Genomic DNA, 72,089 nt, shown 5'->3' on the forward strand with positions numbered 1-72,089 from the left:
ATAAGGAAGTTCTTGCCAAATTTATTAAAATAAAATAATGGTATAACTTTCCAGTTGGCTAAATCTCCATATATTAATCTTTTAATCCATCCAATTTTGATGGATTCTATGTATTTATCTATGTTAATCATTTTTAGACCACCATCTAGCAATTCATAGCTTAATACTTTACGTTTAACTTTTTCTATTCTGCTTTTCCATAAAAATTGATAAATAATTTTTTTAAATTTATCAATATATTCTTTTTCTATGTGTGAAACAGATGCTAAAAAAGTAATATTGGGTAGAATCAGTGATTTGATAACTGTTATTTTTCCCAATAATGTTAGATTTCTTTTCTCCCAGTTTTTAATTATTTTCTCAGATTTTTCTAATTGTTTTTCAGCATTGAGTTTTTGACACACATTTTGACGTCCATTTTTACTGAACTAATACACATTTTTGTTTAGGGGCCAGCTGAAGCCCGCCTCCGGGTGCGGAATTTTCTCGCTGTGTTGAAGACCCATTGGTGGCCTTTGGCTGTTTTCAGCTCTTTGGTCGGGTTGTTGTCTCTTTGACACATTCCCCATTTCCATTCTCAATTTTATTTGTTACTAGAACTTTATTAAGTAGAATATCCTGGTATTTATATGAAATAATAATATGAATAAGTTGCGGTATGATTGCCACTGAGACAACTAGAAAATGATGTGGATGTAAGCAACTATCATCTAACGACTTTCTACAATGAGCAAAACTCATATATACTCGTTAAGTTAACAAAGGATGTTCTGAAATGACAAAATGTGAAACAATTCAAACCACTGGCCTGATTTATAACCAGCAAAATAAACGAAAAACAACTATTAGTATTACATGTATGAACCAACGACACCCATTGAATTATAGGCTTCAGACTTCGGGCAGGCACATACATCATCTGCGGGTTTAAAGAAGTTACATTATACGTCAGTTACATGAGACTTCAGTATAGAAAACAATGCCCCTTCAACTTGAAATTTTGAATCATCGAATCTTTTATCTGATCCATGTGGCAATGTTATTACGGAAGACCGCAATTCGTTCAAGACCTAAAAACGACCAAACTACTAACATCAACAATCAAAAATAGATCGGAATAATTGTTGTCATCATTATCAAATACACTCTGTCATGCCAATGTGAACATTGATGTGAATGGTAATATTAAATAGTAAATCTGTTGATTTTTTATTTCAATAGATGTATGTACAGTATGGATATTTAAATATCACATTTTGAAAATTATTTAGAAATTAATTAAAGGGTACATAATATGATCATTTAAAGAAAAAGAAATAATCGGAAAAAAGTATTGCAAAACGGTTAATGTTTTGGGAATCTACACAAAAAAATCCGCTCATCATTTCATCTCGGCCTTGAGTACATTATCTTTAACTAATCTTTTAGTGCTTTTAACTAGTTTCTTAACTACTACATGCATGATAGAACTTATCATTAACTTTTGTTATTAGGCATATGGAAATAATGAAATTTACTATTCTTTTAACTTAAAAACTCTTTGAATGTTTTTAAATATTTATATATATATTTAGGTGGTTGAGTGGTCTAGCGCGCCGGGCATAGTGCAAGGCGATTTGGTGCCACGATATCTCAGTAGCATGAGTTCGAATCTCAGCCAGGAAAGAACAAACATTTGCTTCTGGAAATTTACAGATCTAACATTGTTGGGCTGTTATTTAGACGAATTATATATACAGAATGTGTTTTCAGCCTTGTATCACCATCACTGGTGATCCGATGGATACAATCTGTCGTAGTGTTGCCACTGGTTCAGACGTACCGTTTCGATTCCTAACATCACTGAAGAGACATTTATTGTCGAAATCCGGATATGGTGTACAAATTTTGGCACCTCATGTTTGCGGTATACCATCTTTTCCGCAAGTTTATTGTTTTCTGTTTGGTAATAAATTAATAATAACATCTATTTTGTTAAATCTTGTGATCCGTTTATTTGGCAATTGCCAATGGCAGTCAGCAGGGTTTAAGAACATCAGTTGTTCGACCTGCTAGTCAAATGCGTTTTGTTAAAATATACTTTTTCACTCATTTGGTCTTTTGGAAAATGTTGTTTGTGCTGTATTTAGACCCCTCTACCAAGAAGTTTGTTTTGCATGCACACGTATAAAAATTGCGATTTTTATCCAATGCAATCATAGGTTTGAACGTTGTTTTTAATTAAGACTTGTTGATATATATAAGTTAGGAATAAAAAGTACAGGTTCCAGCCCCGCTCGGGAAGGAAGTAAAGAAACAGATCTACTCTAACATCCTTAGGTCGATTTTCTAGGCACTTTATATATATATTTATATATATATATATATATATATATATATATACAACTCGTCTAAACAGCAGCCCAACAATGTTAGATCTGTAAATTTGCTTTCGCAAATTTTTTGTTCTTCCGTCGCCGGGATTCGAACTCTTGCTACTGAGATATCGTGACACCAAATCGCCTGCACTGTATCCGATGCGCTAGACCACACGACCACCAAGGCTTCAAAATAAAGCTTTCGGTGGCCGGGTGTTACCTATCCTCGTCAGATTTAATCTAGCGTCGTAATACAGTACATGATATATAAGGCATGAAGATGGCATTGTTACAGATCAGCTGAAATATCTATTGTTAGGATCGTACAAATTAATGGAAGATACAGTCACAGAAATAATTATATTTATAAGTACGTCTGAACCAGTGACAACTCTACAACAGATTTATCTATCGGATCACCAGCAGTAATGGTGATACATGGCTGTGTACATTCTGTATATACAACTCGTCTAAACATCAGCCCAACGATGTTAGATCTGTTAATTTGCTTTCGCAAATTTTTTGTTCTTCCCTCGCCGGGATTAGAACTCATGCTACTGAGATATCGTGACACCAAATCCCCTGCACTGTATCCGACGCGCTAGACAACACGACGACCAAGGCTTCAAAATAAAGCTTTCGGTGGCCGGGTGTTACCTTCTCTCGTCAGTTTTAATCTAGCGTCGTAATACAGTACATGATATATTAGGCATGAAGATGGAATTGTCTTTCGCAAATATTTTGTTCTTCCCTCGCCATATACGTTTATTTGGCAATCGCCAAAGGCAGTCAGCAGGGTTTAAGAACATTTGTTGTTCGACCTGTTAGTCAAATGCGTTTTTTTAAAATATACTTTTTCACTTTTTTGGTCTTTTGAAAAATGTTGTTTGTGCTGTATTTAGACCCCTCTAACAAGAAATTTGTTTTGCATGCACACGTATAAAAATTGCGGTTTTTATCCAACGCAATCATAGGTTTGAACGTTGTTTTCAATTTAGACTTGTTTATATTTTTTCGTATCGTCCACCATAACTAAAATCCAACAACTCTTAAATCTTCGATTGTTTGAAAGCACTTAACCAATCTAGAATCAACCTAGCGATGAAGCTACAAAAGCAAACGTACTTGATAAGGATAGAAAGACGCAAATTCTTGGAATGCGTTGGGATGCGAAGTCCGACAGATTGGTATTTGCGAAACAAAATGAAGATCATATAGAGAAGTTTTGCGAAAATCGTCGTCAATTTACGACCCACTCGGAATTCTTGAAACAGTGACTGAAAGAGCTAAGTTACTTATACAAACATTTGGAAAGAGGGATACGATTGGGACCAAAGCTAGAATTGATGGCCGCAGTGATAGGAGCTCGAATGGCTTAACAACTCACGAAAACCCTAGACCCACAACGCACAGTATTATGGAGTGACAGTCAGATCGTACTGCATTGGATATCATCTTCAAAAACATTTGGAAGATTTGTTCAAAATCGTGTGCTAGAGATTAAAGAAACGACACAAAATTATGACTGGAAATACGTACCAACTGAACCAAATTCAGCCGATAACTCGAAGAATATCATCAACCTGTCAACGCTATTCAAAGATTTAATTCTGTGGATGAAAGGACCGTCATGGATATCGAATTAGAAGAGTTGGCCTACATGGACCCCGCAAGAGAAAAAAGAGACTGGTTTGTTGACGACAACAGATGACAGCGAAAAAATGAAACCGTTTGAATTGGATTTGAAAATAATCGATTTATCAAGATTCTTGTTATTGACGAAGTTACTACTCATTGAAATTTGTGAATCAATGTAAAAGTAAGCGACCGTATAATCTGAGGAAAAATTCTAGACACGAAAAATATATTACGAAATATAAAATCGAGTGCGCAACTCGTACGTGGATTAAGACATTCAGAATGAAAAATTCAGTAGTGAAAAGGAGCAACTCGCAAACCATTCACAGAACAAGAATCTACCTTTAGTAAGACAATTGCGCTTGTTCATAGACACAGAAGGTGTCATTCGATGTGCCGGGCGCATACACAATTCACCGCTAGACGACTCTGCGAAATTTCCAGTGTTGTTACAGAAGAAAAATGAATTTACGGACTTAATATTAACGCACCTCTGCAGATGTTACATTCAGGAGCTGGACAGACAATTACGCAAATCCGCCAGGCATATTGGATACCGTCTATAAGAACCACATCGTACAGAAATGTGTAACGTGCCGAAAAAAGACCGGAAAAGCGTTTACACAGCAAATTCCACCTCCGCTACCGAAGGATAGAGTCACCGACATGATTCCGTTTACTACAACTGGTGTTGATTTCGCTGGACCACTCTTCGTTAAGGAGAATTGACTTATGACGAAAACGAATACTTTCCTATTCCCATGTGCGTGTATTCGTGCCGTACATCTATGACCATCGAGTAATTCAAATTAGAGTTTAGACGATTCGTTAGTAGAAGAGGAATTCATAGTACTATGTATTCCGACAACGCGCCAACCTTCGTTTCTGCTTCACATGACATTCCGAAGGAAACGAACATTCAAATTAATTGGAAATTTATTCCGAAACAGCACCAGCTACAATGGTTGGTGGGAGAGACTAGTTGAATTACGAAAACAAATTAGAAAAAAAATCGGAAAATTACAATCAATTATGACGTATAACGAACAATTTTTATAGAAATCGAACCTGTAATCAACGATCGTCCGATTACGTATTTGTCGTCCGACATCCGCGATCCAAAGCCGCTAACGCCGTCACATCTTATTATATGAAATTGAAAATGAGATTAACGTGAGGTGATGAATACTGACCGACAAGGTTTCAACATCGCTTATCTCAAAATATACCAACTCTGAAGAACCTAGGTCACAGTTGGAATACTACTTAAAATTTCTTGTAACTGCAGTGTCATGGTGATGCTTACTACTTGCCTTCTTTTACTTTCTTTGGAGTTAATACAACAACTATCAGGAGGTTTTTGCACATTTGGATCCTTTTCAGAGCGAACACAGCTAAGCTAAGTCTTAGTTTATTATGATGAGGCTGACTTCATACAGGAACTTCTTAGGAAGAAAGATAAGACGTTAGCAATATCCTTTAACTTTACGTTCCGCTATATAGATAATGTTCTCTCACTAAATAATACAAAATTTGGTGACTATGTTGAACGAATCTATCCCATCGAACTAGAGATAAAGGATACAAAAGATACAGTTAAGTCTGCCTCATATCTTGACTTACATCTAGAAATTGACAATGAGGGTTGGTTGAAAACAAAACTTTACGACAAAAGAGATGATTTCAGCTTCCCAATTGTGAACTTTTCATTTCTATGTAGCAACATTCCAGCAGCGCCTACATACGGAGTGTATATCTTCAAATTGATACGATATTCCAGGGCTTGTATTTCCTATCATGATTTCCTTGATAGATGAATGCTGCTCACAAGGAAGCTTTTAAACCAAGAGTTCCAAATGATGAAGTTGAAATCATCCCTTCGTAAATTTTACGGACGCCATCACGAGTTGGTTGACCGTTATGGAATAACCGTTTCACAGATGATATCGGATATGTTCCTTATGTCGTAACTACAATACCCTTCCCTTTTCACGAATGTGACCTACCGAATTAGACTATTTACCGGATTTGTAATAACATAAGCAACACAACGGGTGCCACATGTGGAGCAGGATCTGCTTACCCTTCCAGAGCACCTGAGATCACCCCCAGTTTTTGATGGGGTTTGTGTTGCTTAGTCTTTAGTTTTCTATGTTGTGTCATCTGTACTATTATTTGTCTGTTTGTCTTTTTATTTTTGGCCATGGCGTTGTCAGTTTGTTTTCGATCTATGAGTTTGACTGTCCCTCTGGTAACTTTCGTCCCTCTTTTAGTCGTTCGTGCTGGTGAACATTAAAATAACGTGTTGGAAGGGTTAGTCTCACATAACATCCATAACATTTAAGTAAATATTGCATCTGCTGACAGTAAATGACAACATCAAGTTCACATTCATACTTTTATTTATGTGCATAAATCATATTAAATAGAAAATGAAATAAACAAAAAATGTTTTTGAACTCACATCTCCATTGTGTACATAATTTCATATCATATTTTCTTTTAAAAAAAACTCTACAAAAGAGTGTCAAAAATCATGCAATTAAAATGACAAAATTATATCAAAACTTAAAAAAGAAAAAAACTCAAATGTCAGTCTTTGATATTATTGTAAACGTTAATTTATGTGCTGATATAATTGTGTGAACGTAACGTCGTCCCCGGCAAATTTGACAGTTTCCGCTTTTGAGTTCATTCAAATGACATATATTGTTTTACGCTTTTTTCCCCTACATTTCAATAGTAACTGCTATTTACCTGTTTTGTAGCACTTAATCAATGTCAACTCGGATTAAATCCTGCTTACTTCCAAAATATACAATATTTGTGTACGTATTTATAGTGATAGACATGATTAACCTTAAATTTTAGCAACCTATTTCTTTAACGCAACGTTATTGTGTAATTTAGCGTATAAAAAGGGGATTTCCCACGGTAAACATGTTCATGATTTGGAACTGATCATTAGAGAATATAGTTAAATACATTCGACATACAGACACATATACAAAAACCCGTTGATCCATATTTATTGTACATTTTATTGTTGTATTGATAATATAATTTCTATTTCCTGAAGATAATTTAGTTATTATTTTGTGAGAAAAAACTGGCAAAAGTATTTTGTATCGATTGAATATCTAAAAACTATAGTTGAAATAAAGATTGAGAACAATCTTTACAAATATGAATTGTAGTAAATGCATAAATAGCTAATGCTGGTGAAATATATCACTAGGAAATATGTGAACAGTCTGTAGTGAATACTAATAACATATCAAATAGCCCATACATACAACAATACTTTCAATACCAATACAGATCCTTGCAAAATTACTTTGTCAAAGGAAAAAAATGAACAACTTCAAATCTTGAAATAACTAATGGATGAAAAGGATAAAAAAAACCTATATTTACAACATATAAAGTAAAATCACAAAAATACTGAACTCCGAGGAAAATTCAAAAAGGAAAGTCCCTAATCAAATGGCAAAATCAAAAGCTTAAATACATCAAACGAATGGATAACAGCTGTCATATTCCTGACTTGGTACAGGCATTTTCTTATGTACAAAATGGTGGATTGAACCTGGTTTAATAGCTAGCTAAACCTCTCACTTGTATGACAGTCGCATCAAATCCATTATATTGACAACGATGCGTGAACAAAAAAAACAGACACAATAGGTAAAAATGTCAAAAATATGGGTACTGTAGTCAACATTGTGTTATCATCTTAATCACTATAAAAACAAACAAATGTAACAAAGAAGCACAAAAAGGCATACATCAAATTTAAAATCCTCATTTTGCTTTTTTATTATACGATTTTATTTATCTATGTAAAATCCACCCATAAAGGCGTAGAATCGTGCGTTTGACGTCACACAGGTAGATATAAAATAATTCTGTCGTTCAAAGTATGAAGGGATACATAATACAGAGTCACGTCAAATGGATATCGCAAAAAACAGACTTTACAGTAAAAGTAATATTAATAAAGACAAATAAAAGAATACTATAACATGTTATTAAGATGATAAACAACGTCAGTACGCAGAATCTATACTTCAAGACCATCGTGTATTATTTGTGAAGTTGATATATTTGAATATTTATTAAAAAGGTCTTGGTACCTTCCGATGAACTTTTTTAGAAAAAGGACCAGACGTTCTTTGACATACCCCTGGTTCATCAACTTTCTGCTCAGACACTGGTGACGTTTTACAAAGTCTGAGTAGGGGCTGCAAGCTCTTGAATACCGAATAAGTTGGGAAATGTATATCCCATATGCAGGTGAAGTTGGTATATTGCTACTAAGGTGGGGGAAATTGATAATTTCAAACTTAAAATCGTCTCGTTTGTCATAGATTCTGGTACTGAGATGACTTTGTATGTCAAATTCGAGGTATAAGTCTAAAAATGAGGCGGAAGAAGCCGTGTCTGTTGTTTTTTTAAATTTCTAGTTCTGGGGGATATATTTATGAAACCCAATCAGAAAAGTTCGGATTGATAATGGAAAGAACATCATCAATATATCTGAAAGTGAAATTAAATAACCTGGCCTCTTTGATCTTCTTGTTTCTGACAAGTGTCTGAAGGAACTACGATTCATATGAAAATACGAAGAGGTCGGCAAGGAGAGGTGCACAGTTCGTTCCCATAGGAATGTCGACTATTTGTTGAAAAAGTCTACCTCCAAATTCAACAAATATGTTGTCAATAAGAAACTCCAGCATACTGATCACTTGTTCCTCTGTGTAGCATGTTTTACCCTTTTGTTCAATATCGATGTAGAACCTTGAAATCATACACTGATAGAACAAATATTATGATATACAGTTTAACTTTCAAAGAAGATCTTTACAAACTGACCGTATCTACCTTAAAAAAAATGCATTAACTAAAGCAATGAACCATGATTGACATGATGTTATGGTTATGTTTCCCCTGTCAAATTGACAACATGACTAAATAAATATCTAAAAAGCAAAAACAAAAAGAAGGAGGAAAAATCATGATATATTGAATTTAATTGTTTGCCTGATCTGATTTCAATAAATCATTCCATCCCCTTCCAAAATAATGTTGAGCAAAAAAATCAAGTCCTCCTTTGCCTACATTTTCCAGTGCAGATATTAGTCTGATAGTTGTTGGCTTTGTAGGGCATGATTGTTTCCATTTCTTTAGGATATCATAATTCCTTGTATACATCTTATTTGCTACACTAGCATTTTCAACGGAAATTGCTATTATATCATTGACTTTCAATTCCAATTCAACTCCCAGTTCAATGTAACAGTCCCCTATTTCATGAGATAAATCCTTCAGAATTGTTTGCAATGGCACATTTGTAAGTTTTGCAAGGCGTTCGCCACTGATTCCTGAAATTAACACAAAACAGAATTACTTAATAATCAAGCAACAACAGTAACATGGGATAAAAATTATTCAATAGTATGATAAAAAGCTCAAATGCAGGATATAGAAAGTCATTAACAACTAAAATACTGTATAGCTTTTGACAACTCCTTAAAAAAGTTGTTGAGCGCTGATTATCCATTTTATAAAAATCATGCTCATGAGATAAACCTTCTATAAAACTCTATACACATCCTACAGGTCATGGAGGCGTGAGAGTTATACAACGCAATTTCCAACTTATCTAACTTTGTAAGGTGACATAATTCCCGTAAAATAGTTGATTGGTACTGATTTTCTAAATGGTATAAAACCTTTACACATTTGATAAACCGTTGATATATATTTTTCATAAAATTGACATTTTGAAGGAATATAACTCATTAGAAAATAGATCGGCACTGATTGTTAAACTCATCCTAGATATTGCTAATATAAATTTAAAACTTTAGTAAACATTTTATAACTTTTTTCCAGAATTATACGTTTGAGAGTGCTGATATGACATAATAGGTTATATTACAGATCAGACGACTTTATTATTATCTAAAGTTTTTTTACATCGTGAAAACATCTAACTAGTGAGTTGAGGCACAGAAATATCGTATTCGTCAACGAAATCGTGAACGCTGACCGTAAAACGTATATAGTGTCCATCTCTCACATAAATATGTTAGAGCACTGTTTTTGTAGGGAGCAAACCCCTGTTTTAAAAGCAACAAAATAGTTCTTTTTCTAATCTAATTTAGTTAATAGTTTTGCGCAATTATTAATATTTAAATATAAATATATCGGATATGACAAAACACACAATTAACAGCGCATGGAGATGATTCATAGCATGACCGGTTTTGATCCTTCACGGACCTTCTTCAGAGGCAGAATTAATGTTTAAGATTTGAAGCCTTTTATAAGAATTTGTTATTACAACAACGTCATAAAACAAAACTAGTAGACGCCAGACATTTGAACTGTATGGACTCCTCTTTAGAAGGAAAGAAGAGCTTGATATATCATATATTTGTATAATTGCAAATAATGTTTAAATGTCCTTATTTTTTCGCTTTGTTATATTGTAGCGGGATATGCCATTAAACGTTTCCAGAGGTTGGAAATAAATTTCCCCCGTCAAATATGAGGCGACAAATAAGGAAACATGCTATCAACAACAATCTTTCGAGTTTTTCTCTAACATCATAAGCACGCTAAAATATGCGGGTTTTTTTAAATAGAAAAATTAAATTACGAGAAAGTTTTAAGATTACCCAAACATTTAGGTTTGAAAATTAACATATTACGAAAATTCAAATGATGAAATGAAGCAATACATCTGACGTGTAATCTTTTATTATTTTTTACATTTTTATAGAGATGATGGAATATTTCAACAAACTACAAAATTACCAATTTCAAATCTACTTTTGTTCTTAAATACCAACATATTTACGTATGTTGTATTTTATATTTTTCAAAGAACTTAAGTAGAACTACAACGTATCTTAAAGTGACAAAATGAAAATTCAATGTGAAACTGTATCAACCCTTTTTACATTTTTTTTAATTAAGCATCAATAAGCCATAATCTTTGGCAGCATTAATATCAAGCTAACCAGCAACAGATCCGAAAAGAAAGAAAATCAAACATTTAATTCTTCAAAAGTACTCACGCAATAAATCTGACTTCTGTCTTATAGCCTACAATTGAGAAATAAAATTCAGTAGCATAAGCTTTTAATTATGCATAAAGAAAATGATACATAAAAAATGATAACAATTTTCTTACAATATTCCTTGTAATATTACCAGTATGTAATTACTTGATTAAAACAGTTTAATCTCTTCAGTGGTGAGACACCCCACCAAGAAACAACAAACATAAAATGACCATCTTGAAAAAAAACACCTAAAAAGCAAATTAAAATAAAGACAAAAAAAAAAGCACTTAACAAACAAAGAAAAATTAACTCCGCGAGAAAAATCAAAATACAACACACTCACATGGCACAGAATATGCTGTCGTTGCCAATTCATATCTGATCTAATTAAACCTTGCAGTAAATCTGTAAATGTCGGATACACTGTGTTTGATTTCCAATAATGTAAAATCATGAAGATTATATGAACAGGATCTGGTTTATACAAGAATATATGATTTTGAATTATTCTTTCTGAAACTCCTATATGTGATGCAAAAGATAAAAAATCATCAATTCCCATATTTTGAGCAAAATGCAGAAGTTGTTTGTCTGTTGGTTCCCTCTTCAATTCTTCTTCTGTCAAACCTATTGAGACAAATAGTTATGTAACTTCCAAACGATATAAAAGCAAAATTGGTGTTCAAAGTAAACTAAATGTTATGAATATGTTTAACGTGTTTAAATGATAACAAATAACTAACATAAAATGATCTTGATTGAACTTCAAGTCTATGACAATCGTTGAGGCTTATTGACTGACTGACTCATTCTTCCACTACCTCTATCAACATAACTAAGTAGATTCAAATCACATTCTCATCCACTAAATTGCAAACATACTGGAAATGTGGTTTAGCAAACGCAGCGATATTTACTATTGAATACAACAATAATTTAAACTTGTTGTCACCATTTTTACTTCCAAATCAGTAGGATATAAGTTTGTTTTTTTTTTGAAAAAGGTCTTTGAATCTTCATTCATAATTACGTTCTATAGATTTACATTTTTGAAGAGCGTCCAACGGTCAGGAAATCTTATCAGTAATTAACTTTAGTTATATATTTATGTTTCATTGTCCGGTGTTCAATATGGTATTCATATTAGATTTGTTAAAGGTCTCCGTTTTATGTTTCAGTTTTTCTAAACCTAAAATGATTGCGAGATTGACATTGTTCAAACACTTATCTATCGTTGAACAATGTATGATGTCATATATTGTCTAGTTGTTCCATGTGCTGTTTGAACACTGTTTCATGGAAGTATACAAGACATCTACTTTAATCTACATATATATTATCAAATATTATGTTAAATATACTGTACTTACCAGGGCAAGTTTCAGAGCAACCAAAATTTCTCTAAAATTAATAAAAGATATTATCATGTTACAATAGAAACAATCAAACGTTTTGGTTGGATATTGTTAACATTTTCTATGTATTTAATTAATAAAACAAAAGGTAAGAGTTCATATCTTACACCATAAACTATTCTCACGAAGATGTTAATAGCGAAAAGATCTTGTAATTCATTTGGTTTGTTTGTTTCTTAGGAAACATTGTTTTAACCATAGCCTTAGTAAAGTCTGAATCACTCACCTCATTTATTTTGATACTTTAATTCCACTTTTTGTGATCACAAATGTTTTCTTGTGAGATTTTTTTTTCAAATACAAGTATATAGCCCTCCAAGTGTGTTCAAGGGAAATAGTTAAGACGGTAAAATTTCGTTTTCTTCTAGTACCCTCCTCATCTGCCTCCTGATCTGTCTGATAATTATCGCAATATTAATATCCAATAAAATATAGAATTTGGGTCATGCTACTTGAAAGGATACTTGTAGATTTTTGAAGTTTCCGCCATTCTACTTTTGTCAGTATGATAAACAAAAAAAATATTTGGGCAAACATTCTCAATTAAAGGGAGTAATTCTTCCAAAGAGTCAATTGGAGTTAATTGGAGTTCGGTATATTTGTTATTTTACTTTTTGCCTGTTTGTACATCTATTGTTCTGCTCAATTTGCTATACGGTTACTATCTGATTCACTTATAGATACATATGTCAGGCTTTCAGGAAGTTTTTATTACAACTTGCTGCACTAACTTCTCCATAAGAATTTATTTTAAAACGTAAAGAAGGAGTATGATACAAGCATTCTTTTTTACTTATTATAAGCAATAACCATAATAGTGAATATCTTCAAGCCTTTAGAAATTATCCAAATTATATTGATAAACGAAGAAGAGTCATTTCCACTATATAGATAATTTCCTTTCACTAAATAATCTAAATAATTCAAAGTTTATGTTGAACGCATCTACATGTATCCCATCGAACTTGCATTGAAATAAAGAATACAGATACAGTAAAGTCTGCCTTATATCTTGATTTATATCTTAAAATTTACTATGAGGGTCGGTTGAAATCCATTCTTTACAACATATGGGAAGATTTCAGCTTCCCAATTGAGACCTTTACGTTTTTATGTAGCAAAATTCCAGCAGCGCCTACATACTGTGTATGTATATTGTATCTTCCAGTTGATACGATTTTCCAGAGCTTGCATTTTCTATCATGACTTTCTTGATATATGGCCATGGGTGGCTGCTTACAAGGAAGCTACTCAACCAAGGGTTAAACGGGGTGAAATTAATGTAATCCCTTTGAAAATTTCGAGGACGCCATCACAACTTGTTTGATCGTTATGGCATATCTGTTTTACGGATGACGATGGATATGTTCCAATTGTCGGAACGACAATCCCGTCCTCATTCGTCGTATTTGAAATAACAAAACTATACTTAACACCAAGTTTGTACTCACTTTAACAACACGAGGGTGCCAAATATGGAGCAGTATCTGCTTACCCTTTCGGAAAACCTGAGATCGCCCCGGTTTGTGGTGGGGTTTCTGTTGCTTAGTCTTTATTTTTCTCTGTTGTGCTTTGTATATTGTTGTTTGTCTGTTGATCTGGCGTTGCCATGGCGTTGTCAATTTTCATCGACTTAATAGTTTGAACTTCCTTTTGGTGTCTGCTGCATCTCATTTTTATACACTTTAGGAGAGGCATACTACTTGTGTGATGTAACTTTTATGTCATACATATATCCAAATTGTACATAAATATGTACCACTTAGATAAACTAGATACTAGTCAAGGGCTAACCAACATATATGTTTTACCCACGTCAACAAAATTGAATAAGATAGCTTGTACCAGAAACTGCTAAGACCTTGTCTCATGTCTAAATACTAATGACAAGATGTAAAAAAAAGTCGAAGCTCTTATGGAAATATAAAAGACAAATTCAAATATACAACCTCTGACATATTACAGACTAATTTAAAATAAACATCTACAGGATATAATTTGTTAGATTTATAATTCCTTTAGAATTTTGAATTCAAGTGGCTATTCATGCTTTATCCTTGTGTGGGATACTTTTTCTTAATGATGACATTTTCGTATTCGTTTTAAGTAGGTATTAAAAATCTCAAACACTTCATTCATTTTATCTGTTATTAAATTCAAATACCTTATAACATCAAGTGAACAAAATTATATTTCTTATTTCTATTAGAAATTACCTCATCAAAGATCCAACTTAGGGGAAGTCTTGTTTCATGGTGCTTCTGTTTTTGATACTCACAAGTCCACTTGCTTCTCTTTATAGCTTCTTCTACATCTATAACGCACAGTTTATCCTGGCAAACAAAACCAATTTGTTTTGAAAATAATTTTGATTTGTCCAGATTTGATTTTTTACAACTTTCGAAGGTGTTGTAATAAAAAAACACAATTTTGTATAACGCAGATGTAAGACACTCTTGAATACTGGCTGTAATATCTCTAGGAATCACACGCTGATTAACTAGGTACAAGATAATTGTGTTACCCTCAACACGAATAAGAAGTTCATTATGTTTATCAATATAAAGGACAGCCGAATTATAGAACAAAAGAGATTTTCCACCTTTTTCGCAGACAGGCCATATATTAACTGCAGCTCCAATAAAGTGAAATGCAAGTGCTGGAGGAACCACTGGCAATGCAAGTTTATATGCCAAACATATTCTTTCTTCTACATTCCAGTTTCTGATATATTCGTCAAAATAATGAGGATCTGTCGCTGTAACCATGCATGGAACATAAAAAGAAAAATCTAAGTCTGATTGATTATCTCGTACTGGTTTAATTATAATGTCTAGGTGTACTAACAGCTGTATAACAAAGTCTTTGAACTCAATTGATGGCAGGTCTTTCTCGTACTTTTCATCTGACCAAATTTTAAGTAGATCAGACTTCCTCAATTTTCCACTTCTTTTTAATCTTTTTAGTATACATTTATGCGCTTCTAGCCAAAACATTTCATCTGTTATAAAAGATCTTAGAATATTGACCAGAGTTGTTGGCTGTACAATGACAAATTGATTCAGTCCTGGGTCATCGAAATACAAAATCTTTCCTGTTCTGTGTTGATGCTTTAGCAATCCTGTAAGTTGAGATTCAGTTAGTGCCAAATCGTTGTTACCTTTATTTATATCTTCTATTTGTGCCGTTTTGATTATGGTAGCCCTCTTACTTCTCATATCATCTAGCTGTAATAAAAGTGGAACCCATGCCATTGGTATTCGTTCTTTCCATGTTGGTTGTGTCATGGCCAAATTAACCAATCTGTCTTTTAATCTATCTATTTCAGGATCATTTACATCGGTTGCATTGATGAAAAAAAGATCATTGTACTGTAGGTGGTTTTTCTTGTTATGTCCTTTAAAGTGATCATCTAACTTCTTTTTAAGTTCTTCACGTCGTTGATTGACCTTCAAAAAGGGAATTATATAATGTTTACTTTTATCAAAAACCTATATCAACAATTAATTATTTATGGCACTTTCGTTTTGACATGAGATATCATTGATTTGTTCATTTTCAGTAAATTTACTGTTGATAAATTTTTGAATTTATTGAACCACTAAAGTTTGTTCTACCTCCAAGCATATGTTGCCTCCAACATTTTTGGCAAAAACTTGCGGTTTTTTCGGCTTTTTAATACTCTTCAGTTGTGTATTTGATTTGATTTTTTCTAACTGTTTTGTCTCGAGTGCCATTGATGAGTCTTATAAAGACAAAAGGCGCTACCAGTTACCAATTTTTGTATCATGCTATCTTTGATGGGTTTGTTTACATTAATCTAATAACTCAGTCGAAAATAAGAATGTTGCTATTCTGGGTCAAGAACCTGTTTGTTTTATCTTTATATTTCAATAATTTCTATCTTTTGATTGTTATGTACAAATTTTTGTTACCGTTTCTCTGAAACACACATATGGCGTACTAAATTATGAGCCTGGAAACTTTGGTGAGTTTTTCCCTACAGTAACAGCTATTTGATTGAATTTCATTATAAAATTCTAGTATCTCCACTTTGTTTATAAAGTTATTTTCTTTACAAAGTCAGCGTTATCCGAAATTGGTTTCATAAACAATTTAGAATAAATTTAGGATTTTATCATAGTGTGAATGAACGTAGTATGATTGAATTTTCGTTATTTAGGATGATAATGTTTAACATATGTATCAAATAAGCTTAACAATATCAATATTCCATGCAAATGAAATAAAGTTCAGATACAAACATGAATACATAATTATTCAATACCTAAATATAATTGAACAATACACTTTATTTGAGAAAAAATATTAAAACCACAAAAACTTAATTTTGACAAATGCACAGGTCATATAAACCTTTCAAGACAGACATGCACTCTTAAAATCATTGCATACACCAAATACGGTTGACGTTTTTCATTATATCATCCATCTGATAAATAGTCTAACTACAAATCCGTACATTGACCTATGAACCAAGAACATGAGGTCAAGGTAAGATTAAACTGACCAAATTTACCTCCTACAAGACATGTAAAGCGTGAAATTACTTACAAAACAATTTTCCATACATTTTGTTTTTCAAAGAAGAATAAAGAGTTAGTTTGCGCTGAATATTGAACTCGTCAAAACCTTGCTGATACAAACCTTTCATATCAATTTCATAAAAATACGACTTTTGATGTAAGAATTTGATGCTTACAGTGCAAATTTGTATAAATATTATTTCCAAGGGATATAACTCGTGTCTAATTAAGAGTTCAGTACCGGTTTTCAAATTTGGACAAACTTTGTCATATGAACCTTTGATGTAAATTCCATAAAAAATCATACAACATGTACAAGAAATGTAGGCTTAAGAGGGCTTGCATTTTTTTCGATATAATTTATATTTCAAAGAAATTTTACGTCACTGATCTAAAGCTTTGTTTTTTTCTGCTTTATTCATTCTTCTAATATAAATGTTAATGTGGATATGTATGAATTCCAGTACAAATAATATTCATAGAACAATGATTTACTGACTCTATCTGTAAGAATATCAAGCGAGGCCACTAGAGCGAGGCCACTAGAGCGAGCTCGTAATCTAGCTGTTTAAGTCAGTATAAAAAGATACCATATCATTTTTCTTTTTATAGACAATTTGTCTTTCCAAGATGTTTTTCGGATAGAATATGAAACTACATGAAGTAGTGGATAAAAATTCTGTTTTAGCATAGACAAATTGCGATAGTTGTTCGTTTATATGAATGACGTCGCGTGCAATGCATTGATAAATTGACGCGGATGGACATGAAAATCTTTCCGTTGCTATGTATACAGTTTGCATCTTGTTCAAAGACAAAGAGTTATAACATACTTTGACTACTTTGTCTTTGTGAGTGGCTACAAATACTATCTGTGGCATCCCATCATCAGGTTCTGAACAGTAAGTCAATATGAAGTTTACCCAGTGCTGCAGAATAGCTGTAATAATTCATTTTCATAATTATCAATTATAAACATACACAATCAAAACAAAGGTTTCTCTGAGACAAAAGTATATACACAGCATGAAATTAAAAAGGATATGTCGAAGAGGACAATAAATGAACTAGACATTTGATCTTTGGTAGATAGCTATCTCATTGGCAATTAAACCACATATCCTATGTTTATATAGTGATAATTAAGAAGCCTCCACGGCTATTATGCACGTATCTCTAATCATAACCCTGATAAATTTAATACAAATGTTTCATAAAAATAATCATTGGGTATCATAAGTCTGAAAAACGGGATTTGATGTTTGCCCAAGACATAGTTTAGACTATATCTTATATCAATTGTTTAGAGATAACAGGGTGGTGATGGAAAAAGTTAATCCCAGCTGACTAAGACCTCAACGTGATTGTTTTATATAGATACGATATTGCTTACATCTGGTTGTAACATGACTATTGTTGTATTCCTCCTTTAATTCTGTGTCCATGTCTTTACTTCCATCAAACATTAAAAGAACTATACCTCGATGTCGTATAAAGAGTTGATGGGTCATATCAAAAGCAGTTTGTCCGCCGAAATCAACAATATCTGTAGGTGCTATTTCCATTCTATATTCACCTTTCCTAATTTGTTCTAAGATTTCTTCCTGAATTTGTGATGGTAAAAATGATGTTGGATTACTGCTGATTGGAATTTTAAATTCAGTTCTTGAATTAATTTCTGCTTCACGTTCAGCGTGACTAAGAACTACTCTTGGGCTTGATTCAGTTACTTCAATATCCTCCAATGTCGAACCATTATGAGGGGGTAAATGAATAACATCAGTTTCCAGATCAGTCCAATCCATGTCTGCAGTAACTGTTGGCTTCCCACAGATCACTTTTTCATAAATATCACTATGATCATGACCTATCAATTGAAACAAAAAGATCAAACTTGTGATGTTTATATTGAAAAGGCAAACATTGTTATCTCCGAAAATAACAAGAACTCATCATATATAAAAGGCTTATAGTTTTGTACGCCAGATGAGCGTTTCTTCTACAAAACACCAATTGGTGACGCTCGAATAAAAAAGTAAAAGAAGGCCAAATAAAGAACGAATTTGAAGTGCATTCAAGAACCAAAATTCCGAAAGTTTCTGCCATATACTTAGATCTTTAGATACCACAACAGTCGTATAATTTGTAAATCTACCAATTGTATCCTATTCCCGTTTGTCACATGTTGACTGAGTGTTGATTTGCATAGTGGTTATTTCATACATATCAGGGGATACAATGTATTTACCTTGTCGACCCGACCGGTCATACTCGGTCTCGTTCTAGATGATTCATTTCTGTGATGATTATAGACTTACACAACCTGAATTTAGTAACTATGACCTTCCCCTTAGATCAACTGAACCCGAAATCATTAGGAACCTTCTTATTAAAAACTGATGTTGTGAGTTCGAATCCGGCACGTGGCAGGTGCGTTCGACTCCAATATTAATTGAATGGTGTTGTCAGTTTTCCTACCCAAGTTCGTAAGTTCTCCCTGGGCATTCCGGTTTCCTCCACCAATAAAAAGTGACCGCCTCAAATGGCACAATTACGCTAAAAGTAGCTTTCAACATCAATCAATCAATCAATCAATTAATGAAATGCTACCACATATATTAATTTAAAGTTACAGTATGCAGTATTTGGTTAAGTATCCATAAACCTCCAAGTATTTGACTTTCTGTAGTAGAAGTTGGTAGTACAATAAATGGTTCAGTATTTAGTCTTATCCAACAACAACAAAACATCATTTCGATAAACGAATAAAATCAGAGGTGTTAAAGGGAACAGCATGTGAGTAAAATTTGATTAAAGTTTAACAAAATCATACAAAGGTGTTCAGGAACCGACGCGGATACAAAATCGAGCAAGAGGAATAAAGAAACGAATAGACACCCCCATCACTATATATCACAAAAAAAACTAGTAAGATTGAAATTGATACCATTGTTAGGAAAATTAACGTTAATTAAATGCTTTAGGTTTAATTAAAGTGCTTGTAGGCATTGAGGGGCAAATATTGCTCTCATTTTGCAATATGAATTTAGAATAAAGATTTGTTTTGTATTTAGTAATGGACGATATTTAGACCATTTATAAATTGCATGACATTGGCTGAAAATGATCAAACATATGTTCACCTGACTGCACTTTGTCGTTGAAATATTCAAAAGTAGAGATAAGGTCTAGAAAATATAAATCTCAAGCCAGTAAGATTAGGTGTATAATTTCATTTCATGCAATCATTTTCCCAAAACATGTAAAAAGATTAATTGTTTTTTATTTTGATATTTTAAAAACTGGCGTTTTCAATAGTATCTATTGGAAGAATATATTGTTAATAATAGAATCAGTTGTTTCAGGAATTGTTTGTCAATGATTATTATTTATGCATTTTCAGTTTTGTAAATGTTATAAGCAAAATATCAATATGACAGCCACACAGATTCTCAATTTTTGATTTGTTTTATCAAAAGCCAATTTTGGAAAATGTATAAACTATTTTAACTGCCTATATATAAAAAGAGTATAACAAAAATACCGAACTCGAAGGTAAGTTTAAACGAGAGAAGTCTATAAAAGCTGACATAGTCAAACGTTAGACTATATCAACCAACGGAACGAATGGAAAACAACTGTAATATTCCTGACATGGTACAGCCATTTTCCAAAGATGACATACAAATAAATCTGACAAAGACGCAAAAAAAATGTTATTGTAGTTGATAGTTGATAGTTAATCTGACAAAGACGCCTGGACTAACAAAAATGTTATTGTAGTTGGTAGTGGATACAGTCTATTTTAAAACATAATGCAGTACTATAAAGTACAAATTAAGTAAAATATGAAAACAAGGGTAAACGAGATGAAAAAAACAATAATATAACACCATCTTCCGTCCAAATTGCAACTGTAGACCTAATTCCACCAGGAACGTCTAAAGCCAAAAAAACCGATAGCTGGATGCACACATACCGAGTTCTTCAAGAGTCATACGTCCAAACTCTAGTCCATGTTGTAATATTTGTGAATTAGACGCTGAATGTTTATCTAATATGTCTTTGTTCTATCCGATGAACTATTTAACAAAAAGGACGAGACCTTTTTTTTGGCAAAACCCAGGCTAATTAATTTGTTGCCACGACACTGATGACGCTTTATAAAGTATAAATAGCAGCTGCAAGCTCTTGAATATTGCATGATTTGAGAAATGTATACACCAAACGCGGGTGAAGTAAGTATATTGCTGCTATGATGAAGAAACTTATAATTTCAAAATTGAAATCATCTTGTTTGTCATTATAGACTCTGATACTGAGATGACCGCTGTAGACAAATTCAAGATATATGTATGGAAATGAGGCGGAAGTAGCTAAAACTGTGTTTTCATTATTCTCTAGTTCAGGAGGATGTATTAATGGTATCCAATCAGAAGACTTTCTTTTTTACAAATATCTCAAGGAACTCCTACTCACATGGTAATAAGTAAAGGTCGACCAGAAGTGGTGAACAGTTGGTTTCCATAGGAATGCCAACAACCGGATGGACAATTTTACCTCCAAATTCAACAAATAAATTAAGATGAGATCAAAGAAAGAAGATTCATCACATTGAAGTTTGGAAAATGAACATTTTGTCATGTTGGGTCCTTAGAAAGCTTTGTATACGGGATTGATTTGTTCACTGGTTAAGACCATACAGTTACATATAATTGCTTACATTATTTCCTGCGTTCCCTGGAAGAAGGTTGTCGAATAGGTAATCATACCCCATTTCGTATTGTTTATAATATTTGCATTTAACATTGTTAAGAATTTTGAGTTACGAAGTTAGAATTACCTCTATTTCTAGGCAAAGGTATCATCTTCTTATCTTTAATATGAATTCCATTTCGTCCAAACCATATTTCAAGTCCATTAGTTGAGTCCCATACTAGTGGTATCTTTATATCTATCAGTATACTTGCCAAACTTGTTTTGCCTACATTACAGGGACCAGCTAAGAATAAGCGATTTTCATAGGAAGTAAAATGGCCCCTGGATAATAGCTGTTGGAATTCAGAGTTTTCTACATCTAGTAGTGCAGTAACATCATTATCTAACAATATGGTAAGAAAATAAGTGTGTAGTATATCATTGTTTGATAGATGAAACACAACTTAGTTCTATAAACTAATTACATTTTGAATCTTTCAGTGCACATAATTTTCTTCTGTGTTTCGACATAAAGTAAATTATGAATTCACTGAGCAATTGATTTTGGAGATTGAATTGGCTAGTTTCGACAGATCTGCAGAGCCAGTAAATAATAACCGAAGTAATAGGTAGAGCTTATTGTAGACACTGATTGTCATATTCAGCAACCCCCAAGGGTGACTGGGGAATAGAAGTATGGTCACCATTGGTCTTCCTCCGACCTGCATTAAAACCCTTGCTAAAGTGGGGCGTCCGTGTGGCTGTGCGGGATGTACAAATTTGCAGCCACGTCCGGTCAGAATGGGGACGTTAAATCCGATGCCTCGTGTAAAGAGAGTGCCATGCTCTTTTCACGTAAAGAACCCTTGCAACAACTCTTTGAGGGGTCCGTAGGTGACCTGTTGCAAGGCTAAATTTCTGTCCCTATCCAATATTCCCTCATTTCCCGTGGCAGTTTAAATTTTGCCGACCTTAACCCTGGACACCTCATATTACAGAGCCTTCCTATTGTATTCATTGTTAATTTGTTCTCGTCCTGAATACGCCTGAAATATTTGCCACTGGACGATAAGCAACCAACAATCAATCAATCAATCAATCCTATTCAGCATGCAAAGATAATAGAGTTTTAGGTTTTATGTAGTTTTTTATTATATAATTGTAGTTTCTGAACAACTATAATATAAACATGATAAAAGTTACATCTTAATTATTAGCATATTGTTTGTAACGTATACATTTGTTTGTCTCACATGACACATAGCATAAACCAATTTTCAGCAGTGTTAATTTGTTAAATAAACTCACCAAGAACGTTGGCTTTCTGTTGTAGAGATACCTTTTTTTTAATTTTACAAAATGCCTGTTTTTCTTGGAAGTCCTGTAATGACAAAACTAGATGATGAAATGACATACTTTTTAAAGAAACGTGGAAGATTTGAAAGGATATTATTCAAACTCATACGTCAAAGACATACTGACAACACCATGGAAAACATCGCAAAACGATGAAAGAACAAAAAAGTATACAACGCTAAACATCGAAAACTAAAATTGAAGCATCACGTACCCGATCAAAAAAATCGAGGGTGAACTCAGATACTCCAGAAGGTTAAACAGATGATGCTCCAAATGTGGCCTCCGTCGTGTTGCTCATTTTCAATTGTCATAAATCCAACAAGAAAATACAAATCCAGGGAAAAACAGAGGGAATCGCTTACCTTGTAGACGCACCTGGTATTGCCTCTGTTGGAGTTCATGCAATTCCCGCAGTTTTTTTTTATCTAGATTTTTATCTTCTTGCTGGATTTTTGAAATTTGAACATATGTAAAATGCTGTTGCTACGGAATTTCTTTCAAGATCTTTCAACCCACATCATTTATTTAAGTTCCTTCTTCCTACTTTTTGGACAATACTAGTATTTAAATAATTTAATTATGATGATTTTATTGATAATTGATAATTAATTATTTTGAGTATCAAAATCTGCTTTCTGAAACAGAGTTATACCTTCAAAAGTTGCTGAAAATTGTTTAAATCAGTGTGAACAAATTAAAAAACATTAAAACGGTAAAATATCAAGAGGCAAAGGCAACAGATTTTCAAGAAAAAGCTGTTTGGTAGTAAAGTGCATAAACTGGAAAATGGTTTGATACATAATTCAATAAACTTTTCCAAAGCAAATATTCACTAAATATTTCTTCATTTGAAATAAAGACATTCCTTTGTTGCGGGAAAGTATCACACAGAAAGATCAAAGGCAAATTTAGGGGGAAAAAATGTTTCTCTTATTCAATGTTTGGATACAATAATAAAGTGTATAAATCTGTAAAATTGCAAATTTGCGTCACCTTTAGGCTTTATAATATGGTCACTTAACCAACATATATGTAATGATGATGTTAGAACATCAAATAAAGGCAACAGTAGTATACAAGTGTTCAAAAGTCATAACTCGATTGAGAGAAAACAAATCCGGGTTGCAAACTAAAACCGAGGGTAACACATCAACTATTAGAGGAAAACAAAAGAAAAACAGGAACACTGAAGTGCAACAAAAACAAACGCCAACATACATAGAAACGAACTATTTGATAACAACTGCCATATTCCTGACTTTGTACATGACATTTTAAGAAAAAAAAATGGTAGGTTGAACCTGGTTTAATGGCTAGCCAAACCTCCCGCTTTATGACAATGTTAAAATATATCGCTAAAATGACAATAATACGTGATAAAAATACAGCACAAACACACGCAAGAACATTCATCACAGAGAAACGCACAAAAAAATAATATAAAAGTCGAAACAACATGCAAACCGTGGAACAACAACAAACATAGTCCATCAACGACAGACACCACAGGATATCAGAAACAATGACGCGCTTACGTAAATTACATGCAATCTCGAACTTTATACAATTATTTTCACAATATTCGTCCAAACAGTTTTCACGACAATGATGGTTTTGAAATGCAATATTATAATTATTTGGACTACAAACGATAAGACATAACACATTATCCAACCGAAACCATAACAGAAACATCAAAATAAATACATGAATGTTAGATGTAAACAATAAAGAGACACGTCGTATAGCAATGCAAATTCACAATCATTATAACAGTCATATTCGGGTAGATGACAATGATGGTATTGAAAGGCAATTTTATAATTATTTGGACAACAAACGATAAGATATAACACATTATTCAACCGAAACCATAACAGAAACATCAAAAATAAATACATGAATGTTGGATGTACAAAATACCGAGACACGTCGTATAACAATGCAAATTCACACTCGGTATAACAGTCATATTCGGGAATAGGTCATGTTCGGTACTTAGCAGACAGACGACATAGATGTTAAAACACAATCTAACAATGTCTAAGACGTGGTAAAAATGTCATTAGTTAGTTTAGACACAGACACATCGTATAGATCAACCAATTCGTGATGGTGTCCATAAAATTTACGGAGTGATATTTTAATCTTTCCTCCTCATAACTCTGTTGAAGCAGTTTCTGCGAAAAGGCAAGAATTGCAATTACTGCAAATTTGAGTATATAATGAGAATCGTTTTGTAAATAACCATGGCATGAAAATATCAAATCTCCTTTCTTTAAATACATTTGGATGCAAACAATGAAGGAAGAACTCGACCATTGTTATTTTGTATTGATGCAAGATCTTTATAGCTTTACAACAGGTATTGCTTTTATGCAGTTTACATTGCTCAAAACCTTATGGTGTGAGGTTTTTTTTTATTGATGTCTCATTGACGTAAGTATATACAAAGGGTATTAAAAAAATTATATCAAACAATTAAAAATTAGTAGTTCTTTAAATAAAAGTGACCAAAGTGTTATGCGTCGGACAAGCACACGGACGGACGTAATCTAGTATACCTCCTTCTTTCAGAACGGTGGTCTACTAAACTTACAATGACCGACATACAGAATGGCAGATTGCAGTAATTAATATTCACCTACTTATGTCAGTTGAACAAAAAATTGAAAATAATGTGTATAAATTTTCTTTACCTTGAAAATCTGAATTATTAGAGATAACTTCTTTTTGTCTGGAATTTTAGGGCTTCCCTCCGCTACTTGGCATGGTGTTTGACCCTGGAGTAACAAAATTACTATTTGATTTCATTCAATTATATCTATAAGTAACAGAGAAAACAAAATGTATTTCCTATGAAACATTTCTGTCTCATATGTCATGTTCGCAAAATCCATGTTGTGCAAGGCGAAACCCCAATAACCAATGTGATAAAAACGTAAATATGTAGGTGCTCAACTATAAATAGTTGTCTGTCAAAAATCTCTTTCGTTCTAATGCGAAACATGAGTTTTCGGTCATTAAAAACATTGTTGTGTCCAAAGATTGGCTTTAAATGCATTATGTTAGATGTTTAACATTTTTTATTTTTCAGTGGTTGTCTAATTGCTGTTTTTGTGTAATTTGGAAAACGTTTTGTTGATGGGATGTATGTGATTGTTTCTGCTTAATTCAACAATCTCAACGTATTATTAAAATGAAAAGTTTACATATTTAGAGCGCAAGACTATGTTTATTGTTTTGTTTTAGTTTTGGTTGTTTTCTCATCCTCATCAACGTATACCAACTTCTCTTTTTATAGTCCTACCAAGGGGAAATTTAACTTTTAAGTGATAAAAGAACAACAACTAATGTGGAATTTGAACAAGTATGTAAAACATAATTAAGTAAATGAAGCGTTGAATATAGCTCAGTGACTGGTTTCTGTTGAGTGCTGCTATTACCCTCGAATTGTATTGCTCAACTGGAACGAAACTACAAGTTCATTTGTTAATTCGCATGTTATGGCTTTATACTAAATATTTAATCAACTTTATATAGGCAATTCCTAAATATGTTTACGAAAACTTATATTTTCACGCAAGTGCGTATTTTCATGGGTTACAATTTCAGCAAAAATCTATTTACTGCAAAGCACTTTGAAGTTTACGTGTAACTTCTTATGATTTGACTATATGCAATAACTATCTTTGACAGACGGAGGACTAACAGATTGTCGTAAGTAGTGGACTAATAATACGTACAATTGATACAAACATATAAGAATAAATTCACAATTATACTCTTGAAATTACCATCTCTGTGGTGCAGTGTTAAGACTTACTTCGACAATAGTAATTCAAAATTGACCCCAAAGCAAACTTTAATCTCTTTTAATGGTCAATTAAAACCAATTAATATATCAAATCTTATCGTTAAATTAAATGCTAAACGCAATCTTATTATTTGTGGAATAGGATATTGGTGATAGATCTTAGATAGTAGCTGAGTCTGTTCAATCTATTAACAACATTTTTAGACAGGGCGATTAAGCGCTTGACATATTGTATAGACAGTTGTAAAGTGTTGAAGATCGTATGTTGACATCTAGATGTCTTTCGGTGTCTTTAGGTGTGCAGTATCATGATAAAGTGTTTGATTAATCTGTCGTTTGATATAACGCACGATCAATTGTAACTCTAATTCATAAAGCATTATGGACTAATATTTCTGAAAAATTCCTACCGTCAATTGATGTTTGTGTATCATGTATCGTTACTGAAGAAAACATCTATCCTTTACATGACACCTTAGCTTACCAAACATTCTAAATGTTTAAAATATTGCTGTCGTGACTGGTGAGATATCTTACTACAAGACAAAAAGTACTGGAATCTTTTTATCTAAAGGATTTTAAGGTGATATTCAAATTGTGTCTCTTATTAAATTTGTTTGCAGAAAGACCACGTTATTTCTTTGAAACGTCACTGGACATGAATCCAATCTTTCAAGACATCACACTACAATAGAAACATCAGCGGAAAAAGAAGAAAATTTGATGTCATTATTGAATTTTGATCAATGAAATTACAAAAAATGTAAGATATAAGACCAATAGACTTTGATACAACGCATTCAATATGAACAAAATCTGTATAATGAAACAACGAATCGGATAAGAATTAGAGAAAATCCTTCAACATACATTTTTCATCTGTGCACTTGCATTGATATCAGCTCCCTTTTCGTCAACTAAATATTCCATTATAGATTTGTGTTCCATAGTCGATGCCCTGTATAATGCTGTTCTTCCCTGAAAATTAAAATTGAATATTTACATATGAATGAAAAGAGATATAGGGTAAACGTTAAGGACAAATCAACAAAACGACGAACGCAACCAAAAGATATCCAGAGTGCAACATATTTTTTTCAACAATAGGCAGGTGTCAACTCTATATATGCCCAGATTTTAGTCGACCAGGGTGTATGGCATCCAAAGAAACGAAACTAAATACGTTCTGCCATGAATGCAAAATTCTCAATATAAAACAAAATACAAAGATTTTACATAAGAGCATAAGTAAAAACATGGTGTTAACTTTTACGTAATTCAATAATTGTGTTATTCAGGAAGAAAATATAGTGTGATAACCTTTTTTTGTTCAGTAGCAGCTTTCAGTTGCTTAGTTTTGAAGTTTGTTCATCTTCTATATCTTATTTTCAGTTGAAGTTGTAGGTATGAAAATATTTGTATTTGTTATCTTCCTTTTTTGTATTTCAGTAAGATATTTACCTCAAAACAATTTAGGTGCCGTTGGTTCCACTGTCAGCAAGTGCACACCCAAAAATATTTTCATAGAAAATTCAGTATTTGGTTGGTTCTTACGTCAAAATATTTCTTTTGTAGAATGCTACTGTCAAAATGTGTTGTATATATCAACAAGATCAGTGCATTGTTACCGGCTTTCTCTCTTATGCACAAAGATGTTAAAATAACATTGTTTAGAGTTGACAACGAGAATTTTCTGTTGTTGACAGTAGACCAAATAGGTATATTTTTTACTAAATGTACCATGTGTGTCATTTTCTGGGATTACATGGATAGATGTGAGGGTATCCACGTGCATTTCTGCTGAAAATATGGATAGAAGCAGCGTTTTCTGTTAAGCATTTTTTCTGAAAGTCCACAATTTTAATGGTGTTATATCCAAATATTCACATTTTTAATGAGTATTTGAATTTGAATGTAGAGTTAATAATACAGGCATTTTTAAGTGCACATTGATAACAGTAAAGTGTTTTTAAAAGTCATTAATGTTAGGGGAAGGTGGTCTTATGGATAAATAGACTGTAGATAATATCTGTCAAAAATAAGAAGTAAAATAACAAAACTACCGAATTCCAATGAAAATTTAAAACGGATAGTCCTTTATCAAATGGCAATGGTTTTATAGCTAGTTAAACCTCTCACTGGTATGACAGTTGCATAGAATTCCATTATATTGACAACAATGTGAGCAAACAAACAGATATAATAGGTACAAATGTCAAAAAAACTTTATCATTATAAAAACAAATAATTATTTCAACAAAGAAAAAAAGGCAAATAGACACTCTATAGACAAAGTACCTAAGCACAAATTAATTAAAGACAAGGAAACAAATAAGACTATAGCACAATAACGCAATGGTGGGATGTATAATACCAAGCCACGCAAAAACTATATAACCAAAAATGGACTAACAGTAAAGCTTAAAAACATACAAAGACAAATACAAAGTAATTAAGATGATAAACACATAAATAAAAGAGAAAATCCTATCTAAAACCGGATAACGAAATCTAACAAAAACTGTTATGTAACAAGTATTTAGTCAATGGAAGCATTCAAACAATCCAAGACAGAAATACGTAAATGTAAACAAAAAAATGGTATGTAACATTTGATGCAACCGGATGGGTTCGTAATTTTTTTAAACTGATTGAAGTTGCAATACAACTAAGCAAGAATATAATAGTTGTATTGCTTAACATACCCATCATTAACTCAAAATAAAGGAAACCAGGAAGTAAGTGTCTGACAGATTCCAAAAGCGACCATACTTTATAACTCATAATTGTCAAGTTACTGACAATTATGAAATAATTTTCACTGTCAAGCGACCGTCAAAAGGTGAAGTCTTTTTGTTAGGTAGTACCTGAGAAAAGTGTGACAAAATATTTGACGAACTGATGAAAGAATGAATGACAGTCACACAATGCTATTGCAATATAACTACTTTTAAAGTTCATAAGATTTGAATGTAAAAAGACTTTTTGATTTGAACTGACCATAAGCTGTGGAGAGGGAACAAGCAAAAAGAAAAGGAAAAGGTTGTCAAATTGAACACAGGAACAGACAGAAAGACAAATATCAGATGTGAACATGTTATATACAATCTACCATACACTGCATCTTAGAAATTAGATGCATTGTTGTCTTCTGCCAACGTTTACGCAGGACAAGAAGAAACTTAACAATCAAACAATTGATTATGTTCTCAGTGTGGCTAGTACAAAGATTAGCAATTAAGACTGCAGGACAAACAGGTTTAGGTTTTTTAAGGCCGAAGTTTCAACTCGCAGCAAACTGCACATTTCATTTAAAAAAGACACCACATCATATTTCAAATATTTTTATTTGAAATAAGATGACAATTGTTAATCTTTGTATTATTAACCATTTGTAATCTAAGTTCTTTGACTTGTATGAATCTGCACATCATAATACAATACGAGCTAACATTCTACTAAGTTCAAGTTAAATTTATACTCACATCAAAATCCCTTTCCTCAATAGCTACTCCGTTGTTAATTAAACATTTCACTACTGGCACGTTAGAATATTCAAATTATTTTTTTCTTTATCAACAACAGCTTGTATTGCTGAATAAATCATACAAATTCTACAATCTAGATTAAAAAGGATATGTGGGGTACATGTCAACATTGTATTGTAGGAGATAATAAGTCCTTGTAAAAATTCAACAAATTTATTGTTCAAAGAAAGTCCATATGCCAATGTTTACTAGAAAAAGTACTTGTGCTTAAAAAAAACATTTAAATGTAAACAATGGAATGTTTCACTATTCTAATGTTTTAATGTTTTTGGTAAGTTAATTTTTCATCTAAATCAATACGAAGGGTTGTCTAAAAATGAATTTTTGATGGGACTTCTTTACCTAGCAGAATCAATAACACTAACTTTTATAAATAAGAAACCTGAGATTATCTTTACAATTTCAACATTTTCACAAGAATTTAAATTGAAATTTAAAAATTGTCCCAAATATGAATGAGGTTATTTGCCACCAAATGTTTGGCATGCAAAATTCAACCAATCAAGTTCGAAAAAAATATAAAGAGGATTTTGAAAGAAACTATATCGTCAAGGGAATTATTTTACAAAACAAATTGATAACATAGAGTTTTATTACTGGGAAAACTGATTTTTAAAACAGAAAACTGTTCCTAGTCTTTTGCTTCTGGTAGGGGACAAGGCCCCAGACTTTGCTTACCATGTAAACTAGTCCATGTTCCATGGTTTGCCATGAAATAAAGGGTCTGAACAATTGTCAAATATAAATTATTGCCAGGCTATATTTTCTAGTCAGTATATGAATATGGCCTTCCATTCCAGGAAACAAATTCAGGGGACACATTTTACTAATGGACGGATATACTCTTATAAAATTTGTTAAATTCGGACTCAAAATGTGACTTTTGAGAGGCTATTTTAAAAAATAAAAACGAAAACCCAAAAAATACGTATGAATTTATGAAGAACGGAAAATTGAAAACATAAAACTTTTTTCATATACGAAAGTTAAAAAACAACTTTAAAACAAATATTTTGAAACGGACTAAACAAAAACACTTATTTAAAGAAAATTTAATTTCAGTGTGGGAAAAGAAGATTATCACGACGTATCGTAGACTTATAAATAAAGTTAAAGTTGACCTACCCTCAGACCGATGTTGTTATACCCTTGAATGCATATTTACCTCAACCGATAAAATTGTAGGTTAACTACTGTCGGAAAAATTAAATCAAAATAAACCTTTATATAAGTAAAAGAAGTGTAAAATGTATCTCGGAGTGACATTATTTTCACAAAATTATTCTATACTCCCCTAAACACATCTTAATATTCAACAAGATGACAGTAGGTAACTCACTATGAAAATGAGGAGATGCAGTATGATTACAATGAGACAAACGTTCCATAAGAATTAAAATGAAGTTGTAGTTAGAAGATCAGCCATACGAAATCTTTCATAAAGCCAATGTTAGTAAATAAATTTTTTGGTCAATACTACACATTTTCATGGATAACTGGTATACTAATTGGGTAGACTATTACACAAAGATTGTAAGTCACTTTGATAGTATCTTAGCTAGATCTTGAGAATATAATTTAATATAAAGCCAATGAGGTATAAAGTACAGGAATTTTCTACAAATACTTAATGTATCCAAAGTTTTCAGTGCATAAAACAGCTAGAACAGAATTAATGTAATTTGTTGAAAAACCAAACTTTTGGTACCATAACATTATAAATTGTTATCTTTTTTTCTCCTATGCTTTCTATGTTCTGCCTTACGGATATTCTGTAAAAATGCAACTATGAATTCAAATCTTTTTTTTCTACTGGTCAGGTATTTTTACTTACGAATTTGTAGTTTTTTATATTAATGTCTGCCCCTTGACTAATAAAATACTGCACAATTGACAAATGACCACCAAGTGAAGCCCTCAAAAGTCCTGTGCATCCCTGTAAATAATTCAGATTTAAAATGACAAAATCATGGTGTTTTTGGACTTTTTGCATCTTCATATTTTAAATCAAGACCTATAATTAATTAAATATTATAGCATGCTCTTTTACCAAAGACATTTAAAAATGACATAAAATTTTTCTTGCTTTTAAGAAAGAACTAAGAATCTCTGATTCAACAGCTATTTTATTTTTTAACCTTTTCTTAACAATACTTTGTTTGCTTTCATCATTAGATGATGTTTCAACTCTCATATCATTTCTGGGAATGCAGAATCACGTAATTTCAGGAATCATTGAGGAATCTATTGATATCAATGATTAGATAGCTTCCCATGTTCACATTTAAAACATATTTTGAGGTCACAATTCTGTTATCAACAATGGATTACAAGCACATACATATAGGCTCAAACTCTATAAAGTCATATAAGTAGGAACAAACTGGTTTCTCTAAATTTTGTTCCATACTCGTAAGTTTTCCTTGAATAAACCTTAACTTTGTCATGAATGTGACGTCCATATCTATAGTTAATCCATAAACTAAAAAACAATACCCCCGTTTAACGAAGTAATTCGGGAGAAGGGGGGGGGGGGGTCTATACATCCATCAAGACCAATTTTGTCTAAACCATTTAAGCTTTAGCAGATTCCTCATGACATAATGCCAGGGTGCACATCATTTCAGACCTTTTGTTCAGAAAGATTTCTGGTGTTTCCTCAACCAAAACCTGAATTGCCATTTCTTTTTATAGCGAGGATTATCGCAATCCGCAATCCCTCATAAACGAGTGCATGAATCATATCATATTTGACGTATTCTTCGTGACATAATACCATTGAGCATCTTTCTCCCTTTTCCATAAGAATTTCTGTGGTTCCATTAAAAATAGCATTTCCCTTTCATATTATACGGTATAAACAATCCCCATCCGCAACTAATCTAAAATTCGTGAATAGATTTCAATTAAAACTCTCACTGTTTTGTCATAATATAATGTCATTGTACACCTTCTATATGAAATTTTGATCAGAATAATTTCTAAGGTTTTCAATACGAAAACGTGGACTCTTTATTTAGATTTTAATCAAATTTTGACGGATTCTTCATGAATTGACATAGTACATTTCCTGTTATATTTTTTTTTATCAGAATGATTTTTTGGCTCCCATAAAAATATAATATATTCAAGCGTATGAGCATTATATATCCGCAATTTATACGAAACCAGTGAATTGATTTCAATAATACTCTCACTGGTTCGTCATGCCTTGATAATAAACACAAATCACTTACGCTCGAATCAAAAAAGAGGAAAAGGCTAATTAATGTACGAAGTTGAAGAGATTTGAGGACCCAAAATTCTGAAAGGATTTGCTAAAAACAGCTAAGAAATCTATTCCTTCGTTTTTGAAAAATTCAAAGATTTTTTTAACTGTTAATCTATATATATGACCATATCAATGATAACTCAAGTCATTGCAAATGTGGTGACTACTGGGTTAGTGATGTCAATGTACACCTCCTGTTTGACGTTTTTATCAGATTGATTTCTTGGGTTTTCCATACCAAAAAATAGACCTTACCTTTTTCATTTCATGGATTTCAATCAAACTTTAACTGATTCTACATTACATAACGTGCATCTTTTATTTAGTTTTTGGATTCAGAAAAAGATTTTGTGGTCAGATACAAACACATGAATTGAAACCTTTTATTTTATTGAGGTAAACATTCCAAATTCGAAAATCTTTGCCATTGTTCACCTTCATTTTTACTATTTGAATTAAAATGTTTTCTGGTTTTTCTATATATAAGAAAATTTACTCTTTTATATTTTAGGGTTGAAACCCCCGTCCGTATTTCCTTTTAAACAAGTTAATTCTCACTTTATACCATTTTTCATAGAAGTATTGAAAGGGTTTGAATAAAAAACATGTTCTTAATCGTCTTAGTGATTTCAAGTGGGTATAGGGATCGATCAGAGTGTCATTTCTCAAGCTCTACTTACAGTGCATTCTGTGTTATATGTTTCCCCAAATATATCATTTTTTCTGCTGATGTTTTAATATGAGACAGCAGTCATAAACTTCTTTAAATCACTAGAGACCAAATGACGTAGATTGATTCAACTGAAGGTCAGCATACGGCCTTGTTAATAGTTTTCATTTAGAATGAATACGTAAGTTGAGAACCTTTAAAGTTATCTTTCTCTTTCTTTTTCTATTATTATTTACATTTCATCTGTGTTACTTTTTTAATTAACGGAAAATGCTTTCGTTTTATCGTTTGTGTTTATAATGGAAATAACTAATATAGTTTGGTTCTATGCATAAGGTTTACAAGTTTAAAATTTCAATAGTTAGCAAGATCTAACACACTAAAATATTTTGTTTGCTACAATACTTTTACTTTTCAAAAGCAACTGCAATTAAAATCATAATAAAATGGCTACTGTTAGCTATATAATTGTACATGTGCGCGTACATGAAATAAATACTTACGAACTTATCTTGTCGATTAATGTTTCCTCCGTGGCATAATAAATATTTAACAACCTTTAGATGACCCGTTATTGACGCAAGAATCAGTGGAGTTTGCTCCTGAAATACAATAATTAAATACAATTTACACTAGTTATACTAATAGTAATGCAGCTTTATAGAAAAAATCATTGAACTATCACAAGTAGTTCCTATCAAACTTACCTAAGCAGAAAACCTAAAATTGATAATTGCTTATTGAACGAAAGTCGCTGGACCATGACCTAGAGGGCAGGGCCTCGAAGTTGTCGTAACACTGATATATACTGATAGTAAGGCAACTTTATAGAAAATATCATTGATCTATTACACGTAGTTTCCATCAAACGAACTTAAGCAGAAGACTTAGCATTGTTGACGCCGCGAACGACGCCGCAGCTGCCGTCAAAGACGTCGCTGCCACCGTCGGAAAAGCAACACCTTTCATTGGAAAAAACACGATCTCAACCGGACATAATACCTACCTTGGTACTGCTGACCATATTTCTTTTTCATGTTTTATAGTTGTAATTTCTACCTATCTTTTATTCTTTTCATGGAAAAAGGCCAAAAAAAAATAAAAGGTTAAGTGACATCCAAAGTGTTACTCGTAAGAATATTTATGATTCAAATATAGTTATTATTTTGCATATAATAGCTAATCGGTAAATGTCACTTTTCTAACCAACGTACTGTTGGTTAGAAAAGAGACATTTACCGATTAGCTATTATATGCAAAATAATAACTATATTTGAATCATAAATATTCTTACGAGTAACACTTTGGATGTCACTTAACCTTTTATTTTTTTTTTTGGCCTTTTTCCATGAAAAGAATAAAAGATAGGTAGAAATTATGAAATTATGGGCATTCATAAACAGGCCTTCAATAGGTGAATAATGGACAAAAGCTCTCTCCAAACGATATTCACTCTAAAATCAACAAAGCCTGAACGGTTTGGAATATAATTTTAATAGGAGACCTATATAAATGAATAGAGAACATTAAAAAAGAAAAAAAACTCTTCTAATGATTTAGCATGATTTAGGTAGAATACAAACATATCACTTAGTATCTGAACTAAAATTAGTAATTTGAAACATTTTTGCAAATACAGGTCAAATTATGTAATTCTAAATTATAATTCCAGCATATTTTTTCAACGATTTAATAATATCTAAATAATCAAAATACAGTACAACAAGAATAAATATACATTTACAAAATAAACTATACCCTTCTGTCAGCGGCCTCCACTTTTGCTTCATGATTTATCAAAAACTGGACCGCAGGCAAATGCCCCTCGTTTGCAGCACAGTGAAGGGGTCCTTGTCCCTGGGAAATGAGAATATACAATGTTGGCTAAAAATGTTTTTTAAAGAGGGGTGTATTGTTCCCCTAAAAGTTGAATTTGGAATACATGAAACTTCTTTTTATGCTGTTTTAAGTGATAAATATTTCAGAGATGGTATTTATAATGCGTTCAACATGTTAGACACTATTGTGTGTATTATTCAATTACAATCTAAGTCAATATATTTATTTGCAGTTGAAATAGACTTAAGATAAGTATGTCTTGTCATTGAAATGTTAAGCCAATATAACAATACATTATATGAAAAGATCATGCATCTTACCAAAACTATCAAAACATAATCGAGGAACGGTCCATGTTTTAACTCCGCTCCCCCGCTAGACACTTTGGTTTTTTACTACAACATCAATTATGTATTATTACCTTTACAATATGCCATTTATCAATATCTTATCAACGTGCCACTCGTGTTGAGATCGAGTAAAGCAACTCGTCAGTAAAAATCCAAATCAATTAGAAACCTCAGGAGCATTTAAAACCAGACATTTCAAAGAGGTGCTTCTATTAATCTTTTCAAGTCAAGCTGTGCCAAGGGGTACAAAAAAAAACCCAAAAGAAACTATTGCTCTGCGTTTGAAAATTCAAATGCATTTACTGCAACATTTTTATTATAAACATACGTCATGACGAAAATGTGTCCCAACATTTGTTTTAGACAAAACGTTAAGAACATAATACATGTATATAAAGGGGAGATAATTTGTAAACACTTCTTGGATTACCTATAAAGATGTGGAGGACTAACAATGACAAGACAATTAGGACAAGATTGGCATATTTCATCTCAGAGACAGTTGAAGTTAGAGTAGGCTAGAATAAAAAAAAAAGAATATTATGTGATTAAAGTTAAAAAAAAATGCACAAATATGGTATTATTTATGTAATTCCCAGAAGATAAATATGTTGTGTTCATTAAGTGCACGAAAACAATTTACTGTGTACAATTTAGAAAATATATCAATGAAATAATTTAATTATGCAAGCAGAAACCATTTATAAGTATACTTAGAATACGTACATTATATTGATTAAAATTATAGTGTATTTTAAAATATCATCTAACTACCTGTTGGCAGATACATTTAGAAAATAAACTGAGCTAGATTTCAGGTTTAAAAGTGTGAACAACAGACGCGTGGTTTGTCTACAAAAGACTCACAGTGACGCTCGAATAAAACAAGTTAAAAAGATTTAATAAAATACGGAATACAATGGCATTGAGGACCCGAAATTCCGAAAGGTTCTGCCAATACAGCCAAAGTAATCCATTTCTTGGGTAGAACATCCTTAGTATTTCGCAAAATTTAAAGATTTGTAAACAGTTAATTTATAAGTATGAGCATGTTGATCTTATTTATAATTTTTCTGTCCCCTCACCTCAATCTTTATGGTACTTACAAAATCGTTTTCATTCCTGTAGTTAACTGATTCACCATTTAGTATAAGCTGTGTCCAATTTGCAAAGAGTGCATCATCCTTTATGGAGAAAAGATAAATTTATGACATAGAGTTTTGTTACAAACATTATAGAAATGTCTTTCCTCTTTTTTGTCTGTCTCAGTTACACAAATGTACACACTTATGTATTGAATCCAAATTACAATGTTACCATTTTTTTAATGCAAATCTCTGCGTATTATGAGGACATTGTAGAATAGTATTGACTTTGGATTAGTTGTGTTGTGTTATTCAATTTTGATTAAAACAAGATTAGAAGAATCAAAAGAAAAAACATTCATTCTAATATGACGTGCTTCTTTCGCTTTGTAAACAACACCGTGATAAAATTCCCGATATATCTATACTTAGCGCAGACTCAGAGATGTGCATATTGGTGACTGTTGCTATTTACCTCCCACGTAAATCCACATGTATCGTAACCTATGTGCAAACACTATGTCGATTTCGTTGTGTCCAAATTGAAATGGAAAAAGAACCGTTTTTCCTATTATATTGCATAACAAAAATAGTTAATGCACAAGATCTTAAAAAATGTATAAAATCAAAATAAAATAAAGTTCCGCCAAATTTCATGAGTGATCTTGGCGCATTAACGTCTTGTCATAACATGACGTCATACGAATGAAAACTCTAAAGCTGAATGTTTTCCGTTACGTATACGCACTAAGTTCGGATAATATTGCATTTAAATGGAGTTCTGAGCTAGGTGTTGTTTCATTTTCTTTTCCATTGCATTATTCGCACATTTGTAGATTTCAGCAAGTCAACATGGCGGCTTACTCCTTAGTTACGACATGTCAACTCTGGATTTGACAGTAAATAGTAGCCAACGAAAAATAAATGTTTGGGTTAAGAATTATGATAATTGAACATATTTTTTGTACTGCTTATTTGAGAAATAATTCATATAAGAATTAGATTTATATGAAATTTGTAGCTTTTATCTTACAGGGGGTAGAATAGAACAGCCATACACACAGCAATCTTACGGTCGCTTCAGTTGTCAAATTACCGTATTTGTCCTATTAGAATCGAAATAATACATGAAAGCCATAGATTTTTTGGACATTTACACATGGCCTGGGCCGTGATATTCGTTAATTTTATCCCTCGCTAAAGCTCAGCATAAAATTCGAATATCACGGACCAGGCCATGTGTAAATGTCCAACAAATCTATGGCTTCCATGAATTATTTCTTATTTCAATTAATGATAAGGACAATAATTTCTGTTTATTACCGGCATTGCTCGAAATGTGGTTTTCTTCACAACAAAAACGGATCTGATTGAAATTTGCTATGTTTCTATTAGATAATTTTAATACATGTTTATTATCAATTATATTTTATTACTGCATCGGTATCGAGTGTGATGCTATATTTCTCCACTGAAGACATACATGTATACATCTTAAACGTGAAGATTTCCGAGTGTTTAAATGTTGTAAAATTTCAATTATTGAGAGGGAAGTAAAAATCGGATTACTCGAGATTGAGTGGTGGAATCTTTCTTTTCCAATAATCTGTGCAATGATGTGACGTCATGATCGCCCTTTTTTGTGACGTCAAAATAGCAATGATAAATTGAGATCAAACGATCAAATTAAAAAAAAACATAATCAATTGGTCGTGGAAGTATAAACTGACTATGAACATGATGAATTAGAGAATACTAAATAACATCAAAACTATATTATAATCAAATTAACGTTACACGAATGTAATATGATTATATATTAAGATAAAGTTAGCATGATTGATTACATGGTATATAATCTGTAATGATAAAGAGGACAGTAGATTTCTGAAATACTAAATTACCCATATAATTTTTTTTAAAACACGACAAAGAAAAAAGTATGTAAAAAGAAAGATGTAAAATCTGAGTTAAAGATATCCTTTCTGGCCAGACAAAATATATATCTATTTAGGATTTCGTCGTTTAGAAAAACAGGTATGTATTTTTTCTCATACTGTTTTACTTTGGGGACCACTGCAATTTAGTCATCATTACTAGCAAAAGTGCCAATTGATTCTTAGGGTAGACATTTTGATGCATTTTAATGCATACATAAATAAGTTCTGTAGGAACGGAAACCATAAACACAAGTATTTTTTATTATTTTCTTACTTCACATTATACACCCAATTTTGAGACTTGATGTTTACATTACATTACATGCTCGATTTATAAGATTTGATCATTGGTAATATAGTGTTGCTTATAAACTCATAAGATAGTTTCCAACAAATCACACGGAGCCATGTTACCTCACAATAAGTATTAAACTATTATATTCTAATCACTAAAATCTTGAAATTAGGAAATGATTTCTAGAAAAAAATTTGTAAAATAGCCAAAAAACGTAAATAGCAATTTATGACGGCTTTTTCAGATATTTGTGAATTAGTAGTCAAACCAATACTAAGCATAGTAAAACATAACTTCTTTAGTCAAATCTATTACATAATTACATCAATATCTGGCTGGTTTTTCAATTAAGATTAAAAAACTAGTTTCTCTGAAAACATACTTACACATGATGTATTTGCTTGTGTCAATTCTTTTAGGCCGGTTTTAACAGCTTTATACAATTCCTATAAAACGATAACTATGATATACTAGTCAACTTTGTATTTATAGAGACTGTAATTGAAGATAATGAATTAAAACACCTAAAGCTAGTTCAACCCCCTTTAGTCCAATATAATTCAAATGGAGTATGTAGTAACACAAATAACACACGCCAACTTGTCAATTACTACTATTAATATATATGCACATTTGAAGACGATAACGACGAGTTATTTGAAAATGTGGATGTCTTTGTATAAACACTGACTAAACATTTCGCATCAAACAACTTTAATTTTATCATTAAATAACCTAGCTAGCTCATAGAACCGAAACGTAGATGTAGTTAAATCAAAATAAAGTTATTTTAGAACTAATTTGTTGACCCTCATCTATTTAACATGTTCTAAAAGAAAAAAAAGGTCAACAATATTTATTTCACGTAATGATAATTAAGTGGAAACCTACCATTTGTGTATTCGTCATACACTTCAAACGGTTATAATGACAGTTTCAATTGAAATTAGATAAACCGCGACAGAAATGATTAACTTATAACCTTAGATGAAATCAAATGTTATAATACGCAGTATGCTTTTAAATATTGTGTATTTATCAAGAAATATACATATATAGAAAAATCAATAATACTATAAAAAGGTTTTACAATACATTATATCGAAATTCATTTACAATAATCAAGTTAAATGTACACCGAATGAAGTAAAACTGATAACAAAATACACGACCAATAAGTCACGTTATATCCGCTGTTTAAGGCAAACCACAATAAGAAATCCTTTTTGATAAAAATGAATAATTATCTGGAAAGCTTGGCAAATGACATTGTGATTTTAAGGTCAGAACTTTACTCGTCTTCCTATTCAAAAAACAAACTGCCAGTTGTAATAAGCTAAATAATTCTTGCAGGAAAGTCAAATACTTGCTACTCACAAAAATAAATACCCCATTTAAGGATACACTTTTTTTGTTTCTCTAAGCGATAATGTAGTTTATGAAGACTTGAAGCATCAAAGAAAATTTTTGAATTTGATTTTTTGATTTTTTTGTGTTTTAACGCCACTTTTAAACACCGCTTTTGGGTTATTTCATGGCGGCCAGTTTTTATTGGTGGAGGAAGCCGGAGTGCCCGGAGAAAACCACCGACCTTCGATAGGAAAACTGACAATCCTAGTCAATTAAGATTGGAGTCGAGTGCATCCGCACGAGCGGGGTTCGAACCCATAACCTCAGTGTTGACTGTCTAGTGATTACAGTAGTAACTACTTAGACCACTTGGCCACCGAGGCCTGTAAGAAGGTTTTTGAAATTAACTAAAAACTCTATAGCCAGAGTTTCTCATTAAAAATATTTAAAAATAGACTTTGTATTACAAGAATATCGAAAGAAAATTACATCATTTAACCCAACATAATTTAAGTTACTTAGGGTTTTCATTTGTATTCAAAAGATTTTGTCCAGCTCTTATTTGTCACAATCTAGACAATAATCGAATGAATTATGCACAGTCTACAACAGAAACTGCCAAAAACATAATCAAAACTATTTAAAAGATAAAGACTCTTCAAATAGGTAAAGAGGATAAACCCATCACTATAATATGTATAATACGCGTTACAAGAGATATGATCTGCATATGTATGGAACAAGAAAAAAGTAAAATGATAAAAATACCGAACTCCAAGGAAAATTCAAAACGGCAAAATCAAAAGCTCCAACACATCAAACGAATGGAAAAAGTTAGTTTTTGGAAATCAAATTGTCTATGTATGTTTAAAATCTACTGAAGATATTCCAATCCAATACAACTTTCATTTTATCGAAGCACAATAGATGTCGCGGAGCTGAAACTAAAACATAATACCAGCACGATGAATCTTTTTTGTTATTTTTTTTACCTTGACTCAGAAAGTTAAATCAACGTTGTAAGGCATGTTAAATTATAATTAAAGTATTTAAGAAACCTATCATATAGCTTTGTATTCCTCGTACACTTAAGACCTTTCAAATGTAACATGTGTAATACCAAGTAACGTGACTGAAATAACTTTTTATCAAAAAAAAAATTTAATCTTTTTCAAAACAATACACAATACGCTTTAATAAGCATAGTGTCATGTAACGTGTGAGATCATGCACGCATTTAGTAAGTCGAACAGTATAAAACAGTAATAACTGTGCTTACCACTTTTAACAACATTTCAATTTGTCAAAACCTTATAAACATCCAGCTAACCACAACCTCAAACTGTAGAAAAAAACTAAAGGCAATTATAAGACATGTTTCTACTCATGTGACGTCCATTATTAAAAGCATATTTTATAAAAGAACATATAATTTTTTCAATCGAAGACGATCGACAAGCTGGATTTATTCGCATTGCAAGTGACACATCCATATCAGGAGACACTCATCATGTAGACGCAAAGAATAAATAATTTATCTCTCTCATGCAAAGGTCCGATTCTTTGTTCGGATTTGACTATACTTTAAGTATTTTGGTTTTCTTTCAGCTCTGCAACCTTTTGTATTAGGTTACGGATTTTTAAATGTTTTGGCCTTGGGCATAACTGAAAAAACATTAGTTTTCGTAATGCGCATCTGGTGTAGTAAAATTGGTACCGTTAATGCTATAACATGGATTGCCACCTTCAGCATTAAAATCTTTTGATGTTGAACAAAATCATTATTACCAAAAAGTATTGTCATTGTTATGACACTATGGCAGGTATTGAACAAGCATATTACTGGAATTTAATACGTCAGAAAAAAGGGTGAACAATACTTGTTATACTTTTTCAAAGAATATTCACAGATCCTGACTGCCAGCACAAAGTTTTTGCTGACTGGCGTCATATGTGGTTCAAATAATAGGGTTTCTATTCTCAAAAACGCATTAAAAATTATGAAGGACATAAAAAATTGGAAGTCAAAGAAAAGATAAACAATGAAAATAAATCAGTCAAAAACAGAACCCTATTAAAATCCAGGAATGATCTCTTTGATGCAGATGGGTTAACAGAACCAGCTTCACTAGTGGTACCCATCGTGTTATTCATATAACATAGTGTCACAGTCGAGACAAAGAGCTATGACAAATAGAAAAATATCCACAGCGTTCTGTGAAATAGATATTCCATATCAGTCAACTAGACCACGTTAAACATTTGAAGGGTTGACTTAAACTTTAATCAGCAACTCTCCATAAAGTAAATCAAAATAGGAAACGCCAGCTCTGGAATATCGTATTTCTATTAGATTGATACTACATTTGCAGGCGCTGTTAAAATATTAATAGATCATAACTGAAAAGAAAGATCAAATCATCTCTGCTGTCTGAAGGTTTAGGTCTCAACCGACCCTTATTGTCATTTTCACTACATGAAGCAGGCTTGACTGTAAAAATCATTTACGTCATACAATTAGTGTTGGTAACAATTATTGGCTGAAACACACCAAGTCACATTTTTAGTGTTGGTATTAATTGCTTGCTAAATAACACCAAGTCACACATTTAGTATTGGTATTAATTGTTTGCTAAATATCACCAAGTCACACATTTAGTATTGGTATTAATTGCTTGCTAAATAACACCAAGTCACACATTTAGTATTGGTATTAATTGCTTGCTAAATGACACCAAGTCACACATTTAGTATTGGTATTAATTGCTTGCTAAATAACACCAAGTCACACATTTAGTATTGGTATTAATTGCTTGCTAAATAACACCAAGTCACACATTTAGTATTGGTATTAATTGCTTGCTTAATAACACAATGTCACACATTTAGTGTTGGTATTAATGTGTTTGCTAAATAACACCATGTAACACATTTATTTTTATATCAACCATTTGCTAAATAACACTATGTCACACATTTAGTGTTGGTATTAATTGTTGGCTCAATAACACCATGTCACACATTTAGTATTGATATTAATTGCTTGCTAAATAACACCATGTCACACATTTAGTGTTGGTATTATTGTGTTTGCTAAATAACACCATGTAACACATTTATTATTATATCAACCATTTGCTACATAACACTATGTCACACATTTAGTGTTGGTATTAATTGTTGGCTCAATAACACCATGTCACACATTTAGTGTTGGTATTAATTGTTCGCTTAATGTCACCATGTCACACATTTAGTGTTGGTATTAATGTGTTTGCTAAATAACACCATGTAACACATTTATTATTATATCAACCATTTGCTAAATAACACTATGTCACACATTTAGTGTTGGTATTAATTGTTGGCTCAATAACACCATGTCACGAATATAGTGCTGGTATGTATTACTCGCTTAATCATTGTCTTTGAATTTAATCAGTCTAATTTCTTTCTTTTTCCTTTTTATTCATCCAAAATATATTTTTGTTTCACTTTTACTCATTATATTCCGAAATATATAAATGAAATAAAATAGATGAAGTTATAATAAAGTTAAACAAGTGATATCTATTACCCCACATTGAAAATATATATTACAGAAATATTTAGTTTTCAAAATATTCCAAACACAATATACCTGCCAGCAGATTACTCCGAAGTGTTGATTTGTGGACCTAGGGGTTTGGGATTAACATGCTGTCCCACATGTTACTCAGTGCCCAGCTGTATTACAATATAACCTTGCACACTTGAACCTTGAAAACCGATACTACCAGAGCAGGTTTAAGGGTTGAAGAGCATAGAAGATACCTTTACATGAGAGTAATAACAACACAAATAACGTTTCAAACAAACAATTGCAAGGTAAAGGCGCGATTGAAAAACAATTTGACAGTTTTATTTGTTCCGAGAAGCAAACATTTGATTTGTAGGACATATCGACTATGGAATTTTAAGGATTGTAAATTTTAGTGAAACAATGAGAGAACTCTGATTTTGTCTAAAGTGGACTTCCAGCGGTGGATATTTGAACAAGCAACAAAAGAATCGTCTTGTATTTTGTACACCAATCTACAACCTGTGTACCACAAAATAAAGTATTCAAATGTTTTAATGGCAATATGGTAGAGAAAGGTATAGGCATGAACAATCTTTTTGCCGATAAAGTAAACGGCCAATCAATACGTGTGTTCCTAGCCATTATGCAGCTGCAATTACAAAAAAAAAAGTAAAACAAACCAATGAAGAAATTATATGGCCATACGTCGCAACGTAGTAGTCAATAATATGATATTTTTACATGGAAGTGTTCAATGTTAAAGGTTATACGAATGGCATCAAAGGTAAACGACGTTGCACAAATAAACTACTTTTAGAATTATCGAGTATAAGGGCACACAAATTGGGATATTCTAAGAAACATTGGTTTGAATAAATTGAGAACACGCGATACTTTAACTAAGTACCAACTTTATTTTCATCAAATAAACCTCTTAACTTATAAGGAGAGTAATTGCAAGAAATGTTTTTGATGTCCTCTTTACTTTGACAAATTTGTTTGAACTAATTAGTTCAAGGATGGGTTTATACTGAAGTATATTGGATCCTGTTTTACAGAAATACGCATGACACAAAACAAGAAATATGGTACGGAAGTAGAACTCAAGCCGATCTTATCCATGTAACACCGTGTAGAGTTTTGATGTGTACAATGAGTTATAGTTCATCATTGAGATAATTCATAATTGTGTTGATGTATTATGTCATTTTTTATTAATAGAAATAGTCATACTTATAATCCTTTCAATTTTTAGCGAACATAAAAATTATATCGATTGATAACACGTCTACATAGGACATATAATACATATACATGCAATACTTAATGGTTTTATATTAAAAATAGCACACGTAAAACCCTGAAATAATATTATAAATATATCCATCTAATCTAATATTAGCACGATGGACGTTTTTTTTTTATCCACATATGTAGATGGATGACAAAGGCGTGTTATTGGGAAATTTTGGTTTCTATTTTTAAATACTGACTGAGAATTCCAGATCACAGAACTACCACTTCATTAAAACATTGCCTTATTAGTTCAAAGAACAGAATCTAAGAATAAATACTAAAATAACAATAAAAGTATTAAATGAGTTAATGTGCACAACCTAGTTGACTTTAAATGTAAACATGTCAATAGATTAATTGCACTTATACTAATTACTAGTAAGTGGTAACCTAGTTCCCTTTGTGTATTCTTCTGACATCCGAGACCCTTTATATGACCGTTTAAACGTTTTATAGAAATACATTTGGAACAATCAAGTTTAATTAAAACAGATTCAGTAAAAAAATAAAAAAACAAAAACAAAAAACACGACCAAAGTATATTATTTGACAGGCGTTTTCATTATTCACGTTGTATCCACCGTTTAAGGCAAACTAAATTTGGATTATTTTCATTTCAAGTCCCATGGACCCAAATCTTCTTTTTATTTTAGAAAACATTTTATAAGAGCTATCGTCTCATATTTTATCTTAAAATACTATCGTTTAGCTTTCTTTAAACAAACGTTATTGGGCTTTTCAAATATATTCTGACAATTTTCCACCACCAGTAGAAAAAATCTAGGTGACCAATACTTTTTATTAAAATTTTGAAATTTTCTTTTATAAAAACTCCATTTTAGCAAATTATCGAAAAATTCTTTCGATTTTAATTAAGACCCCTGATCTACCTAAACGACATACGAAAGACAACTTTCAATCCACTTCATTTGAGATTGGGTGGATAGTTGTCTCATTGGCAATTATACTACATTTCCTTATTTTTATTTTGAAAGCTTGAACGGTACTTTCGTTTCTTTTCGGAAAACACAATGCCAATATATAAAAAACCGGTTAAAAGCTAAAAACTTTGAGACAAAAAGTCCAATAGCTGTTGCTGGAATAATATATTTACCCCCTTGTGTAGCTTATCTTGATATGGGTTAAATATCATTTAAGGTACACCTCCTTTATTTGTAGAAATGTTGAGGATTATGAAGACTACAAGGTTCAACTAAAGTTCTATATATCAAGAACGTTGATCAAACAAAATGAATAAGGATTTTTCCATCAAAATCAACTTTCATTTTATCGTAGCCCAACTGTAGTCGAAAATTAAAAACTTGAATCTAATATTAGCACGATGGACGTTTTTTTTTTAATTGTTATTTTGTGAAAATAATTTATATGCGTTACATGTCAAAAAGAAAATAAACACAACATTGAAAGACTTGTGAAAATTTAAAGTGTTAAAACTTACCATTTAGCGATGTATTCGTCCTACACTTATGATCTTTTAATTGTCATACAAGGTCGCGTAATGTAACTACAATGGATATCTAAAAAAAGAATATGATTTGATTTTAAATAATACACAATACGCTTAAAAAAGAACAGTGTCATGTTAAATGTGTAATCATATACACATGATACACATTAAGTAAGTCGAACAATTTATAAAAAGAATTGTTAACAAACAATGAAATTGTCAATCAATGGGTTAATCATATCTGGATAATGTATAACATGTTTTAGAATGAAAGATTCGACGTTTATGAGCAACATTCTGATCTATAGGAAAATAGGTGAAGCAAATGCAGATAGAAACATAATTTTTAAAGCAATAATGGTTACAAAATCAAAAATATCTGTTTAAATCGGAACCAATACTGATTAAAAGGGATCTCTATACAAGTAGAAGTTTTTTAAAAGACGTCTGTTATAATTTCTCGATATCTGTCTGTTATATTGTTTATCAAATTGCATTAAAAGCTTTTAACAGTAATGTTTCACAAATATTAACATTTACAGCATATGCATGATGTTAATAAAAACAAATGAAAAAAGGTTTTTTTGTGCGGTGACCTATAGTTGTTAACTTCTGTGTCTCTTGTGGAGAGTTTTCTCATTGGCGATCATACCACATCTTCATATTTTTATATCGTAATAAAAAAAGTATAACAAAAATACGGACCTCCTAGGCAAATTCAAAAATTGGAAGTCCATAAAGACTACTAAAATCAAACGCTATCAATCATCGGAACAAGTAAAAAGCAATTGTCATATTCCTGACTTGGAACAGGCATTTTATGAAGAAAATGGAGGTTAAACTTCCCACTCGTATGACAGTTGTTTATAATTCCGTCATATTGACAAAATTGGGTCAGCAACCCAAACAGACAGTTAATGTGACAATAGTTGCGATCCAGCAGCTAAAAATGTGTAAACATACATCACAAACATACAACACAGCTAGCCAAAAAAAAATCGAACAAACTTACAAATAATTCTAACAAAAACACCAACAGAAAAAGAAAGCGAAATTGACAATGACGTCAAGAAAAAAGTGTTGTAATCGTTTATAGAACATAACGTTTATAGTATACACTTCGTGTCCCAATCGCACATCAGGACCTATCTCCACCAGGAATGCTCAAAGTCAAAATTCAAAAACCCGGAGGCGTGATGCATAAACACGTCACGTCAAAGGTCAACAAAACAAACAACGGGGAAACTAATATAAAAAAAATGATTAAGAACTTTAGCACCTAGAATCTATAACTCAACACCATCTTGTATTATTTGTGAATTAGACACTGAATATTTATCTACTAGGTCTTCGTACTTTCCGATGAACTTTTGAGAAAAAGGACAAGATGTTTTTTGACAAAACCCATGCTCAGTATTTTTTTTTATCATACACCGATTACTTTTTACAAAGTCTGAGTAGCAGCTACAAGCTCTTGAATATCGTATGAGTTAAAAAATTATACTCCATATGTGGGTAAAGTTAGTATATTGCTTCTAAGGAAAGGTTAATTTAAAATTCAAATCGTCTCGTTTGTCATAGAGTCTTGTACTGAGATGACCGCTGTTGTCAAATTCAAGGTAAATGTCTAGAAATAATGTTGTATATAGATATAAGAAGATGTGGTATGAGTGCCAATGAGACAACTCTCCATCCAAGTAAAAATTTATAAAAGTAAACCATTATAGGTCACAGTACGGTCTTCAACACGTAGCCTTGGCTCTATGTTTGGTTTCTTTAATCTCTAGTTCATAAGGATATATTAATGGGACTCAATCAGAAAAGTTTGGATTGTTAAAAAATAACATCATCAATATACCTGAATGTGAAAATAAATATTCTAGCTTCTTTGAAATTCTAGTTTTTACAAGTGTAAAGAAACTCCTCATTATAGGTTTTGAAGAAAGTTTCTTAACTGAACATGCTCTTGGTTAACTGCAATACCAAAGATGCTTTTACACTGTGTACGTCTGTAAAACTTTTCGAGATAGAGGCAAAGTTTTAGTTTAATCTCAGGATTAAAAACGCTTATTTCGCAAGTAGTCAGTGGATAAGAAGTGGCATGGTAAATATCATACTATCTTTAATTTTTTATTTCATAAAAAAGTAATTTGTTTTACAACAAAAGTAGCCACTATCTCCGGCTAGTTGACCTCAAAGATTTGAGTCGTTCTTATAACGCCCTTTTAAGTTTAAGCTTTTACACGTTTCATATTGGTGACATTACACACTCACGGCTCGAGCGTGCCTCATAAAAGATATTCACACGTGGTGTGAACACGAAAATCATATAATACGCTTCCCAAAGTGCATGAGTCCTTGAAAATAGTTATAGAAGCTGCAAATCTTTAGGTATATATGAAAACATTTAGTAAAGGTTTTGATTAATTTGTGGTGACGAAATTCCTGACTTATTAATTTTCCAGTTATACATAAACTACGTTCATTGGGATCCAAAACGCGACTACAGACAAGGGCTTACTGAAACAGATTGTGAAAAAAAAAAACATTTTAGGGGCCAAAGGAAAATCACCGTCCAAAAAGCGAAAATCAACAATTGGGGGCGAAAAATCCTCTCTTTTGTCGAAACTCTTGTATATAGTTTCCCGTGTAAAACTAAAATATACAAATCTGAGAAAGGACAACTATTGGTGCCTGTATTAGATGTACCTAACGTAAGTTCACGTAGGTAAATTTCTGCGCAAAAAATTAGAAGATTCTTGATTATTTAAAGCAAAAATATCACCAAAATAACTGTAATTTTTTTTCAATTTATCAATTAAATGTAGTTATGTGTTTGTCATACGGATACAGATTTTCTATTGTTGCTATGCATGCATTTTTTTTTGGCCGCGCAAAAGTTTATTTTTGCTTTTGTGCACATATTTTTCCTGCATTTCTTGTTGCAGAAGATTCATTTTCATCATGTCTTGGGCCATTATATTTATATATTTATTTCAACACCCCCCCTTGCCAGACCGCAAAAAAAAAAAATCCAATGGTTTACATCTTTCCGAATGTCAGTTTATTGTAGAAACAAATGCTGTGTTTTGATTCTGGCCTTTTTTTCTTGAATTATAACGCTTCATATTATAGCTAGAACAATCGTAATTCACATATCTAATTATGATACATGTGCATGTACATTTTTTTACCTTAATGATTATTTTATTTCAAAACATATTAGAACTTGTTTACATCAATTAATTAAAAAAGTGCATGATAAAAACAATTTATTCACGTGATATACACTATGATATGTTTTTGTGTAACATGATATAGTTTGTTACATTAAAATTGCCGGATCGGATAATACCATAAAAGTTAAAAAATTTCCGCATTCATGTAAGAATATTAAATTCTCAAATATATATTTTAATTAATGGTGCAATGTTTGAAATAAAAGAAAAATAAGCCAATTGAAATAGATAACATGTTAATTTCATTAAAAAAATGACATTTGAAAACGTCAGGCAGTTGTCAATATTATCTACTTCTGATGACATAAATCATATTAGGTTTCAGTTATTTCGCAATTATCCGAATATTTGTTGATACTTCTTCTACCACTAGTGCATGTAGTGTAATATAAAATGTTTTTCTAAAACATGCAGGACACTAAAGAAGAAATTAAGTTTTACTTCATCTCCAATGTTGCACACATAATTTACGTACTCAAATATTTATACATCTATGGCTTTCAAAAGAGTAGTGCCGTCTAGAAACCCTAGGGAAATGTGTTTTTGAGCAATTGTAACCTCTTTTGTCAATGTTTTTCAAAAGTTATACTGTCCAAGAATGGTTGTTTTAATTGTCGCTACAATTATACGATAAGAAATGAGTGGCATTACAACCAAAAATAATGTAGGTTTAAAGCTCTGATTCCTTGTCCTGATTTGTATATACTTTAGTGCCTTTTCGATTTGTTCAGCTCTTCAACGTTTGTGTAAGGTTTTGGATTTTCGAAAATTTTCGCCTCAAGCATCACTGAAGATACATTAATTGTCAAAATGCGTATTTGGTTCAATCTTGGTACTAATGATTCGTTTTGCATTTTTGAAAATACCTTCATCAAGAACGTTAATGTATAAAAATTTGAAAGCCAGTGATGTATTAATACGGAGAAGCATTAAGAGCCATCCGATCAACAGGAATATTAAAAAATAACGACATACTGTATGTAGCATTGTTTTTAAAATGATCTGTTGTTAGGCATGTCATTTTGTTCCAATTGCCAAGTACTTTCGTTTTGTAGGCTGTCAAGTTAAATGCAGATCAGCAATTTAAAAAAAGGGAGGCAACCCTTTACTCATAATGCTAGTTTGTGCTAAAGTAGACTAAATATAAAATCACTAAGCCCAATATAAGAATACTGACAAAATATATTTCGAAAATCTGTTAATTTCCCCCCTTAAAAATGAAGAAATATATCAAAATAGATTTGAACTAAGTCTTCAATCATTAACCAGACGTGTTTGTGATAAAATTCACTACACCCAATAATCAAAATGTTTACAATATCCGTTCATGCTAAATTTAGTTTTTTACCGTAAATAATATCTAAGATTTATATGCATTACAGTAGCGAAACGCGGAGTTTTCAAAGTAGGGATAAGAAAACTAAGAGAAGTAATAAAACCAGTACAATGCAATATAACACAATTATTCTACTGAATAGAGGCATGGTGAAAACACTTCCACCCACCAAACAAAATACATTAAAAAAAAAAACAAAAAAAACACGTACAAACTTATTCCGCTCCTGTACTATATCCCATTGACAATAAAGTTTGATTTGCATGGAATATATAGTAAACAGCGAAATAAATAATCTATAAGCTTTAATATGATCATTTTGAAAAAATTTATAAGAAACATGGGTATAAGATATCTCTTCCAGAGTTCCGTAGATATACATTGCTAATTGTAATGTCTAGATAGTAATACGTATTTTACATTTTTTTATTGAAAGGAAGCTATCATAGTGTTTTATTACTGTGTGACCAAGTATAATATACAGTTGATCACAGTAGTATTTTCGATAAAGCAATTCATCATCAAGACAAATAGTAAACGAAACATTAAGTATGTATTTTCCATTAAAAATTAAGTACACAGTCCTGCTTAACACACACAATGTACGTACGTCTTAATCCAACATTGTAATGCTTGATACTTTAGTCTGGAAAAACAAGATTTATTTATCAGTTGTTATTGGCTTTAAACTAGATATTAATAACTGCGAGTACTCTTATATCGGTACTTTGTGGGTATTGTTTTTATGCTAGTTTGTTTGTTCGAGATTTGTACCGATCTATTGAGTTAAGCCATTTGCAACTGATTTTTACAGTTTGTTCTTAAAACCACCGTCTAAAGTTATGTTGAGGGTTGAGCATTTCAAAAATGTTTAACCCCTCCGCATTCTTTATATACCCTGTATCGCCGAAGATATGAGACGATTACATCTGATTTACATATAAGTAATACATAAATGTTTTATCTTTTCTCTTGCTCTAAAAAGAGCAATTAGTTTTGATAAAACTGGGAAAATGTCATTATCTCAAATTTCCAGATGCATAACAATTTCAAAAGATTTTTTGTTGTTAAAATTTGGAATACAATTTTATAGCGTCTATATATTTTTCTGTCATCATATTGATACCTTATCACTACTTTTGTATGGCAATATGTATCTCTATATTATCTTGTCTATTTTTAGTTTGATTTCCAAAATCTGAACTTTTTGCTAATAATTGATAACACTTCTATGTAATTTTTATATATATATGTCTGTGCTCACATAAATATTGTTTGCATTACGAATATTTTCTGTATGAAATCCAGTGTCTATGCTGGGATTCGAACTCAAGACCTTAAGCATATAGACCCACGATTCATACCCCTACACAAGGACGACTGGATACAAACTCCCTGTTAATTTAACATATTTAAACATTGTGTCCGGGGCGCATAAAGGGTATATACTATATAGTAATATATAAAGTATATTATTATGATTGTGTGGCGTTCTAAACTAAATTTTATGAAGCGTAAATGATTTTTTATCTAATCTAGAATAGCTGGGATGTAAAATAGTTATCCCATGAGGACTTGGTTTGTCAGTGTAAGATCGCCTCTGGCCTCTGGCCATCGGGATGATCTTACACTGACACACCGCGTCCTCATGGGATAACTATTACAGAATGTCGTCATAGTGGATCAGCGGATTGTGAGTGATGAGTATTAACCAGTGAGATTTTGTTGAAATTAAGGAGTTTCTTTTATGAGAAAGTCTATACACACGTGTTTTATAGTATAACTTAGCTATTCAAGTAAAATAACTTTTTTGTTAAAGTTGAGGTTTCATGTGACTTCAAGAATAATCATCCGTAATTGTAAGGCCATGTCGCCCTTGTAGGTGCCCTAAATGATGCTTTTGTCGGTATGTAAACAAAAGCGAAGAAAACAAATGGAAACTTAGCTTAACTGATTACCGATGACGGATAAGCATATGCATCAAATACAAGTATATTGTGTCTGTATATAGAGAGCAGGAGCATGTATAATATCAATTGTAATTGCAAGCAAGTTAGTGGGCGTAATGAAAGACAATCTGCCGTTTTTTTACAAACTAATGAATATCCACACCTTAGTTATTTTGAAGTTGATAATACATTTTGGCATTGCATAAGACTAGGCTTTTCCCCATACAGATTAAAACGTAACTACACTCCATAGATTGGAGGTGTACTGATTAATATACAAGTTTGAGAGAATTTGGTCTGTTTATGAGTTAAATCGTTTTACTAACGCTCGTCTTTACATTCTGATCCTTTGGTGTTTGGTAAATAGTTATCTCATTAGCAAACACATCGCATATCCCGTTTAATATTTAGTAACAAATAGTACTTTGCATACTTTATGTCTTTGTCATTTAGTTACTAGTAGTTAGTATGTGCTTAGTACCAATCATATGAGCCAAAGCACTTTTTAATAATTTTTACATTTTTATTCAAATATTGAATTGTGACCCGCTGTCCAAGATAAGGAGGATGTTTCAGCAGTCATCAGCATGTTCAACTACGCTACATTCATTAAATGAATATTTCAAGTCAAGTACTTTCAGTCTAGCGGTTGTCGGTTATTTCTTTCTGTCATATTTTTTTTCCATGTCAGTAGCATTACATATGCCGTTTGTTTTCGTGCATAGTATAATGTATGGGGTTTGTCCTATGTTGAAGACGACGAATGGTGAACCATAATGGTTGATACCCATTTCTTTTGATCGTTGGTTGATGACATTTAAATTGGATTTATTTTCATCATGAACGCTGAAACATCAAAATGGAAACCTAGGAATGTATAAAAGCGTTAACAAACGGTGGTCACGTGAACGTTTTAATTTTGTTTACAAATGGTTGCAACAGACACATGGAGAGGAGAATTTTGACAATATTGAATGGTACTTTAGGAATATGAGTTTTACATGTCAATATTTCATGTAGTTTGAGCCTACTTTACATATAAAACTACTAAATTATTTGTGAAAATGGCAAGTCAAACAAATTATTCAGGATTTCACGATTTCAAAACAAACGTTAAATACAGTACCTGTCATAGACAGCAAACAAAATTATACAACAGCCGAATTCTATTTTTTTGTATGTGTCAGTCTGTTGATACAATAGACGGATAAATTATAGATATTTCATATCTTTTGGATAGTTTTTCGTCACGTGAGGCTATTGCCGAGGGTTTCAATAATTTACGATACACCGAAAAATTATCCAAAAAATATGGAATATCTGTTTTAACCTATTGCATCTTTTGCTGTTTAAAATTGTATATTTCAAATATTTTTTTTTGTTTACTTTAGAAATAGTTTTGATAAGAACCAGTTAAATAACCCTTTTCGGGTCTTACATACAAAGCTCCGCCTACTTTCTAAAATACACACGGGCTTCTGAAACAGTGGGAATATCAGTTAGACTTGATTTTTCGACAGTGATGGATGCACATTCACATTGGTGACGGATAACGTTACAGACGAAAAAATGCTGAAGGAATTAGATGTTCTGGATATGGACGCAGGAGACTACAGATTTTCTGATATTTGGAAGATTTCTGGAATCCCAGATTAAAAGTTGAACTGCAAAGGGTTAGTATTTTTCTATTTGATCTAAATGTTTATAATGTTTTAATTGTTTAATATTAATTTTGAGGAAATTAATTTCACAAGAATCTTTCTGAGAATTTGGATGAATCATTCCACGTTTTGATTTGTACCAGAAGCTTAAGTCGTACATTAGTTAAAAGGGATTTCAAAATGTTCACGGTTAAAATCACATGTTGACTATAGGTAATTTATACAAATATAAGGTTCATTTAGAGTTACCTGACGCTATCTAATTTTAACGGTCCAACATTATCATGATTATTATTACTTATTAAGCAACCTCGTTTATTCTGAGGTGTCAGCAGTGTATAACAAATCTCGTGCTGTTCCTGGATTGTGAAAGGGGGGATCCAGCAAGCCAACATTTGGAATAATACTTTGAAAAAGTCTTAAGCATTTACCATATATGAAGCTCCTTAAAAAAGGCGTGTCCCCTGCCCCCTCCCCCAAAAAAATCCGCCTCGGCAAATTTAAACCTATACACGTAGCTGCTCAGTAGAGCATATGGGAATTCAATCCAAGTATACATTTGTACATATCAATAACTGAAAATCAACTTGTATTTTCCAGTATAATATATATATATGTCGATTCTTAACACATTTATATATTCTTAAAACTTTATTTGTTTGTTTGTTCTGGGAGAGAATTTTTGTTCATTTAAAAATATAGGACAACGGAGTTGGTGTACGTGGTGTCGATTCCCACCCTAGGCATTCATTTATATCGGCTGGTGCAAAGCGGGTAGTTTAGCTTAGTGCCCCCGCACTGACTCTGTTGTTCCTATGTCGAAAAATTCAGGAGGCCGCGGCCAGGTCTTGCTATCTTTCTTTTTCTTTTCGAAGACCAGATACAACAATACCATGGTATAATTGGGAAAAGTATACCATCATAGATAGCCCTGGCATAGTTTTCGGTTATTGAGATTTATACTCGGGATGCATTCACATATGCTTCACTGTACAGCTATAGGTTAATAAAACATTAAACGATTAAATGTGTTATGTTGAAGGCTATATAATATGGTATTAATTGACTGGATATAGGGGGGGATATTAACGTTCTGTTCATGAATCTGTGCCATGTTATAAATACTTACTAAACCCCTAACGGGAGTGATTGTGCTTGATTTTCATATGATGAAGACATAATCTTTCAATCAGTCGAATTTAGGTCTGGAGCTGGCATGTCAGTCACTGCTAGTAGTCCCTTGTTAATTTATGTATCATTGTCATTTTGCTTAGTTTCTTTTGTAACCTATTCTGACATCGGACTTCTTTTAAACTGATTTTTACTGTGCGTATTGATGTGTGTTTGTTTAGTCTACATTGGCTAGAGGTATAGGGGGAGGGTTGAGATCTCACAAAACATGTTTAACCCCGCCGCATTTTTGCGTCTGTCCCAAGTCAGGAGCCTCTGGCCTTTGTTAATCTTATATGTTTTTTTATTTTTAGTTCATTTATATGTTTTAGAGTTTAGTATGACGTCCATTTTCACTTAACTAGTACACATTTTTGTTTATGGCCCAGCTAAAGCCCGCCTCCGGGTGCGGGATTTTCTCGCTGTGTTGAAGACCCATTGGCGGCTTTCGGCTGTTTATTGCTCTTTGATCGGGTTGTTGTCTCTTTGACACATTCCCCATTTCCATTCTCAATTCTAAAAAGTTTGAATGTTTGATATAGAATATAGGGCATTGTCTTTTAAAATAATAAATATTTCTGAAAACAAGGACGAAAAAATTAACTGCAAAAATGAAATCTTATAATAAACTAGAACATACCCACGGCATTTTTAGTTTTCGTATAGTCTTCTGATAAAGTAATGCTGATTATAAGGTGCACAGTTTTCTCTGCTTTTAAATGTCTTTGTTTGAACCCGTCGACCTGGAACTGGCTAATTATTGGTAATATTAATTATGTGGAAAACACATTAAAGGACCTGGGATGGTGTAATTTTTAATCAGCACCATTGTCCTATATAAGTTATATATAAAGTTGAATTCTTCGATTTGTCGTTTTAACGTCATGCCGGCTAACAAATTGGAAAGTAAAAGAGGGACGAAAGATACCAGAGGGACAGTCAAACTCATAGATCGAAAACAAACTGACAACGCCATGGCCAAAAATAAAAAGACAAACAGACAAATAATATTACAGATGACACAACATAGAAAACTAAAGCCTAAGCAACACGAACCCCACCAAAAACTGGGGGTAATCTCAGGTGCTCCGGAAAGGTAAGCAGATCCTGCTCCACATGTGGCACCCGTCGTGTTGCTTATGTTATTACAAATCCGGTAAATAGTCTAATTCGGTAAGTCACATTCGTGAAAAGGGAAGGGTATTGTAGTTACGACATAAGGAACATATCCGATATCATCTGTGAAACGGTTATTCCATAACGGTCAACCAACTCGTGATGGCGTCCGTAAAATTTACGAAGGGATGATTTCAACTTCACCATTTGGAACTCTTGGCTTAATAGCTTCCTTGTGAGCAGCAATCCTCTATCAAGGAAATCATGATAGGAAACACAAGCCCGGGAATATCGTATCAATTGGGAGATATATACTCCGTATGCAGGCGCTGCTGGAATGTTGCTACATAGAAATGGAAAGTTCACAATTGGGAAGCTGAAATCATCTCTTTTGTCGTAAAGTTTTGTTTTCAACCGACCCTCATTGTCAGTTTCTAGATGTAAGTCAAGATATGAGGCAGACTTAACTGTATCTGTAGTATCCTTTATATCTAGTTCGATGGGATAGATTCGTTCAACATACACCAAATTTTGTATTATTTAGTGAGAGAACATCATCTATATAGCGGAACGAAGAGTTAAAGGATATTGCTAACTTCTTATCTTTCTTCCTAAGAAGTTCCTGTATGAAGTCAGCCTCATAATAATAAAGAAACAAGTCGGCAAGAAGAGGGGCACAATTGGTTCCCATTGGAATTCCGACAGTCTGTTGAAAAACACGTCCTCCAAACGTAACAAAGATGTTGTCAATCAAGAAATCAAGCATCTTGATAATGTCAGTTTCTGAGAATTTTTGTTTGAATCAGAGTGATTCTTTACAAAGTAGGATTTATCCCTCCCCAAGACAAGATACTTGCCGGCTAACAAATTGGAAAGTACCTACGCCTTATTTTTAGCCTGGATTTTTAGTATTCGTATTCTCATCTGTCGTGCTGATTATAAGGTGCACAGTTTCCTTGCTTTCAAAATCTTTCTGTTTGAATCCAGCCTGGTTTTCTTACTTCAATCACACTATACTAATTGGCTGTTAAACCTGACGTTTAATACACAACCAACTTTCAACTTGTGTGGCAGTGAGCGTGGATATATTGCCATACTATACTGTGTTATGAAGATGATAGTTAATCTACCAAGTCAAAACATTGAACTTGCAACATAAAAAAAAAATCTTTTGGTGTATATGAACGTACTAATAAACTGTGATTAGTGATGAAGTGTTTTATATGTTCGCGTGCATTTCATTACTAAATTGACGCGGATGAACTTGAGCACATGACGTTGCTGCACTAATACATTATGTCATTGCCCAAAATTTTCGAGTATCAAATCCTGTCCATGATCTTAAAAATATTAGGCAATAAGATCAAAGGAAAAATGTACAAATTGCCAATAAAGAATAGTATCTACAACATGATAAATAATATCGTCATGTTTTAAAAATTATATATATGAGTACAGGGCATAATATTGATCCTTACGTAACTCATTTATACATAGTTTCAATTGTACAAATATTGTTAATATTAGCATGGATACTGTATATTTTTGTGAAGGACAATAAGTTTTAATTTCAATAAAAATAACTTCCGAATAAATCATGAAGCAAACAACTCCGGAGCCCTGTTGGTCTGTGTTTTTGTTACTTGTTTTTCTGCATTGTATCGATCTGACGAGTGAAGCCTTTTTCAACTGATTTTTATAGTTTGTTCATATGTTGTACTGTTACATCACTGTTCCGGGTTAGTGGGAGGGTTAGGCGCCCGCTAACATGTTCAACCCCGTCACATTCTGTATGTGCCTGTCCCAAGTCAGAAGCCTGTAATTCAGTGGTTGTCTTGTTGTTGTATATCATATTTGTATTTCGTTCATTGTTTTTTATCCGGTCGTCAGCACTTGACCTTACATCGCAAACACTATGATTTAACATAACTACAGTTCTATACTTTACATTTGCAGCGCTGGCGTTTACATCTGCTTCGCTGGACTTCATATCTACACAGCGCTTGACTTTAGATCTACAGCGCTGGAGTTTAAATCTACAGCGGTAGACTTTACATCTCTAGCGGTTGATTTTTAAAACCACAATTTTTCATCTACATGAAACAAACAGGGCTCCGTAGCAAACAATCGAAAAATTTAGATGGCAGTAACAAATATTTCCTTCTTATGTCATATTCCCGTACTGTATTTTTTTCAATTTAAATTTTATCAGTGACAACAAACAGAGTTAGTAAGTAAGTTATCTTTATTTAAAGTCGGGTTTTTATATGTACAATCAAACATTGAACCGACTGATATAGATAACATAACAGGATCAATTTTTGAATAGCAACATATACATATACAGCACATACAATCAATTCAAGTAGCACATATGAATATATACAGAGCACATTGAACCTATAAAGCAAAGCAAACCAGGCATTGAAAGGATAACATATCAATACAGACAGAGCACATCCAATGTAAAGAGCAGATAAGCATAAAACATAAAATACATACAAGCAATAAACATAAGATATCAACACAAATCGCACATGTAATTATTTGCATGAGCTACAGGTACAATTATCTGAATAACACCATGTGGAAATACAATTTTTGAACTGGCCAAAGGTTGATAGTTCCATAGTCTTGCAGTCTCCTAACCAAAAGCTTTTCTTACCATACCTTAATGTTTTCGGTCGTGGCATATGAGCTCTCTAATTCCATAGTTCTCATCCTTCTGATTTTAGTGCTGGAAGTTTAGACTGCTTCAGCAGAGTGTGGTAAGAGGTTTTGCAGTCGTAGTAAATAAATATGAGTGCTCGTTTTTTCTTGTATTTTTTTTTTTTAAATTTTAGTGTTTATCACTGCAATAGTGCCATGTATGTGGACAATAGCCGCGGTTATAAAGGGTGAAAGTGTCAGAATAAATTGTAAATCAAGATAGCCTGGTTAAATGAGATCCAATTCTTTTTTTATACATTTTGTTGTCTTGCAGCTTTTTATGAGGGTGTGAATGGAGGTTTACAGAATAGAGAATAATGGGCAAAAATATACAGAATAGAGAAAAATTGACCAAAAAATAAAGAATAGAGAATAATGAGGTGCTGAAATATGAAAAATAGAGAATAATGAGGTGCTAAAATATAAAGAATAGAGAATAATGGGCAAAAAGTATAAAGAATATAGAAAAATGGCCTTAAAGGTTAAAGAATACAGAAATGAATCCATCCAGACCCTCTTTTATACGACCGCAACATGTTTGCGTTCGTATAATGTCATGACGTTGTCAGCGTCGTCATCGTCGTCGTCGTTGTCGTCGTCCGAAGACATTTGGTTTCCAGACAATAACTTGAGAATATCTGCATTGCTTCAATAAATGCATTCCAGTTGTCAAGGGCTTCGTTACAAGCTCGTATTTGAAGATTTTTTCTATATCTAAAAGAGGACTAACGAAACACGATTCTGCGTAAACAAATATAAAAAGACCGAGTTTGCTATCCAATTATCAATGGGTATTAATTTAAAAAATATGTTGATTCGATATTAACAGAGGATTGATGGATTTAAAATTGCATTTAATGATTCATAGAAACATTCAACCATTGTCCAAACAGAAAGTTGAAGCCAATGAAGGGAGACAATTTTGGAGGGAAAATGTACTAAAACCAGTATTGTTAAATCTTGTCATATATTTATGTTGGCAATTATTTAAATATTAAATCTTAAAAAGGTGGTATTCATTAATATTTCAATTGACAAATACCATTCTTTATTGATATACACACCTTGAAAATATAAAAGGAGAATTTTATTCCTTTAAAACAGGTTTTTATCAGACGAAACTTGGAATATGTACCCCTTTTAAGTTAAACTAAAAAACAATTTTATCAGGTTACAAAACAATTAATAAATTATCACCATCACTATATATAATTGTTAACTGTTCTTTAAATTATAGAAAACCACTTTGTAAGGTAGCTTATACACGGGCCTTATTTGGTTTATTGAGGACTTTGTCCGTTCATCTTCTTCGTTTGTATGGTTGCATAAGAAAAAAAAAAAACACATTAACTGAGAAGACGACTGGTGCTTTTAGAATAGTTTATAAATATTATGTAGCAGATTTTCTTGCATTCACATTGTTATCGAAAACAGTAGTGAGTATCTAGCTAAGTGATTCCGCAAGACAAAGAGATCATCGATAAGTTCAAGAATCAAATTAAGTTTTTATCTATGAATAAAAGTAAAAGGCGACAGAGTCAAAAGTGTCTAATCATCTCGGATTATCATTGAAGGCGACAGAGTTAGATGTGTTTTATCTTTGAAAACAACAGAAAGGCGTCAGAAAGAGACTCCTTTAAACTTTTATCACTGTCTTTTAGAAAACTTAACCATAAGAATTAACGGAACATAACAAGAGCACTGATAAGCGTGATATGACGCATATTAATTATATCCTGGTGATAGAATGCAAAATACTTTATTTTTTCATAATATTACAAAATTTACATTTAACGCAATCAGTTGATAATTTGGTACAATTAAACTTTCGTTAATTTATAACACTGATTTCCCTTTTCCACGTGTTTAAAGTGAAAACAAGTCGTTATTTAAAGAGAACACAAATGAACAGCAACTGAATACTCATTGGAGTTTAGAGTTTTTACGTCCATGTCATATCTATCGTTTTGCGTCTTTACGAATATGACTTATTCGTTCATAAGAATCGCCGAATTCCCCATTCCCAGTTTACTATCTCATCATGTAAACATGTGGTACAGTGTTTTAGATTACTATTCATTGTTTTGCAGAATAATCAATATTGATTAGTAGTTTTTATATATGTATTTTAAGAGTTCGTCATTTCTTCTTATCTCTTATGCAAACTTCTTTTCTTGATGTCTTTTATCTTCTAAGTACTGTAGTTCTATACTTTTTTCTGGTTCGTTTGTCATTCAGTCATATGTCAATGTCTTCTACTGGTCATATTTACCGAGTTCAAAGTTTAAGCACATTTTTTGAATCCCTTGTTGAGAGACAAAAAAAAATATATATATATACAACAGCCTTATCTAAAATGTATATCATAAAAATAAGAAGATGTGGGATGATTGCCAATGAGACAACTCTCCACAAAAGACCAAATGACATAGAAATTAACACTTATATGTCACCGTACAGTCTTCAACAATGAGCAAAACCCATACCGCATAGTCAGCTATAAAAGGCCCCGTATGACATATGTAAAATAATTCAAACGCGGAAACTAATGGCCTTATTTATGTACAAAATAACGAACGAAAAAAAAATTATATATAGCATCAAACGACAACACTGAATTACAGGCTCTATACTTGGGACAGGCACATACAGAATGTGGCGGGGTTTAACATGTATTTGAAGGCGCCAACCCTCTTTCTAACCTAGGACAGTGGTGTAACATGTACAATATAAGAACAAATTAATAGATACAAATCAGTTGAAAAGGGCGTAACTCATCAGATCGATACAAAGCAGAAATACATCTAACAAAATCACAGACCGGACGTGGCAGGGTACTTCTACATCCACACAACAAAAAAGACACTTAGTACTGACCTGATATTACTCGCAGTTACTGACAGCTACAATATATATTCTGGACACTAATTACAGCGGCGCGCACATAAATCAGGTTAGTTACTAGTATTTCTAAACTTTAAATATTTGCACAGTTTTCCTACAGTTTGAATCTCAGAAAATATATTTTTGAATAAGTCAGAATGATTAAGCATGATTGACAGATATCTTATTTAAGTATTTGTATGAACTCAGTAGAAATAATATGTTATACTATATGATGATACATCTATTGGTACAGCTATACTATTATTATAAAAGGTCCAAACTAATCTCTTGTGGACACAATACTTATTGTTTGTCCAGGTTCATTCCACCATTTTTTCTTAAAATGTCCTGTACCAAGTCGGGAATACGGCAGTTGTTATCAAATAGTCCGTTTCTATGTATGTTGGCATTTGTTTTTGTAGTAGTTCAGTGTTTCTGTTGTTCCGTTGTTTTCCTCTTATAGTTGCTGTCTTTCCCTCGGTTTTGGTTTGTGACCCGGGTTTGTTTTTGCTTACTCGATTTATGACTATTGAACATCGGTATGCTACTGTTGCTTTTATTTGTAAATGCAATGCAGATATAATTCAGTACAATAGACTTATGTAGGTTATACTTATATTTTGTATACAGGACCAGAATAATTATGGATGATTCTGTAATGATGTGGTGATGTTGCCATATTAGGAAATATATCTTTGTACCACAGATGCATGGTAGATCAGTATTTTCAATGTATTTTTACTTTGCTGTATTTGTGTTTGTCCATTTAATTTCAGTTCAGTATATGTACTGTGGGTGTCTTGTTAATAAACATTTTCGAAAAGTTATCTTCACAGACACTTACACCGACACCGATAACTACACTGACTACATAATAGAGGAATCGTATCAAAATGTCGAAATATACTGAATGAATGACCTCGTAAAATAACATTGCAGAGATAATAAATATAATCTGTAAATTGTTTTAAATAATATTGTTTTCGGAATCGAAACTAGAAACACAGAATCCTCTCATCAGCTTTGATCATGTTAAGTAATGAACTTGTGATATTCCATCTGTTTTTTGCTTGAACACCATAAGGGGTTCACGCCTATATATTGGCTAGTTTTGGTAGCTTCTATGGGCCATTCAGATATCCTCGGAAACAAGATTCTCGGAATGTCCCGAAAATTCTCGATCATTTATGCAGGTAGTTATCTATGTCGTTGATACGGTCCCTCTATGGATAGGTTACCACGTGATATTGTATTATTTCACCAGTCAAAGTATTGTTTGTAGATTGGAAAGTAGAAGAGTAAATGCTAGATTGAAGTAAACAATCATTTGTAATTTACAACCTACTTGTCTTTTGCCAGACTGAACATATGCGTTTTGATATGAATGTTTATTAAATAGCAAGAATGACAATAACGTAATTATATAATTTATTGTTGAGACGCGTTGTGTATGTAGTATTTAATATAACGTGCTATTGTGCATTGTGACAAAACACCTGAGAATAGTATAATGACAATATGATTATGTCTTAGAATAAACTGTTAATTTCTGAACGGTTATCACGTGATATATTGTATTTCCATGTTAGCCTCAGCAAATGTCGGAAAGCTAGAAGAAAATTAACAAAATGCCAGATATTTCTGTTTAAAATGTGTATCTTAGGTAGGAAACACAGTGGTCAGAAAGCAGAAAGAAAATTAAACAAAAACATATTTCTGTCAAAAATATTTAATTTCATTAATTGATACTAACAGACCAAGGGACTATTTATTAAAACTATTAAGTTTAAACTAAAACTAAATTGACCACACATAGAATAAAATAGAGCTTTATATTATTATGAATGCATAGACCTTTTACAAGAATCACTCCAAACGTTGACTTTTTTTCAAAATCCTGGATCCACACCTATTAACAGTGAATACTGTGATTAATTTTATGAAAATTATATGCAACATATGAGCACCAGCTATCAGGGATGCACATGAGTAAATTATTATCTAACATTTAAACTGTAGCGAACGAAAAAAAAATACTAAGTTAAACACAGCTTCAATTCACAAGAATTCTAAATTCTTGCATCTCAGACACAAAAAACGTAATCAATATTTTACAATAATCACTTAAATAAAACGTTAATTATTGTTTTATAATGGTGTTTTAAGTCTCTGCATACATATTTTGTGTATAGCAATATATTCATAAAATGGAAAGTTAGACTTGAAGAAGAGATTGATTGATTTGATTTAAAAAATGTACATCATGTACATCAGTAATTACTTGACATTTGTCGGAAAAGATTTACTAACAGGAATGTATATAAATTAAATTTCACTTCTTTTAGTTTTTAATAGTTCAACCTTATAGCATCTAAATCTTTTGCAGTATGGTGCGATTTTGAAAATGGTATGCATACGTCTAGGTTCATTTACATTATATGACACCCTCTTTACATGACACAACAAAATCCGATTTGAAATCCGATTTGATAACACTAACATGGCCATGAATCTGGAGTCAAGCCACTTGAGGTAGGTAGTTTGACATCCGAATTCAACTAACATTAGATTTGAGCCTAGAATAGATAAACGTGATGACGCAAATACATATTCTTATCTAGAATATCAGTGCGTATGATTTCCATTCTATCTCTTGCGCAATAAAACCAATATTTCGGATAATCTTGAATGCTATACAAATTATCAATGATCAATACGCTGGTAATTTTTTTTCAATATTGATGTTTGGGAGGAGGAATAAATTTCTTAAAACTGTAAGAGTCCAAAACGGAATCCTGAGTTACTGGAAACAAGTGATGGTAGGGAAAATGATTGACACATTCTATGTTTTTTCATTTATGCCCTCTGTGGAAACTGTCCTAAGCTTTCTTATCCAAAACCTTTCCCGATTTTTATTTCAGTTTGACTACCACATGTCAAGATAAGATTCATTTTACATCTTACTGATGAAGGATATTCGTTATCCGATTATCTAAAATATGTTCATGATTTAATTATTTTATGGTGATGTTGTACCCTTTTAGATTTGTTATATATTATATTGTTTAGTGTACTGTATCATAATTTTATGATCCATCGCCCCGTAAGATTTATCGTTGGCTATTTGTCAGTCGTTTTATATATATATATAAACAAGTCTGAATTGAAAACAACGTTCAAACCTATGATTGCGTTGGATAAAAACCGAATTTTTTATACGTGTGCATACAAAACAAATTTCTTGGTAGAGGGGTCTAAATACAGCACAAACAACATTTTCCAAAAGACCAAATGAGTGAAAAAGTATATTTTAACAAAACGTGTTTGACTAGCAGGTCGAACAACTGATGTTCTTAAACCCTGCTTACTGCCATTGGCGATTGCCAAATAAACGGATCACAAGATGTAACAAAATAGATCTTATTATTAATTAATTACCAAACAAAAAAACAATAAACTTGCGGAAAAGACGGTATATCGCATACATGAGTTGCAAAAATTTTTACACCATATCCGGATTTCGTCAATTAATGTCTCTTCAGTGATGTTAGGAATCGAAACTGTATTTGGAAAGCCATATTATTTACCTCAATTTAAGATAGACTCATGAATTTTGACCAAACAACATTTTCCAAAAGACCAAATGAGCGAAAAAGTATATTTTCACAAAACGCATTTGACTAGCAGGTCGAACAACTGATGTTCTTAAACCCTGCTGACTGCCATTGGCGATTGCCAAATAAACGGGTTACAAGATGTAACACAATAGATCTTATCATTAATTCTTTACCAAACAGAAAACAGTAAACTTGCGAAAAAGATGGTTTACCGCAAACATGAGGTGCAACAATTTGTACACCATATCAGGATTTCGACAATTAATGTATCTTCAGTTATGTTAGGAATCGAAACGGTTATTGGAAGGCCATATAATTTACCACAATTTAGGATAGACTCTTGAATTTTGAAAGAGTCAAAATAGGATAAACGGATCTTATAAACTCGAAGGCAAATATAATACTACCCCAAACGAAAAAATATGCGCAAGTCTAAATTGAAAACAACGTTCAAACCTATGATTGCGTTGGATAAAAACTGCAATTTTTATACGTGTGCATGCAAAACAAATGTCTTGGTAGAGGGGTCTAAATACAGCGCAAAGAACATTTTCCAAAATACCAAATGAGTGAAAAAGTATATTTTAACAAAACGCATTTGACTAGCAGGTCGAACGACTGATGATCTTAAAAACTGATGACTGCCATTGGCGATTTTCAAATAAACGGATTACAAGATGTAACACAATGGATCTTATTATTAATTCTTTACCAAACAGAAAACAATAAACTTGCGGAAAAGATGGTATACCGCAAACATGAGCTGCAAAAATTTGTACACCATATACGGATTTCGACAATTAATGTCTCTTCAGTGATGTAAGGAACCGAAACGGTATTAGGAAGGCCATATAATTTACCTCAATTTAGGATAGACTCTTGAATTTTGAAAGAGTCAAAATAGGATGAACGGATCATATAAACAAGTCCAAATTGAAAACAACGTTCAAACCTATGATTGCGTTGGATAAAAACCGAAATTATTATACGTGTGCATGCAAAACAAATTTCTTGGCAGCGGGGTCTAAATACAGAACAATAAACATTTTCGAAAAGACTAAATGAGTGAAAAAGTATATTTAAACAGAACGCATTTGACTAGCAGGTCGAACAACTGATGTTCTTAGACCCTGCTGACTGCCATCGGCGATTGCAAAATAAATGGATCACAAGATGTAACAAAATAGATCTTATTTTTAATTAATTACCAAACAGAAAACAATAAACTTGTGGAAAAGATGGTATACCGCAAACATGAGGTGTACAAATTTGTACACCATATCCGGATTTCGACAATTAATGTCTCTTCAGTGATGTTAGGAATAGAAACGGTATTTGGAAGGCCATAAAATTTTCCTCAATTTAGGATAGACTCTTGAATTTTGAAAGAGTCAAAATAGGATGAACGGATCATATAAACCCGAAGGCAAATATAATACATGCCCAAAAGAAAAAATATAAACAAGTCTAAATTGAAAACAACGTTCAAACTTATGATTGCGTTGGATAAAAACCGCAATTTTTACACGCGTGCATGTAAAACAAATTTCTTGGTAGAGGGATCTAAATACAGCACAAACAATATTTTACAAAAGACCAAATGAGTGAAAAAGTATATTTTAACAAAACGCATTTGACTAGCAGGTCGAACAACTGATGTTCTTTAACCCTGCTGACTGCCATTGGCGATTTCAAAATAAACGGATCACAAGATGTAACATAATAGATCTTATTATTAATTTACCAAACAGAAAACAATAAACTTGCGGAAAAGATGGTATACCGTCAACATGAGGTGCAAAAATTTGTATACCATATCCGGATTTCGACAATTAATGTCTCTTCGAAAATTCAGTGATGTTAGGAATCGAAACGGTATTTTGAAGGCCATATAATTTACCTCAATTTAGGATAGACTCTTGAATTTTGAAAGAGTCATAATAGGATGAACGGATCATATAAACCAGAAGGCAAATATAATACAAGCCCAAACGAAAAAAATTAAAAAAGTCTAAATTGAAAACAATGTTCAAACCTATGATTGCTTTGGATGAAAACCTCAATTTTTATACGTGTGCATGCAGAACAAATTTCTTGGTAGAGGGATCTAAATACAGCACAAACAATATCTTACAAAAGACCAAATGAGTGAAAAAGTATATTTTAACAAAACGCATTTGACTAGCAGGTCGAACAACTGATGTTCTTAAACCTTGCTGACTGCCATTGGCGATTTATAAATAAACCGATCACAAGATGTAACACAATAGATCTTATTATTAATTCTTTACCAAACAGAAAACAATAAACTTGCGGAAAAGATGGTATACCGCAAACATGAGCTGCAAAAATTTGTACACCATATCCGGATTTCGACAATTAATGTCTCTTCAGTGATGTAAGGAACCGAAACGGTATTAGGAAGGCCATATAATCTACCTCAATTTAGGATAGACTTTTGAATTTTGAAAGAGTCAAAATAGGATGAACGGATCATATAAACAAGTCTAAATTGAAAACAACGTTCAAACCTATGATTGCGTTGGATAAAAACCGAAATTATTATACGTGTGCATGCAAAACAAATTTCTTGGCAGCGGGGTCTAAATACAGAACAATAAACATTTTCCAAAAGACTAAATGAGTGAAAAAGTATATTTAAACTAAACGCATTTGACTAGCAGGTCGAAAACCAGATGTCCTTAGACCCTGCTGACTGCCATCGGCGATTGCAAAATAAATGGATCACAAGATGTAACAAAATAGATCTTATTTTTAATTAATTACCAAACAGAAAACAATAAACTTGTGGAAAAGATGGTATACCGCAAACATGAGGTGTACAAATTTGTACACCATATCCGGATTTCGACAATTAATGTCTCTTCAGTGATGTTAGGAATCGAAACGGTATTTGGAAGGCCATAAAATTTTCCTCAATTTAGGATAGGCTCTTGAATTTTGAAAGAGTCAAAATAGGATGAACGGATCATATAAACCCGAAGGTAAATATAATACATGCCCAAAAGAAAAAATATAAACAAGTCTAAATTGAAAACAACGTTCAAACTTATGATTGCGTTGGATAAAAACCGCAATATTTACACGCGTGCATGTAAAACAAATTTCTTGGTAGAGGGATCTAAATACAGCACAAACAATATTTTACAAAAGACCAAATTAGTTAAAAAGTATATTTTAACAAAACGCATTTGACTAGCAGGTCGAACAACTGATGTTCTTTAACCCTGCTGACTGCCATTGGCGATTTCAAAATAAACGGATCACAAGATGTAACATAATAGATCTTATTATTAATTCTTTACCAAACAGAAAACAATAAACTTGCGGAAAAGATGGTATACCGTCAACATGAGGTGCAAAAATTTGTATACCATATCCGGATTCGACAATTAATGTCTCTTCGAAAATTCAGTGATGTTAGGAATCGAAACGGTATTTTGAAGGCCATATAATTTACCTCAATTTAGGATAGACTCTTGAATTTTGAAAGAGTCATAATAGGATGAACGGATCATATAAACCAGAAGGCAAATATAATACAAGCCCAAACGAAAAAAATTAAAAAGTCTAAATTGAAAACAATGTTCAAACCTATGATTGCTTTGGATGAAAACCTCAATTTTTATACGTGTGCATGCAAAACAAATTTCTTGGTAGAGGGATCTAAATACAGCACAAACAATATTTTACAAAAGACCAAATGAGTGAAAAAGTATATTTAAACAAAACGCATTTGACTAGCAGGTCGAACAACTGATGTTCTTAAACCCTGCTGACTGCCATTGGCGATTGCCAATTAAACGGATCACAAGATGTAACAAAATAGATCTTATTTTTAATTCATTACCAAACAGAAAACAATAAACTTGCGGAAAAGATGGTATACCGCAAACATGAGGTACAAAAAAATTTGTACACCATATCCGGATTTCGACAATTAATGTCTCTTCAGTGATGTTAGGAATCGAAATGGTATTTGGAAGGTTATATAATTTACTTCAATTTAGGATAGACTCTTGAATTTTGAAAGAGTCAAAATAGGATGAACGGATCATATAAACAAGTCTAAATTGAAAACAACGTTCAAACCTATGATTGCGTTGGATAAAAACCGAAATTATTATACGTGTGCATGCAAAACAAATTTCTTGGCAGCGGGGTCTAAATACAGAACAATAAACATTTTCCAAAAGACTAAATGAGTGAAAAAGTATATTTAAACAAAACGCATTTGACTAGCAGGTCGAACAACTGATGTTGTTAAACCCTGCTGACTGCCATTGGCGATTGCCACATAAACGGATCACAAGATGTAACAAAATAGATCTTATTTTTAATTCATCACCAAACAGAAAACAATAAACTTGCGGAAAAGATGGTATACCGCAAACATGAGGTACAAAAAAATTTGTACACCATATCCGGATTTCGACAATTAATGTCTCTTCAGTGATGTTAGGAATCGAAATGGTATTTGGAAGGTTATATAATTTACTTCAATTTAGGATAGACTCTTGAATTTTGAAAGAGTCAAAATAGGATGAACGGATCATATAAACAAGTCTAAATTGAAAACAACGTTCAAACCTATGATTGCGTTGGATAAAAACCGAAATTATTATACGTGTGCATGCAAAACAAATTTCTTGGCAGCGGGGTCTAAATACAGAACAATAAACATTTTCCAAAAGACTAAATGAGTGAAAAAGTATATTTAAACTAAACGCATTTGACTAGCAGGTCGAAAACCAGATGTCCTTAGACCCTGCTGACTGCCATCGGCGATTGCAAAATAAATGGA

General features: G+C 32.3%; 2 protein-coding genes across 2 annotated transcripts; both read right to left on the reverse strand.

Annotated features, from left to right (window-relative positions):
- Positions 1-8,454: 8,454 nt before the first annotated feature.
- Positions 8,455-22,135, reverse strand: LOC127723467 (uncharacterized). Its single transcript, XM_052230119.1, has 8 exons — positions 21,877-22,135; positions 18,427-18,900; positions 17,867-17,973; positions 14,703-15,935; positions 12,442-12,472; positions 11,415-11,698; positions 11,084-11,111; positions 8,455-9,379 (listed from the first exon to the last, which is right to left on the reverse strand). The coding sequence occupies exons 1-8, from the start codon at positions 21,899-21,901 to the stop codon at positions 9,027-9,029; spliced, it is 2,535 nt and encodes an 844-aa protein (XP_052086079.1). The 5' UTR covers positions 21,902-22,135; the 3' UTR covers positions 8,455-9,026.
- Positions 22,136-27,768: 5,633 nt separating this feature from the next.
- On the reverse strand, positions 27,769-47,629 carry LOC127723913 (protein fem-1 homolog C-like). The gene is made up of 7 exons (XM_052230630.1): positions 47,573-47,629; positions 40,292-40,351; positions 37,692-37,769; positions 36,155-36,253; positions 34,900-34,998; positions 32,290-32,391; positions 27,769-27,885 (listed from the first exon to the last, which is right to left on the reverse strand). Exons 1-7 carry the CDS (start codon positions 47,573-47,575, stop codon positions 27,769-27,771), a joined length of 558 nt encoding a protein of 185 aa, XP_052086590.1. The 5' UTR covers positions 47,576-47,629.
- Positions 47,630-72,089: the final 24,460 nt, after the last annotated feature.

The sequence above is a fragment of the Mytilus californianus genome, unplaced genomic scaffold (assembly GCF_021869535.1).
Source record: "Mytilus californianus isolate M0D057914Y unplaced genomic scaffold, xbMytCali1.0.p SCAF_13, whole genome shotgun sequence".
NCBI lineage: Eukaryota > Metazoa > Mollusca > Bivalvia > Mytilida > Mytilidae > Mytilus > Mytilus californianus.

Bases quoted from the DNA above. Each gene is read 5' to 3' on its own strand.
- LOC127723467 (XM_052230119.1), bottom strand. From the start codon at position 21,901: ATGATACCTTTGCCTAGAAATAGAG. The intron at 12,473-14,702 runs GTAATTTCTAAT...TATTAATTTTAG, and splicing joins TAAGTTGGATCTTTGATGAG to AGAAATTTTGGTTGCTCTGA. The intron at 9,380-11,083 runs GTGAGTACTTTT...TGTTAATTTCAG, and splicing joins ACAGAAGTCAGATTTATTGC to GAATCAGTGGCGAACGCCTT.
- LOC127723913 (XM_052230630.1), bottom strand. The intron at 36,254-37,691 runs GTAAGTACCATA...CTCATTTCCCAG, and splicing joins ACAGGAATGAAAACGATTTT to GGACAAGGACCCCTTCACTG. The intron at 27,886-32,289 runs GTAAGTAAAAAT...TTTAATTTTCAG, and splicing joins ATATAAAAAACTACAAATTC to GGAAGAACAGCATTATACAG.